The sequence below is a fragment of the Schistocerca cancellata genome, chromosome 6 (assembly GCF_023864275.1).
Source record: "Schistocerca cancellata isolate TAMUIC-IGC-003103 chromosome 6, iqSchCanc2.1, whole genome shotgun sequence".
In the NCBI taxonomy this organism is placed as follows: domain Eukaryota; kingdom Metazoa; phylum Arthropoda; class Insecta; order Orthoptera; family Acrididae; genus Schistocerca; species Schistocerca cancellata.
The window spans coordinates 656,091,342-656,163,430 of record NC_064631.1 but is presented as its reverse complement, the minus strand read 5'-3'; the positions used below and the strand labels follow the sequence as shown (position 1 = coordinate 656,163,430).

At 41.9% G+C, this 72,089-nt stretch overlaps 1 non-coding gene across 1 annotated transcript; it reads left to right on the top strand.

Annotated features, from left to right (window-relative positions):
* Window positions 1–40,776: 40,776 nt before the first annotated feature.
* Window positions 40,777–40,850, top strand: Trnad-guc (transfer RNA aspartic acid (anticodon GUC)). The gene has a single exon. It is a non-coding gene; the product is annotated as a tRNA-Asp (tRNA).
* Window positions 40,851–72,089: the final 31,239 nt, after the last annotated feature.

Genomic DNA, 72,089 nt, shown 5'->3' with positions numbered 1-72,089 from the left:
TCCTAGTATGCTACCCTATATTAATGTATTTTGGTTCTGATAACTGTTTTACTAAATGTTTAGATATATTTGAAGTATGTGTTATCTCTGCTCTTTGTATCTTATCTGCTAGGTATGGTCGAAACCAGTCATTAGTTATCCCTGTTATTCCTAATGCTTCTAATTTATTTAATAGAATCTTGTGGTCAACTGTATCAAAGGCCTTAGAAAGATCCAAAAATATGCCTGTGACACACTCGTCTTTGTCAAGAGCATCAAGTGCAACCTTCGTGAATTCCACTATGGCTGACTCCATATTTTTGCCACTTCAGAAGCCAAACTGTGATTCGCTTAAAAGATTGTATTTATTCAGGTAATTCATTAATCTGTCTTTCATAATTGCATCTATTATTTTTGAGAATGCTGACAGCAGGGAAATGGACCAATAATTTTCTATGTCTTCTGCATTACCTTACTTAAGCTCTTGCCTGTTTTAAGTGCTCTGGAAATGTCCCTGATGGGAAGGATTCATTTATTATATTTATTAAGGGGCCTTGTATAATCTCTATGCATTGTTTCAGTACACACATTGGTGCTTCATCTAAGCCTACTGACTTTTTCTTTTTTAGTTTTTGAACAGTTTTATTGACTTCATTCTCTGTGGTTGGAAGTAACATCATTGTATTTAGTGCAACATTATTTACAGGTGTTATATTTGTTTTGGGGAATTTTTGTTGTAGATTTTCTGCAATACTTGAAAAATGCTCAATTACATAGTTTTCTAAGTGTTGTGGATCATTTATTACCTCTTCCCCCTCCCTTAGAAACATGTTACTCTGCTTTTCTTTGCCTCTCCCCATTTCCTTTTTTATAACATCCCAGACTGCTTTGCTTTCATTCTCTGCATTTTATATTATTTTGTGATTAAATGACTTTTTTGCAGCAGTCAGCAGCATCCTATAGATATTTTTGCATCTATGATAGAAATTTAAGAATTCTGGGTCATTGCAACTATTTTTCATGGAACTGAGGTATTTAAGTGTTTGGGAGGACTTCTTAGTACCTGCTGTTATCCATCGATTTTTGTGAGATGTTGATACACACATTCATAGTTTAAGAAATGCCTTTTCAAACTTCAATTTAAATAATGTGGAGAATTTCATATTCACTTTGGTTTCCTTACCCACTTCATCCAAGCTTTGTTTTGCTAGTTCCTTTGAAAAATCTTTTATTTTGGTTTCTGGTAGATGTCTTTTGTAGGCTTGTAGTTTAGGGAATGATTCGATGCCTGATTTTACTGTTGTTATTTAACGGAGATGGTCTGATAGTCTGAGATCTTTTAAAGTTACATCAAATTTTTCCCTGTCCATATTTGTGGACACATGATCAATTACTGATGCAGTCATTGTAGTAACCTTTGTTGCACTATTGACCAAAAGCGTCATGCCAAAACTTTGTAGGATATTTATGAGGGTGCTGCTGGATTCATTTATGATACTAGTGTTGATGTTAATGTCCCCACACAGAATTGGTTCAAAAATGGCTCTGAGCAATATGGGACTTAACTTCTGAGGTCATCAGTCCCCTAGAACTTAGAACTACTTAAATCCAAGTAACCTAAGGACATCACACACATCCATGCCCGAGGCAGGATTCGAACCTGCGACCGTAGCGGTCGCGCGGTTCCAGACTGTAGCACCTAGAACCGCTCGGCCACTTCGGCCGGCACACTGAATTATGTTGGCCTTTGTAGTTCAGACTTTATCTAGAACTTCTGTTAATTTATTGAAAAAAGTGTCCACACTACCACTGGGAGATCTATACACACATAAAATGATTAATTTCTTGGTGATATCAAGCCCTGTTAATTCAATAGCTATTTCAAAGCATTTGTCATCACTTGCTGTACTGAGGTCATGTCTTGATTTGCACTGTGTTCCTTTCCTGATATAAATGCATGATCTTCCACCCGTTGGAGCACTTCTGCAGTAAGAGTTTGCCCTTTCATATGATGATAAACTACATGTTGGATTTCTGTCTCTCTACACCAGTGCGCAATAACACAAACTACTGTGCAGCTCAAAGACTAGAGCCCAACTTCTAATAGTTGTATTTTATGTTTTATTGATTGCATGATTTGATGGAGGATTGTTAAGGCTGTGAAATTCCCCATGTTACTCTCCAATTGTTTTTTTTTTTTTTTCTTTGTGACATCTGGTATGTGTCATATTTGGAGTGTTAAAATCTGTCTTGTAAGTGATTGTTTCAGTATTTTTTTTTTTTTAGTGCTGGAGATATTGTTTAGGCAGGGGAACCTGTTGTGTGGATTTATCCTAAAATGAATTACTTCTCCTATCCCTGACAACAGGTATTTGACCATGTGTGGCCCAAGATCCACCTCCTATACTTTCATGAAACAGCTGTACCAGTCTTCCCTTCCCAGTCCTGTTTAGGTGTAGGCCATGCCTAGTGAAACCCCATCTGTTGATAGTCCCGACAGGCACCAGAGAAACATGAGCAAAGTTGGCTACCCTCAGAGCCATCCATAACCCAGCCTTGATTTGCCTCAGCTCCATCAAGGTGTGGCCGATCATGATGCCAGAACAGCTCAACGAAGTGTACGTTGCTGGCATGAGTGAGGGAAGCTATCTTGTCCGCATCCCTGTCCAAACTGTTTCCCACCCCACCCACTATCACTACTTTTGTAAAGTCCTTACATGAAAACCATAAGTCCTCTATCACATGGCTTAGGCCTGCATATGGCTTGAAGATACTGCTGGCCTGGTATGCTGCCTCTAAACTTTCCTGTAACTGAGGGCCTACACCAGGCCCATGGCTACTACCCAGCAGCAGCACTTTCTTCTTGCTAACACTTTGTGCACTCCTAGGCTCCTTGGCCTCGGTTCAAGTGTGCTGCACATTTCCTGCTCCTCGTTCTACCTGAGGCTCTTCTCCAGTTAACTCTGGCAGTGGTAGACTCCTGGTTTTGGCGTTGATGATAAAACTGTCAGATCATGTTCTCTTTCTTCCTATTCTCCTAACAGCTGCCAGTTCCCAACCACCCTCCTCCCCCTATCTCTCTTGATCCTTATCAGTTCCTTCCTTGCTTCCTCCAACTGTGCCTGAAGAGCACAAATTTTTCATTCCTGTTCCCCAATCAAAATGTTCCTTCTGCATACTCAGCAGTTCCAGGAGAGGGCCTCTTCTGTTCTCCCAACATTCTCCCCACTGCACCCCCCCTCCCCCACCCCCAGTGAAAATATTTCCTACAAGATTGGCAACAAATCCCTCTACTCACTACCCTATAACACCTCCCATATTTTTCACTCATGGTCAGTTTCAAAAGAATAATTAAGTTTAAAGAATGTTTTAAATTTGTCAGGGATGCAAGATTGGCTGCAAGTAAACAAAAAATGACACAAAGGTTTTATGTGTGGGTGTTGTTGTTTTTGTACTGATTTAGAGATACAATGACAGAAGAATAAATTAGTAATTACTTTGATTTTACAGAATTTACATCGTCTACTAATTGTATGTTTGGCGGTGAATGAGAAAATTATTTGAAATTGTTTTTGGTGAAAGTCCTGTAGTGTATATTGATTCATAAACAATTAAATGCACCAGTTTTCAGTAAAGTGATCCATTATAAATGGTTTGCTGCGGAATTATTGCCAGCGTGTGAAATCTTCAACAGAGTTAACAGCGTTTGTTTCTCAAGTGAGAGCCATACGATAAAATGTCACTGTGGTAAACCTGCCTCCAAACGATGCACATGATGTTCTGATCTTCTGAGTTTCAGATGTTTTTATGATTGACATCATCCAAGAGAATGCACCAAATCTTTCTGAAGAATAAAAATAAGAATAAAATATAAGAACTGATATAAGAATGAAATATAAAAATATGAGAATATAAAAAGATTTTAAACTCTGAATATACCATGCACACATAAGTGACATTGTGAACCCTAGTTATAATTTTACAATTAATATAATACTCACCCTCATAACCCTAACATGATAAGAAACATGTAGTGGCCTTCTACAGACATGGATAGATAAATGAAAAAATAGAGTAAATACAAACAATGACCAGGTTTTGTACACAGGGCAAAAAAGTTAGAGGCTGTGACACTAGCCCCTGTGCCTTCACTTGAACTGATATTTGTGTGCTCTAAAAGGCATCTAAATTATATGAAAAAGTTTGACCATCATTTTTTCGAAATCAGTGAACTATCTTTGGATGAACCGAGGCATGTGTTTGCCTATTTTGACTCCTCTTCAACTGTGCTACATTTCTGGGATATCGGGATATGGCACTTGCTGCATTCTCTTCGTTGGTACACTGCCTCCCAGCAGCCAGTCAGAATCCCTATTACTAGTGTATGGTCTGGTGAAGTTATTTAGTCTGTGCTACCACAGGTCTTGTAAAAGTGTTGGTGTTGAAACATTTCACAATACAATATCTCGTAAACAACTTGTACTAGAATCCTCCAACAAAGATCAGTGACATTCTAATTTATTCAACTTTTTGTTTGTTAATAGGCATTGTTCGATTTAAAAACGTGTATGTTTGCACACAAAATACACTTTCTAAGTATTATTACAATCTGTTTATTGGCTAACAGTGCAAGCCCCTGACTACCAATTCATTCTGTGAAAACTACACACCTCTAGCACTTTCCATTTCCACAACATGCATTGGAAGTTTTATGTGATTCATCCTGTACACTCATTGAGATCTGTATGCATTTGAAGATTTTTCCAGTGGCAACCCTACAAAAAAGCCAGGACGGATGTTTTAAAGGAGAGAGGCGTGTTGCACAATGAAAAAATATATTGTGTGGCTGAGTAAAAATATTCAAATACCTTCTGTGGAAATGCAAGAAGCAGAGGAAAGCAGGTCAAAATCATAACAGCCAGGAGAAGTTTCACCATGGAGGTACCATTGGTACTGCAGGTATTACAGTCACACTACCATGCCAATTGTTACACACCATACGAGCTGAGTGGCCCAAGATGTCAATGCAGCAAATCGACATCATAGGGAATGAGGTGCCATCATTGTGGTGACCACTCATGATTAAGTAAGAAGGGTTAAGTCAGTCACAAGAATAAGTATACAGTACTCTGGCACTGCAAAATACAGCAGGCAGAGTGCCTGAAATGTGAAGTTATGCCATCATGGGAGGCTCAGGAAAGCTGAACAGAAGAAAAAGCAGGCCAAGTGGTGTCACTGTTGTCTCTCAGTAGCATAACAAATGCGGGTAGTCTTGTATAAAGACTTCTCATTAGCAGTTGAAGTATATCATTCTGCAGCTGACCAGTTTGGAGGAGAGACCCACTCTGGTCCACTATGTGCTCATCTAGCTGTCTATGAGCTTCTATGGAACACCAAGTCCCACACTGGGGACTACGACAATGCTAGCTGTAGCACTGCCATCCGTGCTGCTTATAATGAGAAGAATTTAGGAATCTTCGACCAGCAAGTCAGTTCCAGAACTTACTACAACTGCTGCCTTTTTCCACCCAGTGGGCCTCAGTTTCCATCCAGGGGCATGCAACTGCTATTACATCATTGCAGGGGCACGGTCTCAGCTGCTCACTTCCTGGTCCAGAGAGTGCACTCTGCTGCCTGTGGCTGCCTTTCCTGTGTTCAGTTTACAGTGTGATCAAACACACCTATGTCACACACTTCTGAAGTTGCTACCTGCTTTGCACAGAGCAGGTGACACCAGGTACTGGCTGTATGGGGCCAACAGCCCTGTGACATCACTGGAGGTGATGACATCACTTGCGGCTCTGTGCCACGAGCTGATCGGCACATACCATAATGGGTATGTGCTGCCTTCCCTGTGTCCTGTCAGCACTGGCTGTTTGAAAAGTCATCACATCATTGGGTATTGTTGAATAACAAATGTTTGGTTCTTTAATAATGTTTTACTAATGCCCGTGTGATGTCTAACAAGCCACTTCTCATCACACTCTCCACTGCACGATGCAGCAGTCGAGATCACAACCCTTTTCCCTACATTTGGTGTCAGAATGGTCTGTCACCTCTATATTTTACAAATGTGTTTAAATGTGGGATAGCAAGAGACATGACTAGCCATTCAGGTGGAATGTTATGTTTTAATAAGTGTTACACTATCAGTTACTTTAGTGCCCATATTGTGGTATTATTTTGTTCTATTGTTGTTTCTTGAGTTGTATGTAATTGTTAGAGAGTGAATCACCAACACCACATTTTACGAACTGCATCGTAACAATGAGGTATTTTAAATAATATAACATTTGTGTTTGTTAACCTGCCCAGTGTCGTCTTCAGAGCTGCTGTTGCTGCAGCTGTTTCATTATGGTGTACAGCATTGGAACCACCTATAAGAACTGCAAAGTCACTCCTTGACAAATTACTACAATCTTCAGTGTTGGTGAGGATCTGGTTGAATCTTGCTCCAGATTTCACTATGCCTTCAATTTTAATGTTTTTTTGAGTTGTCAGGGTCTTCGTTTTTGTAGCCATCCCTCTTCCAAAACCATCAGAGTAGATTCTGATGTGTGTTGTTTTTTCTCTTCGTATTTCTTGATTCTGTGCTCCATCGTGTTCTTTATCTGTTGCATTTGATACATTGTTTTAAGAAGCTTGAAATACTTACATCCACTGCACAATATATACTCTCATTGATGTGCTTCATAAGGAAAGAAAAATCCATCTTTAAGCTGAATAGTGCATATCACAGTCACAATACTAGAAGGAATCATGATATCCACTATGAACAGCCAAATCTAAGTATAGTGCAGATAGGAGTCCATTTCAGTGGCTGTAAGATTTTTAATCCCCTCCCTTCAAGAATTAAGTGTTTGATAGATGATGATCTCCTGTTTAAAAAAACCTTAAGGCAGTTCCTATTGCAAGGATCATTTTATACACTAGAAGAGTTCCTGAACTACAGTGTTTAACATCTCTTGTATTGTAAATTGCAAATATATGCCCAAATTTGTATTTGTAAGACCAAATATTTTTATTGTAAACATATATTTTGCAATATTTATTTCTTTGTAACACTTATTATTTTGTAATCTTTATCTCTCTCTAAAACGTACACTCCTGGAAATTGAAATAAGAACACCGTTAATTCATTGTCCCAGGAAGGGGAAACTTTATTGACACATTCCTGGGGTCAGATACATCACATGATCACACTGACAGAACCACAGGCACATAGACACAGGCAACAGAGCATGCACAATGTCGGCACTAGTACAGTGTATATCCACCTTTTGCAGCAATGCAGGCTGCTATTCTCCCATGGAGACGATCGTAGAGATGCTGGATGTAGTCCTGTGGAACGGCTTGCCATGCCATTTCCACCTGGCGCCTCAGTTGGACCAGCGTTCGTGCTGGACGTGCAGACCGCGTGAGACGACGCTTCATCCAGTCCCAAACATGCTCAATGGGGGACAGATCCGGAGATCTTGCTGGCCAGGGTAGTTGACTTACACCTTCTAGAGCACGTTGGGTGGCACGGGATACATGCGGACGTGCATTGTCCTGTTGGAACAGCAAGTTACCTTGCCGGTCTAGGAATGGTAGAACGATGGGTTCGATGACGGTTTGGATGTACCGTGCACTATTCAGTGTCCCCTCGATGATCACCAGTGGTGTACAGCCACTGTAGGAGATCGCTCCCCACACCATGATGCCGGGTGTTGGCCCTGTGTGCCTCGGTCGTATGCAGTCCTGATTGTGGTGCTCACCTGCACGGCGCCAAACACGCATACGACCATCATTGGCACCAAGGCAGAAGCGACTCTCATCGCTGAAGACGACACGTCTCCATTCGTCCCTCCATTCACGCCTGTCGCGACACCGCTGGAGGCGGGCTGCACGATGTTGGGGCATGAGCGGAAGACGGCCTAACGGTGTGCGGGACCGTAGCCCAGCTTCATGGAGACGGTTGCGAATGGTCCTCGCCGATACCCCAGGAGCAACAGTGTCCCTAATTTGCTGGGAAGTGGCGGTGCGGTCCCCTACGGCACTGCATAGGATCCTACGGTCTTGGCGTGCATCCGTGCGTCGCTGCGGTCCAGTCCCAGGTCGACGGGCACGTGCACCTTCCGCCGACCACTGGCGACAACATCGATGTACTGTGGAGACCTCACGCCCCACGTGTTGAGCAATTCGGCGGTATGTCCACCCAGCCTCCAGCATGCCCACTATACGCCCTCGCTCAAAGTCCGTCAACTGCACATACGGTTCACGTCCACGCTGTCGCGGCATGCTACCAGTGTTAAAGACTGCGATGGAGCTCCGTATGCCACGGCAAACTGGCTGACACTGACGGCGGCGGTGCACAAATGCTGCGCAGCTAGCGCCATTCGACGGCCAACACCGCGGTTCCTGGTGTGTCCGCTGTGCTGTGCGTGTGATCATTGCTTGTATAGCCCTCTCGCAGTGTCCGGAGCAAGTATAGTGGGTCTGACACACCGGTGTCACTGTGTTCTTTTTTCCATTTCCAGGAGTGTATTTTTGTAGTGGGACCTAATTTACTGTTCACTGTATTTTGTTTTGTAATCTCTATCTATATCTAAAATGTATTTACTTTGTAGTGGGACCTAAGTTACTGTTTCTGTTTTGTTTTATGTATTACCATAAATTCTGGCCAAAAGCTTGTAAAATTGACACGTTCCATATCCTGTGATACTGTCACAACATGGATCACTGGAACAAGAGATAAATAAATAAATAATAAAAATGTTTGTTTTATTCAATTTCAAAACAAGCACCATCAAACCTTCGTTGCTGCAAGATTTTTTGCTGTGTTTTTTTTCCCGATGATTTAAATACATCTGCGCTTTTTGTGCCACAATCCATGCTTCGTGTGTTTGGCTTCAGATGTGATTTTGTAAACTTCATTATCTTCAGGTCCATCATAATCGGGTATGTTACATACTTTAGGCCTAATCGTTTTCAACCTGCATTCGTCACAGTTCCAGTTTTTTATGATTATCTCCTGTCCCTTTAGTGAGGGATCTACTTTTCCACATCGAAAATGAAATATGTTTCCACATTCCGTGCACTCAACACCACTTCTCACAGTTTTCTGGTATTTTCGACAATGTTTATTGGTCCTGTCGCCTGTATTTTTACCTAGTCAAATTTTCTGTTACCACATACTATTGTTACTGTACAATCTAGATTCGCACTGTTGTTTAAGTTCATCATTTTTTTAGTTTTAACCCACGAATTTCATCTAATAGAAACGCTATAATATCGTCTTTAGTGTCTTTGCTGTTTACTTTTTCGTGCGTTTCGTCTTTGCAGCAATTTAAACAGTATCAAGTCTTTCGTTTTGAACTTACGTTTGCACAGTTATAGTGGTAAACTGTTTCACATTTTAGACACATTATTCGTTTGTCGGCACGTTTTTCGCAATAGCAGTGGGAAGACGTCACATTTTCTTGCAAATGTTCCGTGTTGGTCGTTGATGCTGCACACACAAGTTCATCTTCGTATTTTTCAGTGTTCACGCTTCTTCTTTTATAAACTTTTTTTAATAATATAGCACGCCAGACAAGTACTATCACAATAAGTACTGAGTTTTTCGCACATTATGCACTGTCCATCGTAATTTTTAATTTTACTTATGAAGCACTCGTCATTTTCGCTCGGCACCATCAACAGAACAGGCTCTACTAATGGTATACTATGCCTTCCACATCGCTGGCAATGGTTTCTACACAATGCTGGTGGCTACTTTGAAGGGCAGTAACAGGTGCAAACATGTAACTCTTTTGTATCGGTTGTGAATAAATAGTTGCCACTATTTAAGTTCCAACCGTCGTATATACATGGCATGAGATGTGAGAATATTGAGTCTAATGAATAGGGGCTTGCAAGAAATTCCTGGTTTTACTTTTCCTATGATCCTCAAGGCTCGCTTCTGCAGTATGAAAACCCTTTTCATATTAGTTTGGCGTATCTCACTCCACAATACTATTCCATAAGATAAGAAAGGCTACACTAATCCATAAACGGTCCTTAGGCTTTCAGAATTAAGATATCGTACCGGTAATAATCTTCTTAATGGATATAGACTGAGTGTTATTTCTTACAGACAGAATCAGCTTGCTGTTTCTATGAAAGTCAATAATCTACGCATAAACCCAAGAATTTACAACCTGTACAGGTTTTTGGCAGAATTTCATCAATCACAGTATTTTGTCTGTTTGAACCACTTGGTTTAAAATGAACAATAATAGTTTTTGCCATATTTACTTTTAGGTTGTCTCTTTCAAAGTGAGCTCTTGCCTTTTCAATAATTGTGTATATCTTCAATTAGGCTGGGCTCACAGTCTGCATAGCAGACACCATATGAATCATCTGTATGCATAGTGATCAATTGTTTATTGTCAAGGAATTTGAGAGATCATTTACATAACATACGAATAGGACTGGACCTATAATGGAGCCCTGAGGAACACCAAAATGTATATTTCTCCATTAGTGTATATAATCTCCGTGTATTGTTCTCTATCATTTATATATGTTTCTATCTGTTGCATGAGTTTTCCAGTAACACCCCTCTTTGCAGTTTTTAATAAAAGCACATCATGATGTACTCTATCAAAATCCCCTTAGAGGTCCAGGAATACTCCTGTTGCTTTATTTTTTCAAGTACATGATGGACAAATTGTACTGATGCTGATATGATACTTCGACCTCTTCTCAAACCATGCAGGAAATCACTTAATATGTTTGCAATGTTGTAATGTTCCAGGATTTTTTAACATTATTTTCTCTATCAGTTTGATGAAAGTTGAGATTAAGGCAATGAATTTATAGTTCTGTACATGCTTTATTTCCATTTCCCCCTTTTGGGTATTGGTTTAACAACAGCCAGTTTCAACTTGTCAGGGAACACATTGTCTTCAAGAACACAGTTTATTAGTTGAACTAGTGGTTTCATTAGTTCATGTTTGCATTTCTTCAATATATATGGAGACATTTCATCTAATCTTTTGATTTTTTGTTTCTGAGACTATCAATAAGTTGAAGAACGTCATATGTGCTTACTGCAGGTAGTGTACTGCAGTTCTGTTTGTTACTGGACTAAAATGTGTGCTGTATATCCTGTTTCATAGAGGCATCATTTTTGACAGTATCTATGAAGTACAGCAGAGTCCCACTAATCCGAACCCCGGTAATCTGAACTTTTGGTTAATCTGAACATGAAAAATGTTAGTCCAAGTATGGAAAACTGTGAAGTAAACTGCTGTACATACACAGTTTTAATTTACACAGCACAGTAAACATGTATAAGAAAATTTGGCAAGAAAACATTAGGTTTAAACAATGCTTGACAATGAAAGAAAAGCTGTCAAACTTACTAAAATACAGCAGACATTTTATCCCCACTTTTTAGATGACAAAAATTTAGTCATTGTTTTTTGGCATAATGAAGACTGTTATATGTTATCTGTTATATGACACATAGTTGGGCCATCATCACATAAACATCAAATCAGCAAGTGTAGCAGTGGGCTGTTGCTCCAAATAACGTACCACGAGGTCAAAGGATTCTGCTGCGTCATTGTGTGGCACCAGCTCTGCTTTGTCGCTTTCAGGCTCATTGTCACTTCTGTCACAGCAGTCCACTTCTTCCTGGTCTTGAGTCACAGCAGCAACTAAATCAGCATCAGTAAGGTTCTCCACACATGCCTCATCCTGCCATCCACTCATCTACATGTCCTTCACTAGCTTTTTCACATCCAGAGATTGTCTGTATCATTTGTAGTATATTTTCCTCTTCATTTTCAACTAGGTTGTCCTGAAATTCAAGAGATGTCCACAGTTTTCTCCAAGATTTTCTCAGAGTATTTTCAGAAATATTCTGCCATGCCTCAGCATCCCAATAAATAACATCCTTCACATCGTTTTTTTTTTTTTTTTTTTTTTTTTTTTTTTTTTTTTTTTTTTTTTTTTTTTCTCTCTCTCTCTCCAGTAAAGGAATGCAGTTTACAGTACACCGGCTGTAGAAGTGGTGTAACATTCAGTGGCAAAAACTTCGGCACAATTTCTCCATCTCATAACTCCTCAGTGCTGGGGTGAGATGGCGCTTTATCAATCAAAAGGATTGCATGGGAAGACAAATGATTTTCCTTAGAAAACCGTCTAACAGAGGGAATAAACTGGCCATGAAACCATTTATTGAACAGCTTACCATCCATCCATGTGTTTTTCTGGTTGCGATAATATACGGGATGGGATTTCCTGTTGTAGTTTTTAAAAGATTGGGGCCTAGAAGATTTGCCAATCAACATAAAAGGCGGCTTGTGATTACCAGCAGAATTGCTGCACACAAATAAAGTCACACGATTTTTGCACATTTTAGAACCAGGAGCATGGTCTTCTGCTTTTGATGCCAGGCTTTTTGTTGGCAATGCCTAAAATTAAGGCCAGTCTCATCAGCGTTATAAATTTGTTGAGGAGAATACTTTCCCTCTCTTATCATTTTTTCAAACTCACCCAAGTATTCCTTTGCTGCATCACAGTCAGAAGAAAGCTTCTCTCCAGTAATTGTTAGCTTCCGGATTCCATGACGTGTTTTGAATCTGTCCAACGAACTCATACTCGCACTAGAAGACTCATCACCATTCATTAACTTGTTCAGGTAAACAGCCTTCTCCTGAACCAGTGCTCCACTCAAAGGAGTTCCCCTTTCTCTTTGTTGCATACACCAAAGGAAAAGAGCTTCATTCACTTTACTGTACTGGCACTGTTTCAAAGTCTGCCGAATTTCGAGTGTTTTTCCCAAAGACATGGCACAGGACTATTGAAGCTTGACTCGGTTCTTCTTCCAATCACAAATAGTTGCTTTACCAACACCCAGTTCCATTGCCAGTTTAGATACATTCTCACCATTGTCTATCTGCTTCAAAGCATTCAGTTTTTCTTTGAGAGCTAATGGTGTATGTTTCCGTTTACTCATGCTGAAAGTACGTACATCACTACACCTGAATGAATATAATAGAACTGTTATGCGTGCCAGCAATCGATAACCAATATAACCAAATGCTTTGCAAACCAACTGGCAGTGCACTGACCTCAGACGCTACAAAGGTCTCAACAATGCACAACAACAAGGGCAGGGAGTGAGAATGAACCATTGTTCCCACACTTGTTCCCATTTGTTACCTTTGTGTACCTACTTATCTGCATGATACACTTCATTCTAGAATCTCGTCACCATAATTCTGGCTAATCCAAACAAATCGGTAATCTAGAGAAGGTCCGGTCCCAGTTAGTTCGGATTAATGGGACTCTACTGTAATTATTAAAAATTTTGCTGACCAGAAGGGAATCAGGGATATCATCATTATTCGCAGTCCATTGTGCATTATTAATTTTAGTTTCTTTTTCACTGCTTCCGATTTTATTTATAATTGATCAGCAAGTCTTTGAAACATGATCTGAACCTTGTATCTGTTGGCTGATCCTGATTTTAATCTCCTGACTTCTCTGTTTACACAGACTGACTAACTCAGAGTTTTGTAGCTCTGGGTTAGTCAATCTGTGTAAGCTATACATGTTTTCCATTTTTTCTTTTAGATCTTGTATTTTAAAATTATTGGATCAGGTTTTGAGTTTGAAGGTTGGTTTTTCTGGATACTCACTTTTTTATGGCAAGGCTCTATTTTAGTGCTGTTAGAATTTCTGTGAATGTGTTCCATTTGTTGTTGACCCATGATTCCCGGCATCAACTATATCTTAGTGTAGCAATTTTGTCTACAGATAGTATTTGCCTGTGCTTCTACATTGTTCTTGGTTTAAATATGGTATTGCATTTTAGCACTGGTGTTTGACCTAAATGAGCTGAGAGGTGACCATTTATGACATCTGTTGAGATGATGTGGTCATAATTTGTAATAACATGATCAATCGAACTACTATGTGTGTTAGCTATTCTGGTGGGTACTAGTGCAAGAAGATCTTTAGCCTTATAAGACAGGATTCAGTCTTTAAATAATATTCATATATCACTTCTGAAAAAAAATTATTAATACAGTGAAATTAAATTTTGTAAATCTTTACAGGATTTAGAAGCCTTATAGCACAAAGATGCAAAATGTACAAGATATGGCTAAATTATTTTTCAAATGGAAATGAAATGCCTTATAGCACAAAGATGCAAAATGTACAAGATATGGCTAAATTATTTTTCAAATGGAAATGAAATTTACCTAAGATATATCACCCATATACAGGGTTATTACAAAGGATTGAAGCGATTTCACAGCTCTACAATAACTTTATTATTTGAGATATTTTCACAATGCTTTGCACACACATACAAAAACTCAAATAGTTTTTTTAGGCATTCACAAATGTTCGATATGTGCCCCTTTAGTGATTCGGCAGACATCAAGCCGATAATCAAGTTCCTCCCACACTCGGCGCAGCATGTCCCCATCAATGAGTTCGAAAGCATCGTTGATGCGAGCTCGCAGTTCTGACACGTTTCTTGGTAGAGGAGGTTTAAACACTGAATCTTTCACATAACCCCACAGAAAGAAATCACATGGGGTTAAGTCGGGAGAGTGTGGAGGCCATGACATGAACTGCTGATCATGATCTCCACCACGACCAATCCATCGGTTTTCCAATCTCCTGTTTTAGAAATGCCGAACATCATTATGGAAGTGCGGTGGAGCACCATCCTGTTGAAAGATGAAGTCGGCGCTGTCGGTCTCCAGTTGTGGCATGAGCCAATTTTCCAGCATGTCCAGATACACGTGTCCTGTAAAGTTTTTTTCGCAGAAGAAAAAGGGGCAGTAAACTTTAAACCGTGAGATTGCACAAAACACGTTAACTTTTGGTGAATTGCGAATTTGCTGCACGAATGCGTGAGGATTCTCTACCGCCCAGATTCGCACATTGTGTCTGTTCACTTCACCATTAAGAAAAAATGTTGCTTCATCACTGAAAACAAGTTTTGCACTGAACGCATCCTCTTCCATGAGCTGTTGCAACCGCGCCGAAAATCAAAGCGTTTGACTTTGTCATCAGGTGTCAGGGCTTGTAGCAATTGTAAACAGTAAGGCTTCTGCTTTAGCCTTTTCCGTAAGATTTTCCAAACCGTCGGCTGTGGTACGTTTAGCTCCCTGCTTGCTTTATTCGTCGACTTCCGCAGGCTACGTGTGAAACTTGCCCGCACGCGTTCAACCATTTCTTCGCTCACTGCAGGGCGACCCATTGATTTCCCCTTACAGAGGCATCCAGAAGCTTTAAACTGTGCATACCATCGCCAAATGGAGTTAGCAATTGGTGGATCTGTGTTGAACTTCGTCCTGAAGTGTCGTTGCACTGTTATGACTGACTGATGTGAGTGCATTTCAAGCACAACATACGCTTTCTCGGCTCCTGTCGCCATTTTGTCTCACTGCACTCTCGAGCGCTCTGGCGGCAGAAACCTGAAGTGCGGCTTCAGCCGAACAAAACTTTATGAGTTTTTCTACGTATCTGTAGTGTGTCAAGACCGTATGTCAATGAATGGAGCTACAGTGAATTCATGAAATCGCCTCAATCATTTGTAGTAGCCCTGTATATATATATATATATATATATATATATATATATATAGGGTGAGTCACCTAACATTACCGCTGGATATATTTCGTAAACCACACCAAATACCGACGAATCGATTCCACAGACCGAACGTGAGGAGGGGGGCTAGTGTAACTGGTTAATACAAACCATAAAAAAATGCACGTATGTTATTTAACACAAACCTACGTTTTTTTAAATGGAACCCTATTAGTTTTGTTAGCACATCTGAACATATAAACAAATACGTAATCAGTGCCGTTTGTTGCATTGTAAAACGTTAATTACATCCGGAGATATTGTAACCTAAAGTTGACGCTTGAGTACCACTCCTCCGCTGTTCGATCGTGTGTATCGGAGAGCACCGAATTACGTAGGGATCCAAAGGGAACGGTGATGGACCTTAGGTACAGAAGAGACTGGAACAGCACATTACGTCCACATGCTAACACCTTTTTATTGGTCTTTTTCACTGACGCACATGTATACATGCTTACAGCCCAAAACAGAGAAGTACTTTGCACCTGCGAGCACGTGATTGAAGTCCGCAACGTGTGGGACCGGGTATTTATCAACGATGGTGCGGGCATTTAAACGGCTATAGTCTCCGACCATACGCCAAGTACCGTCTTTCTTTTGGTCCAACAGGATAGGACTAGCCCAGCAACAGGAAGAAGGTTCAATTATTCCCTTTTGTAATAGATCATCTAATTGTTCTTTTGCAATTTTCATAAATTCCGGCTTGAGGTGGCGTGGGCGTTGCGATACGGGCGGCCCATCAGTTAGACGTAACCGATGAACTGTGCCATTAGTGACTACTGCGATACGTGGTGCGGCATGACAGTCAGATGTCCATGAAGTGGAGCAGGCGGTGGCGGACAGGCAAAGCTGTGGCGCTCAGGGCACAGATGTACAGGTGTGCCAACCGCTCATACGTTGTGTAAAGGCCGCACGCGTGTTAACATGGGCGAGGTTGGTACATCGGTTCTTGGTAGCGGGCTGTGCTGCTATGAGCGCTGTAGGAATGAGTGGGCGTGGCCGAACAGCAGATGGCCATAGTTCATTGCCACGAGCTTGGGAAGTTAATTGTCCGTTCGGAACGCAAGGAACATGAGCACTCGGGCATACACTGTCATTACAAGAGGGGGTGCTGACACAGTTTACAGAGTTCACAACATTGTCGTTAACGTGTGCGGGCACGGGAACACCAGATTGGCATGGACTGATCTTGTCTGTAGCTGACGAGTCATCTGCTTGTAGTGTCGCAAGGAATTGTTGTGCGGAGGCCAACTCATGGTGTATGTTGCGGAGATGCAACAGCATTTCCATACATTCCATCTGCAACTTCGAAGACTTGGTGCACTCCACTAGCCACTTGTTTGTCCAAGATTGCAGCTCCAAGGATAGGTTTAAACACTTCCTAGCACAGCACACATGTTTGGTGTTAGCCGAACTGTCACTCGGCGGAGCGAAAGGAATATGTTTGTTTAGTGGGGGGTGAAACACAGTGTTTTGTACAATATCTAGGGACAACTGATAGTGCTAGAGGAAATCAATTCCGAGAATAGGTTTTTCAATTGTTGACACTAAAAACGTCCACCTTGCACTCGGGCGAAAGTTTCACTGTATACAGAGTAGAACCCGAACACTGTAGGGTAGACAAGGTCACTGCACGAAGTACTGTTTTGTGTGGTTGCACTTTATTGGTTGCTAGGCGAACCGGCAGCAAAGAGACGTCTGCGCAAGTGTCTACCAGAAAACGTACACCTGATTGTAAATCGCAAACATAGACTCGACCACACTTACTGTTGTTGTCCGAAATGGACTGCAACGTTGGATGGTGCCCGTTGTTTACATCGCAGGAGGTGGCACCGCAGCCTACCTGCGGTTGGAGTTTGGGTAAGAACACGGTGACTGGCATTTGCGAGCTTGCTCCCCGAATCTTGCGTGGAAGAAACAGTAAGGTTGGGCAGGCCTGTGCTCCTGTGGGTAGTTGCTAGGTGACGGAGTATGTGACCCAGAATCTTCCACAGAGGCCGATGCACTGTCGTTGTGGGGAGTTGAAGGTGCAGGCAGGGCGGCTAGTTTAACAAACTTGTTATTAGAAGCACCAGACAAGGCCCGTGGTGTCAGAAAGCTTCTTAGTGCGGTCACGTCCAGAATGCAGTGTATGGAGCTCACGTTGCCTGGCAGAGTATGCTCTGTCGGTGGCGCATAAACGTTCATTTACTGGCCTATCTTCATACGCAGAGATTGCAGTCTGTTGCAGTCTGGACAGGCAAAGGCAGCTTTTCTGTCCAGATTTCTGCGAGCGTGTCATCAGGCATAACTTCCTCATTGACGAGAAGACATAGCTGGGACAGAGACCTGTCGCCAAGACGCTTTCTAGATGAGCTCTTGCACATATTCTCTCCTGATTTTCGAGACACGCTCCAGTATCGTCTGTTTCGCCACAGCATACTTCCCTGCTGGGGGGGAGGGGGGGGGGGGGGTGCTTTGACCAGATCATAAATTAAATCGACACAGTCGTGAAGATGGTTCATGAGGCAGGCGAAGCATGCATTGTCGTCCAAAGCACAGAGACATTGAATGTTTGTTCAACCAGCTTAAACCAGAACTCCAGGTGAGCAGGTTTGAAGTCTGGTAGTTTCGACAGATTCGGCACTGCAATCACTGCAGAGGTGCGCCTATTTCTTCGGGCGGAAGTAGAGCATGTAGAGGATAGCGAGTCCGAATTATTGGTGTCCCGTAATGCGGGTATCGCGAAATTCACTTGACGCCGGGGGCAGCGGCTGAGAAGCGACGGACGCTCGAACAGTGTGAGGATCATAGTCAAAATGTGCATTTTCATTGACATGGTAGCTCGGAGAGAAGCCACAAGTACTTAAGTACGCCGGTGAGTGTCCATTATGCACACTGTATTCACTCGACCGTGAGTGGTGGAGCTGGTTGTAGATGTCCGGGTAATTACTGTCCAGCACAGAATTGTTGACTTGATTAGAAGCAACACAAGGATCCCACACATGTCCACTAGGATGCACACTCAGTGTGATATTTACTGTTTGGCGAGCATTAAGCACCTGTTGACTAGCCGGCGCGGAAGGATACACACGTGGCGGGAACTGATTTGAGTTTGAATTAACAATTGGATTTTCCAAAGTAGCAAAACTTCACTCGACGCCACAAACTGTATTGAATTGTGCGTTTGACACAGGAGTAGGAATGTTCCGAACAACACTCTGTGGAGAACACGTGGAAAGGTCTAGGCTAATAAAGCCAGAGTACACGACCGTCGGCGGTTGGAAGAAACTGGCAGCACTCAATGAATTTCACTGCATATTCAGGCTGAAGGATTCCGAAGAGTCTTGCGGCATGTCCACTATGACGGCAGGAGTGCTGGAGAGATGTTGCTGAAATCCAGGTGGTGGTGAGTGCTGAAAGGCCATTGTCTGAAGCTGAACAATGGCCCTCGCAATCGTGAAGAAACCAAATGTGGTAGGCGCATAAATAACCTTCGGGCAGTAACTCGGACGCGTATTACACAAAAAACGGGGTCACCAGTGAGGGAATAAGATATAGTTGTAGGTAAACAACTAGAATTCTCTCAGATACAGATTTATTAGCACTTCGCTTCTACACAGATACAAGTCCGGAGGCTAACTGCTGTTAGCAGCCAACATCCTCCCAAAGCCCACTCCTCAAAGATAGCACACTTATACACTGAACAAATATCGATATTTATGGTGCTCTGCGCCACACATGTTTGAGTGCAATGGATTCCACGACTGTTGATTCCCCAACAAAAGGACTCTCACGTGCAGGTCTGCATGCAGTTAATGTTGATGTTAGAGGAAGATCTGGAGTTTCTTTCAAATGTAATCACTGCTGATGAAACTTGGCTACATTGTTTTGGTTCAGAGAGCAAACAGCACAGCTCAGTGTGGAAATCTCCTCCATCATCAACCCCCAAAAAAGTTGCTTCTGTTGGGAAAGTTATGGTCATCTCATTCTTTGATATTCATGGGATGGTTTATCAGCATGTTGTACCTGCACTCACATCAGTAATTGGACAATACTTAAAGGATGTCCTGAGAACATTGCAAGTCCATATCAGGTGCAATAAACACCATTTTCATGAAGTAGCTGGGACGCTGCACCATGATAATGCACGGCCGCATGTTGCCAATGTTGTTACTGAATGTCTTGCAAAAATCAACGTGAATAGCATCCCTCACCCTCCTCACAGTCCAGATTTAGCCCAATGTGATTTTTTACCATTCCCTGACATGAAGAAACCTCTTTGTGGGAGGCATTATCAATCATCAGAAGCAGTGGAGAAGGCTGCGGAGGCGATTTTCAAGGACCTCTTAAAAAGATGGTTTCTAGTATGCATTTGAAGACTGGTAGAAATGCTGGGACAAGTGCATCACATTCATGGGAGATTACTTTGAGAAGGACCTTCAAAATTATGAGGATGAGTAAAGATATGTTGTCAAAAAAATTATGATCATTCTTTATTGAACAGCCCTCATAATTTTGTCAGAGACAGAAAAGGACTTGGAAGAGCAATTGAACAAAATGGACAGTGTCTTGAAAGGAGGAAACAAGATGAACATCAACAAAAGCAAAATGAGGATCATGGAATGTAACCAAATTAAATCAGGTGATGCTGATGGAATTCGGTTAGTAAATGAGACACTTAAAGTAGTAAATAAGTTTTGTTATTTGGTGAGCAAAATAACAGGATGGTCGAAACAGAGAGGATATAAAGTGTAGACTGGCAATGGCAAGGAAAGCATTTCTGAAGAAGAGAAATTTGTTAACATCGAGTATAGATTTAAGCATCATGAAGTCTTTTCTGAAAGTATTTGTATGGAGTTTAGCCATGTATGGAAGTGAAACATGGACGATAAATAGCTTGGACAAGAAGAGAATAGAAGCTTTCGAAATGTGATGCGACAGAAGAATGCTGAAGATTAGATGGGTAGATCACGTATCTAATGAGGAGGTACTGAATAGAATTGGGGAGAAGAGGAATTTGTGGCACAACTTGACTAGAAGAAGGAATCGGTTAGTAGGACATGTTCTGAGGCATCAAGGGATCACCAATTTAGTATTGGAGGGCAGTGTGGAGGGTAAAAATCATAGAGGAAGACCAAGAGATGAATACACTAAGCAGGTCCAGAAGAATGTAGGTTGCAGTAGGTACTTGGAGATGAAGAAGCTTGCACAAGCTAGAGTAGCATGGAGAGCTGCATTAAACCTGTCTCTGGACTGAAGAGAACAACAACAACCCAAATTCTGTAACACACATTTCCATCATACCCCACAACATAACCCATGGCAGATTTTTATCCATTTTTGTCTTTTTTGAACTGTGATGTGGGCAATTGAGCTTAGCATGTAGAGTCTATTATACATAAACGTTTTATTCTTGGCTTCTTTCCAAACCACAACTCAAAAGGACTAATTCTTTCCACAGATGATTTTCCAGTTCCATTCAGAATGTACACTGATGCTGCAACCAATTCTGCCCACATGGCTGCTGGGAAATTAGCTTCCTTATTCAAATACTAGAAGGTCCTTGCCATCTCAACTATTGTTCTCATCTCACACTCATTTCCACCATTCTGCTGTGGAGTGTAGGATGTTGTCAGTGTCTGAGTAAGACCTTCTGAATGCAGTGAGGGGGATGTTTGGGTCGGTTACACCAAACAACACTTCCATTTTGCAGTAGTTCATTTATTCACCTAAACACATCAAAGGCTTACAAAGAAAGAACATGGTGGAACTGCACAAAGATAATCTTAGCTTAGTATCGGTGCCACATAACCCCCCCCCCCCCCCATAGTATGGAGTACTCTAGAGAGGCCTGGGGGAGGGGGTGACTATGTCGCCGGCAGCAGTGGTCAACTGAAATAACCCGATTGGGGTGGTGATTGCTGTCTTCTCGATATCTTCGCGTGCCATGGGGATCTGGTGGTAGGCCCATTTGCAATCAATGACAGAGAAAGTGGTCACACCTGCGAGGGAACTGGTAAAGTCGGCAATGTTGGGTATGGGGTAGGTGTCCATAATTTTACGTGCGTTTAGTCGACGGTAGTCTCCGCACCTGCGCCGCAGCCCGTCTTTCTTGGGTGTCATATGTATGGGCGTAGACCAGCTACTGGCAGAGGGTTCAATGATGCTGGAGCTTAGGTCAGAGAGGCGCTCAGGATCAAGTCGACATGGTTTACTGGAGATTGGGGGACCTGGCATGAGGCGAAGCTTGTGAACCATGCCGTTGGTGACGACGGAAATGTTGCCGGCAGCATGGGAGGCGGTTTGTTTACCATCTGTGGTGGTTGGGGCAGGTGAGGCGTGGTCATGGTGTTCAGAGTCACTCGGCAGATCTGACGGGAGCTGAGGTGGTGAAGTGTACCAGGAGTCAACGCGACAAGATGGCCGCCAGCCCGATGCAGTGTTACCGTGGTCGGGTGAGCTCGTAGAGCTCAGGAGCCGTTAGTGAGTCCATTGTCCAACCGTGCAGCCTGTGGCAGCACGGTCACGGGCGAGACACTTGGTGCGAGCTATCTGTTTGTGTTGTCAGTGACGGTTGCACGGCAGTTTGGAGGAGCCGAAGTTGCATAGTTTGAGGTGCTGTCCGCGAGGGGCGGGGTAGGAGCCATCAGTTCGGGAACATTTATTGCTCGTCACACATGCGCACTTGTGTCCGGCCAAGTGTCAAATGCTGCCATTTTAGGAGGGTGTGGCCCTGCGGAGCTGTCAGTACATGTTATGGCAGTCTTGATAGCACAGTTGTGAGGGGTAGCAGGATGTAAACACATGGAGGCTCAACTGCTGGGATTGCAAGCAGATTCGGCGCACTTACTGACCTTGCTTTGTCCTTGCTGTAGTGTCTGTAATTCCTTTGCTGCATCAGAGAGCTGGAGCTGTGTTTCATGGAGCCGGAGGGAGAGCTCGAAGTTTTCCTTGCATAGGCGAGTGACGTGTTAAAGCTCGACAAGGCACTTATATGTGGTTTCTTGTAACATCATCGACAGAGACCAACATGTACGGATGAGATGAGCCCGGATCAATGTGTAAGGGAGAGGGGGGGGGGGGGGGGGTTGCTCGACGGAGCACAGCAGAAGTGAGTCTTGGACGGATGGTGAAACACGGTGTTTCGCACTAGGTCTGGTGAAAGTTTGTGGTGTCGCAAGAAGTCAATGCCTAGTATAGGTTCGTCAATTTCACACACTAAAAAAGTCCACTCGAGTTTGCAGTTTGTGGAGAGTGAGACGACGTGTGAAGTTGAACCTGAGCATTGTAGTTTAGTTGAATTCACGGCTTGCAGTGAAGTATGATGAGGGCAGATGTTCGAAAATGCTAAGGACGTGGGCAGTAGTGAAACATCGGCGCCTGTGCCCACTAGGAAAAGGTATCCTGATAGAAATGTCTTTAATGTAAAGTCGTCCACAATTATCCGGTCGTTCCCAGACAGAATGGAGCACCGGGGAGTGCCTGTCATGTTGTGCGCAGGAGGCGGCACCCGAACCTACCTACGACTGGCGTTTGGGAAGTAGCAGGGTGGTCTGCACTTCCATGCCACCTCACCAAACCGTGTGTGGAAGTAACAGTACAGGTAGTGTGGTTCCATTTCCTGTGGAAAGTTCGTTGCCAGTGGTGGTAGGCGAGGTTTGGTGGCTGCACCAGGTTCAGTTGCAGGAGGGGGCGTGACCGCAGGAAGAGCCAGTGACGTCCCAGTTGCTTGTATACTGCTTCCCGGAGTGAGCGGAACAGTCGGCACAGTACAGCCCCGGCTGCAGGGCGATGAGCCTGAACCTCAGACTTGTTGTCAGATAGGCAGTGGCTGACGAACTGGAGCAGTGATGGATCATGTAGCTTGTCAGCAATCATCATTCTTTGCTCAACAGGTTCAGGAGGCCTTTGAGCCAGAGCAAAGCGGATGTGAGGAGATAGTTTATATGACCAGATGGCGTGGAGAGCTGTGTCAGAGAATAAATTGGTGCTGACGAGGGCACGTAGCCATCTCCAGAGCTGGGAAGGTTTGTCATTGCCTTGTTGCTCAACGTGGAGCACTTGCCGTATTGCTGCCTCAGTTGAGCGTGCAAGCCGACATAGAACTGTCTCTTTGGCTAGAGTGTACTGGGTAGATGAGTCCAGGGCATCGACCAGGTCAGCAATCAAGTCCTCCTGGTCGTGCAGGCACAGAAACCTGGTTGACTCATCGAGTTTGTAATGGTCAAAAACTTCGTCTGCAATTTTGAACCAGGTTGTAGCTCTGTCGGGATTAAACAGCGGCAGCGTCGGTAACCATTGTAGAATGTTCAGAAGAAAAGGTTGAGTTGAGTTCACTGGGGCCCTGCCTGAAACGAGCTGTTGTTGCTGTAGTTTTCCAGGAGAGTGTGCCTCCAGGGGATGTGGCAATGATGGCTGTTCAGGAGGCAGCGTGAAGGTTTGTGGTCGAGCGCGATCCGTCACGACGCAGAAGGGCAATGCAGGTGAGACACCATAATGTGTCGATTGCAGTTGTGGAACCTCAACACATTGTGGGTGTGTTCAGATTGATGTGTTGTGGAAGACCGACGCGGATGAGGCACCGAGATGTGCCAAGAACGGTAGCGGAAGCTTGACTGGAGCCGACGCATGGGCGACAGGTGAGATAAAGTTCAAAGTTTGAGAACGCATGTTAGTCCACGGAAAGCTCAACGTATGATCAGAGCCGGGGCCACCTGTGTTGCAGGAAGACTGCGGAGATACGGGCTGTCCAGAAGCACAGTGTGGGAAATGATGTCGAACGTGGGACGGAATGTGTGAAAGTTCACTGTTCATAATCACTCCACTCAAAACAGTGTGCGTCTAAGGTGAATGTTGTGGCACAAAACACTGAGGCGTAGCAGTGGGACAGAGGTGGAGGTCAGGCACAGTTAACAAGTTATTGATCCTGTTGCAGGCCAAGGTATCAAAGTAGTAAGGCAAGTGCTGATGCTGAAACAAGGCAGACGCGGGCGTGGTCGGATGCTGAGTAGGTTGACCTGTGAACGAAGTAGTTCCGGCCATGTGGCAGGTATCCGAATGGTACGCACGGATTGTGGTGTGGCAAATCATTGTCCTGGCGGTGGTAGGTTGTCCAACGAAGCATTTGCAGAAATAGGCATTGGTCCTGCACTGCACAGAGATCCGTAAGAGGTAACTGCACAGTCGATGAGGGAGGGCACATGTGGTGGGTACAAAGGCGTTTGATAGCCGCAGTCATGCACACTCCTAACCTCACTTATTGTTGCAGGCTCGAAAACATCTGGCAAAATCAGCGTAGTCGTAGAGTAAGAAGCATCGTGTTGCAGTCCTGGTGGGTGTACATTGCCCGCAACACGATGCATGTCGATCACAAAATCCAGCGTTAGGCGTTGGGCGAAGTCATTGTTTGAATGCTGTGTCGATGTAATACATGCGAAAATAACCAACGTGGAGGTCGCGGACACAGTAAAACGGTGAAAACGGAAGACGTTACAACTCGGGGTCACCAGTGAGGGGGATGTTCGGGTTGGTTACACCAAACAACACTCCCATTTTGCAGTAGTTCGTTTATTCACCTAAACACATCAAAGGCTTACAATGAAAGAACATGGCGGAACTGCACAAAGATAATCTTAGCTTAGTTCAAAGACGATACTCAGATCAATGCTGGTGTTGACCTCATTGGTGCCACAGCAATATGTCCTGAATTTCCCTATTATTAAATTCTCCACCATTGTCACTCAGCAGTTCTTTGACTGTGTGGCCTAACATCTTTGAATGTTGAAGAACAAATTTTAAGACATCTTAAGTTCCAATTTTTGTCTTACGATATGGCAATATCTAATTTTTTTTATAGTTGTCTTTGAACACAACCATATATATGTTCTCCTGAAATGATTCACTGAAAGGTCAGGTCCATAGACATCATCTGACATCAATCACCTGGCTTGGTTGTCTTCTCTCTCTCTCTCTCTCTCTCTCTCTAACCAAATGGTAAATGATATGACATCTTGGGTTGTCGGGTGTTCTGCCGGATATCAGCGTCGTACTTGCACGATATTTCGGTCACGTAGCTCGAGACCTTCATCAGGTGCGACCTGAGACTGCTCCTCGAGTGGACCTGGTCCAGTATTTATGCCTATTGCCTTCCCCCTCCACCAACGGCTGCAGGCGCTTCCTCTGTGGTCCGCGCCCATTCCCTGCAGGGAATGGGCGCGGACCACAGAGGAAGCGCCTGCAGCCGTTGGTGGAGGGGGAAGGCAATAGGCATAAATACTGGACCAGGTCCACTCGAGGAGCAGTCTCAGGTCGCACCTGATGAAGGTCTCGAGCTACGTGACCGAAATATCGTGCAAGTACGACGCTGATATCCGGCAGAACACCCGACAACCCAAGATGTCATTAGATCGCCGGGAAAGCCTGAAGAGTTACAGTAAATGATATGCTTTAACATAAATGCAGGGCTTACAAAATGTCTTTTCCAAGGGAACACTTATGCCTAATTCCCATTCTAACTTAACTCTGAGATGGTGTTTATCCTTATGTTCCCACCTTTCATGGTACAGCTGCAATAATGAAGTCTCTTCCACAGCATTTATCTCAGTTATTTCTTTGGGCAAATTCGGTTTAATGTCTGCTTTGTACAAAGCTCCCTATGGCTCCCAGGTTCCAAGTAACACTGCTTTGACATCAATTTTAAGCCAACACTCCTTTGTTGATGACATAAATTCACTATTGATATTTCTGTAATGAGCAGCCAACACAGAAAACAGTTTCTAGATAGCTGTGGAACATACCACACATCAAACAACATAAGATCTTGACCTGCAGTCTGTGACAGTAACTTAATATTGTCTTTTCCCACTGCCATTAGGGTTTCTTTTCCAGCCGCCTTTACACCACATGGCATGTCAAATTTTAAAAAGTCTGTAAAGTACTTTGAAGAGTTGGTTACATGCCTTGTAGCTCCACTGTCGACCCACCATGTTGCTGAATCTTCTCCAACTGAATAGACCTCTTCACTTACAGACATCAACAGAGCACTAGCAGCTGCAGAATCTTCCTGTCTTTTATTTGTACTTTTCTTTGATTTTCCATCAGGAATAAACTTTTTGCAGTCCTTTCATTTACAGTAACTGCAAGTGTCACCTCTTCTCAAATCATTCTTAAAAAACTTGCCTTTGCCCTCTGGCTTTTGTTTGCTTACATTTATCATTAATGTTTCCTTTGGTGTTATTTCACCATTGGCATTCTTCATGAAATTTCTTTCAAACATACATAACTGTGTTGTCAATTCATCAAATGTTCTCTTCTCATCCTGTGTTAACAATATCCAACTTGACTGAAAGTTTACAAATTCACATGGTAAAATATGCAAGGTCTTGCAAACTAGCACCAAGTCTGATAAAACACTTTTATTTTTAGCTTAAGTCCACTGTTTAAATCATTCCACAAACTTTTCAGTTTTGCTACATGAGTAGACACATCTTCACCTGATAACTAGCTAAAAGAGAAAGAGTCGGTACAGATTTTGAGCAACGGATCCTTGGTTGACGTTTCAAACTGCTGTTTTAAGGGATCCCATGTATCACTGGCAGTTTCCTTATCCATAACGTTTTTATACACTTCATCACTAATTGCACTAGTTATTCCGGGGCCGGTGAAACATGTCACTTGACAGCTCACATGTAGTTGGCTATACCGCAATTGCGAGGTTGCAATAGCTGCCACTGCATACGCCCACAGCTCCGAAGTACATTTTGCAAGTGTAAGCCACAATCAATGTTTATACGTAAGTACAACAAAGTATGTTTTTCTAACAATGGAGAGAATGACAATGATGATGGAGACTAAGCATTCGATAGTATATGACACCGGGAAACAAAAACACCTTTATTTAATGACAATACCTATGAGAAGTCATTCCAAATTATTACTGTAATAACCACATGTAAAACGTTGTAAAAATGTGAACCTAAGGATACAGAACACGCTATCCACATTCATAGTAATAAATAAAGCAAAACAGAGAGAAAGAATTAATTCTGTAAGCATTTACACACCAACTTACGATGTCAATGGCACAATTCCATCCAGTTCTCCATCACTATCATTGGAATCGGTGCCAAAACCATTATCTTCATCATCGTCATCATCATCATCATCATCAAGAGAAACTATTATTGTTCATTTTCATTTATAGTCCTGTCTATTGTCTGTGCTTCTCTTATGAGTTTATCAACATGGCCTGCTTTCTTCCTCCATGAGGTAGCGTCCACAGTAGCAAGACCACGTAGCAGCCTTTCCACTTCTGTTATAGTAAAAGTTTCATATTTATTTCTAATGTATGCCTTGACATCACTCTAAACCAATTCAATTGGATTGAAATGGCAGTGATAAGGCAGTAGCCTAATTAAAAAGTGACCTTGTTCACTTGCAATTTCATCTACAACATATTTAGGCGTCACAGACTTATTTTGTTTTATGAGTGAGTATAACAACAGCTTTGTCCTGCTCATGTCTCCACCAATGTCTCTCGCCTGCATCCACTGTGCCATAATATCTTTAAGGTCACTAGTGGTGGGAGTTTTGTCCAAATTCACGGAATGGAATGGTGCATTGTCCATCACAAACACTGTTGGAACACTAAACTGGAGAAACAAATTTTTAAACCAATGTAGAAACCATGGGTGGTACATATCCTCACGACAGTCACCAGTTTTTCTACATCAAAAAACATAGTCCTTCAGGCACAAAGCCGTTTTAAGATCCTACACTGGCCACAATTAATCGGGATCCTCTTTCTGTTGGCTGAGGACCACTGCTATTCATCTGTCCAGCATTTATCAACTGATTCTTCAACATTGACCCAGATTTCATCTAACCATATGACTGACTGTATGTCCTTTCCTACAATTTTGTGTAAGAAAATGCTACGAGCAGCAGCAATGTGAGCTTTTTCAAGTAACAGTTTTTGTCCATCTAACTTTTTAAAATGAAAGCCCATACTTTTTAATATCATCTTAAGTGATGAGTATAAGAGTACCCAGCTAGCACTCAAGCTTATTTCAAGGTGGATATTGAGTTTATGTTCAGTTGAAAATTCAAGATTGAAAAATCAACCTGTTACACAGCTTGTTTCAAGGTGGGTATTGAGTTTAGGTTCAGTTGAAAATTCAAGATTGAAAAATCAACCTGTTACACAGTTTACATCAAGCTGTAAAAATTCAGCTTGAATTAAAATAATTTTCCCAAGCTTGAAATAAACTGTAATTTCCCTGGAAGGCTGTACAGCAGATGCGCGCGCAGCATAGCTTCCATAGACGTCCACGGGAAGCGCCACAAGCGTTTATAAGCCGTGACGTAAGGGTGTTGTCGTGTGTGACATCATGGCGGCGCGGAGTTTGGTTTGAGTGTAGCTGTCTCCAGTTCTGTTTTATCTTATTTTATTTACTTTTCTGAGCCTTGCTATGTTTATGGCCATTTTACCTTTGTGACGCACGTTAATGGTTGTGGTTTGTTGACAAGTTTGTTTTATACTAGAAAACAGTTCGGTACGTTAATGTTACAAATGTTAAATATTACGTAACGTAAAGTTACGTTTACGGCCATTTTACCTTTGTGACGCGCGTTAATGGTTGTGGTTCGTTGACAAATTTGTTTTATACTAGAAAACAGTTCGGTACGTTAATGTTACAAATGTTAAATATTACGTAACGTAATTAATTAGGTTCAATAAATTCAGATTAATATTTATATAGCTTAAAACAAGCTGTAAATACCAGGCTGTATTCCACGTGTGTAGATACAGCTGGAGCCAAGCTTGATAAGTCAAGCTTGAAATATAGCTTGAACTCTGCCAACTTTGATGTTTATTTCAAGCTAGAATCCAGCTAACAGGCTTGAATATTCCAGCTTTGATCAAGCTTATATACTTGAACTTTACAGCTGGAAACAAGTTTGAAACCGGCTTACTGTGCTATCTGGGTATAACATGTTAATCATAGGTATATATTGCATCTGTAGGTACCATATAAGCTCTGAGTTCTTCGACAAATTTGAAGCATTGTTACATAAGTTAAAAACTGAAAAACAATATAAAAACTATTTACATGTGCTGACTTCAACATAGATGTAAGAACTGATGACAAATTTGCTTTAGATTTAAAGAACCTGAGAGCCACAAATGGACTAAATATAAATTCTGACCAATGCAGGAGAGTTACAGCAAGTGCTTCAACAAGAATTGATAACATTGTACATAGTTATAAATACAGTGTCAAAGAAAAATGTATTCTAGATTTAGGAGTATCAGACCATGCAGCACTATTTGTATCAGTATCAAAATAAAATTAACTTCAGGCTGCACAATAAAAAGATGTAGATACCCCAGTCAAGAAAATGTGGAGGTTGTTGTTGTTGTGGTCTTCAGTCCTGAGACTGATTTTTGATGCAGCTCTCCATGCTACTCTATCCTGTGCAAGCTTCTTCATCTCCCAGTACCTACTGCAACCTACATCCTTCTGAATCTGCTTAGTGTATTCATCTCTTGGTCTCCCCCTACGATTTTTACCCTCCATGCTGCCCTCCAATACTAAATTGGTGATCCCTTGACGCCTCAGAACATGTCCTACCAGCCGATCCCTTCTTCTGGTCAAGTTGTACCACAAACTCCTCTTCTCTCCAATCCTATTCAATATTTCCTCATTAGTTATGTGATCTACCCATCTAATCTTCAGCATTCTTCTGTAGCACCACATTTCGAAAGCTTCTATTCTCTTCTTGTCCAAACTATTTACCGTCCATGTTTCACTCCCATACATGGCTACACTCCATACAAATACTTTCAGAAATGACTTCCTGACACTTAAATCTATACTCGATGTTAACAAATTTCTCTTCTTCAGAAACGCTTTCCTTGCCATTGCCAGTCTACATTTTATATCCTCTCTGCTTCGACCATCATCAGTTATTTTGCTCCCCAAATAGCAAAACTCCTTTACTACTTTAAGTGTCTCATTTCCTAATCTAATACCCTCAACATCACCTGACTTAATTCGACTACATTCCATATCCTCGTTTTGCTTTTGTTGATGTTCATCTTATATCCTCCCTTCAAGACACCATCCATTCCGTTCAACTGCTCTTCCAAGTCCTTTGCTGTCTCTGACAGAATTACAATGTCATCGGCGAACCTCAAAGTTTTTATTTCTTCTCCATGGATTTTAATACCTACTCCGAATTTTTCTTTTGTTTCCTTTACTGCTTGCTCAATATACAGATTGAATAACATCGGGGAGAGGCTACAACCCTGTCTTACTCCCTTCCCAACCACTGCTTCCCTTTCATGTCCCTCGACTCTTATAACTGCCATCTGGTTTCTGTACAAATTGTAAATAGCCTTTCGCTCCCTGTATTTTACCCCTGCCACCTTTAGAATTTGAAAGAGAGTATTCCAGTCAACATTGTCAAAAGCTTTCTCTAAGTCTACAAATGCTAGAAACGTAGGTTTGCCTTTCCTTAATCTTTCTTCTAAGATACTTCGTAAGGTCAGTATTGCCTCATGTGTTCCAGTATGTCTACGGAATCCAAACTGATCTTCCCTGAGGTCAGCTTCTACTAGTTTTTCCATTTGTCTGTAAAGAATACGTGTTAGTATTTTGCAGCTGTGGCTTATTAAACTGATTGTTCGGTAATTTTCACATCTGTCAACACCTGCTTTCTTTGGGATTGGAATTATTATATTCTTCTTGAAGTCTGAGGGTATTTCGCCTGTTTCATACATTTTGCTCACCAGATGGTAGAGTTTTGTTAGGACTGGCTCTCCCAAGGCCGTCAGTAGTTCCAATGGAATGTTGTCTACTGCGGGGGCCTTGTTTCGGCTCAGGTCTTTCAGTGCTCTGTCAAACTCTTCACGCAGTATCGTATCTCCCATTTCATCTTCATCTACATCCTATTCCATTTCCATAATATTGTCCTCAAGTACATCGCCCTTGTATAGACCCTTTATATACTCCTTCCACCTTTCTGCTTTCCCTTCATTGCTTAGAACTGGGTTTCCATCTGAGCTCCTGATGTTCATACAAGTGGTTCTCTTATCTCCAAAGGTCTCTTCCTGTAGGCAGTATGTATCTTACCCCTAGTGAGATAAGCCTCTACATCCTTACATTTGTCCTCTAGCCATCCCTGCTTAGCCATTTTGCACTTCCTGTCGATCTCATTTTTGAGACGTTTGTATTCCTTTTTGCCTGCTTCATTTACTGCATTTTTATATTTTCTCCTTTCATCAATTAAATTCAATATTTCTTCTGTTACTCAAGGATTTCTACTAGCCCTCGTCTTTTTACCTACTTGATCCTCTGCTGCCTTCACTACTTCATCCCTCAAAGCTACCCATTCTTCTTCTACTGTATTTATTTCCCCCATTCCTGTCAATTGTTCCCTTATGCTCTCCCTGAAACTCTGTACAACCTCTGGTTCTTTCAGTTTATCCAGGTCCCATCTCCTTAAATTCCCACCTATTTGCAGTTTCTTCAGTTTTAATCTGCAGTTCATAACCAATAGATTGTGGTCAGAGTCCACATCTGCCCCTGGAAATGTCTTACAGTTTAAAACCTGGTTCCTAAATATCTGTCTTACCATTATACAATCTATCTGATACCTTTTAGTATCTCCAGGGTTCTTCCATGTATACAACCTTCTATCATGATTCTTAAGCCAAGTGTTAGCTATGATTAAGTTGTGCTCTGTGCAAAATTCTACCAGGCGGCTTCCTCTTTCATTTCTTAGCCCCAATCCATATTCATCTACTACGTTTCCTTCTCTCCCTTTTCCTACACTCGAATTCCAGTCACCCATGACTATTAAATTTTCGTCTCCCTTCACTATCTGAATAATTTCTTTTATTTCATCATACATTTCTTCAATTTCTTCGTCGTCTGCAGAGCTAGTTGGCATATAAACTTGTACTACTGTAGTAGGTGTGGGCTTCGTATCTATCTTGGCCACAATAATGCATTCACTATGCTGTTTGTAGTAGCTTACCCGCATTCCTATTTTCCTATTCATTATTAAACCTACTCCTGCATTACCCCTATTTGACTTTGTGTTTATAACCATGTAGTCACCTGACCAGAAGTCTTGTTCCTCCTGCCACCGAACTTCACTAATTCCCACTATATCTAACTTTAACCATCCATTTCCCTTTTTAAATTTTCTAACCTACCTGCCCGATTAAGGGATCTGACATTCCACGCTCCGATCCGTAGAATGCCAGTTTTCTTTCTCCTGGTAACGACATCCTCTTGAGTAGTCCCCACCCGGAGATCCGAATGGGGGACTATTTTACCTCCGGAATATTTTCCCCAAGAGGACGCCATCATCATTTAATCATACAGTAAAGCTGCATGCCCTCGGGAAAAATTACAGCTGTAGTTTCCCCTTGCTTTCAGCCGTTCGCAGTACCAGCACAGCAAGGCCGTTTTGGTTATTGTTACAAGGCCAGATCAGTCAATCATCCAGACTGTTGCCCTTGCAACTACTGAAAAGGCTGCTGCCCCTCTTCAGGAACCACACGTTTGTCTGGCCTCTCAACAGATACCCCTCCATTGTGGTTGTACCTACGGTACGGCTATCTGTATCGCTGAGGCACGCAAGCCTCCCCACCAACAGCAAGGTCCATGGTTCATGGGGGGAATGTGGAGGTATTTATTAAAAAACTAAGCCTCACCATGTGGTCATTCAGCAAACACACTTCAACAAATGAAAACTACAATAATTTTTCAACCAAATACATATAAATTAGATGAATGCTCCCTTTTGTAACAGTATGGACTAAATCTCATAAAAGTAGACCATCGGTAACAAGAGTGGGTCGACTAATGATATTTCGGCGAAATAATAACATTTAACACCACTTTATCGTAATGATATAATTTATTCGCTTCATTATCACAAAACATAACAACACAGAACAAAACTAGACATCAAGTCAGTTCAAAGATCATCATAAAGAGAGGTCACACGGATCAATGTATCAAACCACCACAAAGCCCCCATCTGAGAGTGCGGATCATGGTGTAGGAGCAAAAGGAGAAGGGAATTGTATTGGGGAAGCAAAATGGTTCAATGGGACTTAACTTCTGTGGTCATCAGTCCCCTAGAACTTAGAACTACTTAAACCTAAGTAACCTAAGGACATCACACACATCCATGCCTGAGGCTGGATTTGAACCTGCGACCGTAGCGGTCGCGCAGTTCCAGACTGTAGTGTCTAGAACCGCTCAGCCACTCCAGCCAGCATTGGGGAAGCAATCAGGGAATACACAATATAATCTTTCACTCACATCAGCTGGCATAGGACGTCCGGCGCAGGAGAGCTTGATCTGAATTGGAGGAGAAGGGAGGGACTGTGATGGTCGCATAGAATGACAAATGACAGTATGCCATCCTCATCCATGAAAGCTTGAAGCGAGCTGTTGACAATATCTTCAGGTAAGTGAATAGCTTGGACAAGCACAAGGTTAATATCCTTAGATTTACATACGTGAGAAGGTGCACAAAAAAAAACAGTCATTACGATGTCGCACTGCGATGTCGTCCACTGGGAATTCTGAGATTATGATAAATGTGGTCATAGTTGAGTGTGGTGTTGTCAGTGAGAAGAAGGTATGGGAAGTTCATCACATGCATCACAGTCACTGAGAGAGACACGATCACTAACACTGGCCTCATGAGATGTAAAGAGGGTGGGAGGGAAGTGCCTGCTGCACACTCATTGGAAACAGATACACTTGTTGCGTTAACAGTTGGAGGAAGCTCAGAGGCCTTGTCATTCGACACATGTTCAGTGAGGACCCATGCTGATTTAACTCTATGTTGCGATACGCCATTTAGCAGGATGAAATTACAATTAAATCAATACCATTATCTGCTGATGGGCGTTGATATACATCAACAGGGACAGTTGAAAATGTGTGCCCCGACCAGGACTCAAACCCAGGATCTCCTGCTTACATGGCAGATGCTCTATCCATCTGAACCATTGAGGGCACAGAGGATAGTGTGACTGCAGGGATTTATCACCAGCACGCTCCCTGTGAGACCCACATTCTCAATTTATAGTCCACAAACTACATTCGTAGTGCCCTTGTCATTATTCCCATTACTCGCGGAGGACAATCCACATAGTCCCGTAAGAGTTCAGGCATTTTGTGTGCATCCACACTGAAGATGGTCATCAGCCAGTTAGCCTTTAACAATATGAAGATGGCATCTGTTCTTTTGGACACAGTCAAAGAACTGCTGAGTGACGATGGTGGAGAATTTAATAATAAGGAAATTCAGGATATATTGCTGTGGCACCGATGAAGTCGACACCAGCATCGATCTGAGTATCGTCTTTGAACTAAGCTAAGATTATCTTTGTGCAGTTCCGCCATGTTCTTTCTTTGTAAGCCTTTGATGTGTTTAGGTGAATAAACAAACTACTGCAAAATGGGAATGTCGTTTGGTGTAACCAACCCGAACATCCCCCTCACTGGTGACCCTGAGTTGTAAAATCTTCCGTTTTCACCGTTTTACTGTGTCCGCGACCTCTGCATCAGTTATTTTTGTGTGTATTACATCGACACAGCATTCGAACAATGACTTCGGCCCAACGCCTAACGCCGGATTTTGTGATCGACATGCATCATGTTGCGGGCAATGTACATCCACCAGGACTGCAACACGATGCCTCTCACTTGACGACTATGCCAATTTCGCCAGACGTTTTTGAGCCTGCAACAATAAGTGAGGTTAGGAGTGTGCATGACTGCAGCTATCAAACACCTTTGTTCCCACCACATGTGCCCTCTCTTATGTCCGAAAGAACAGATGCCATTGGTGACTGTGCAGCTCTCTAGAATGAAATTACAACTAAATCAATACCATTAGCAGCTGATGGATGTTGATATACAAGGGGGACAGTTGAAAATGTGTGCCCCGACCAAGACTCGCTCTATCCATCTGAGCCACCGAGGGCACAGAGGATAGTGCGACTGCAGGGATTTATCGCCAGCACACTCCTCATGAGACCCACATTCTCAACTTATAGTCCATACACTTCATTCATAGTGCCCCTGCGATTATACCCATTACTCGTGGTAGACAATCTTATGGGACTTGGTGGATTGTCTACCGTGAGCAATGGGTATAATCGCAGAGGCACTACGAATGTAGTGTGTGGACTATAAGTTGAGAATGTGGGTCTCATGGGGAGCATGCAGGCGATAAATCCCTGCAGTTGCACTATCCTCTGTGCCCTCTGTGCCCTCTGTGGTTCAGATGGATAGAGCGTCTGCCATGTAAGCAGGAGATCCCAGGTTCGAGTCCTGGTCAGGGCACACATTTTCAACTGTCCCCGCAGATGTATATCAATGCCCATCAGCAGCTGACGGTATTGATTTAATTGTAATTTCATTCTAGAGAGCTGCATGGTCACCAATGGCATCTGTTCTTTCGGACATGTCCGATCTTCATATTTAGCAGGATGGTCACAGTGTTTGCAGCATGGTTGAGAACATGGTAAGGTCGTGAATAGGGTGGAGTAAGAGCAGGACAAATGATGTCATCTTGCAACATAAGAAAGTCACAGTCTGCAAGTTCCTTTTGTGAAAAGACTGGTGGCCGATTATGTGCTCATGGTTGTAGTATGTGCATTCACGGGATATGAGAGCGAACTTGCTCGAGCAAGGAGTGTAGCCTCTCTTCATGAAGAGAAGTAATGTCCTTGACCAATTCTGCTGGAAGTACCAGGGGTTCACCATACAGGATCTCTGCCAGAGAGGCGTTTAAATGGTCTTCATATTCTGTGTGAATGCCTAGCAGTACCCACGGATGTCCATCTGACTAATAGCTGGAGTGCCCCATTAATGCTGGCTTTAGTGTGTGGTGCCAGTGCTCCACTAACCTGATACTTTGCAGGTGGTAGGCTTGGTATGGAAATGCTTGGCACTGCATAGGACACATAATCACTTGAAGAGTAGAGATTCAAACTGCCTGACCTGATCTGTGGTGACGGATGCAAGGCAGCCAAATCTGGAGAGCCAGCAGATAATGAATGCTCGAACCTCGGCGTCCGCCGAAATATTGTTCAAAGGAACTGCCTCTACCCATCGTGTCAAGTGGTCAATGACTGACAAAATGTAATGATGGCCATTAGAAGGGGGTAGGAGGCCAACAAGGTCCATATGAACATATTTGAAACATTCCTCCAGTATTTCAAAGTGTCCCAGAGGGAAATGCACATGTTGACCAATTCTGGAACATTGGCAAGATATGCAGGCTCATGCCCACTCACTACAGTCTTTCTTGATGTGTGGCCAAACGAAACGTTCCGTCACTAGGTGTACAGTTGCTCTGATGCTCGAATGAGCTAGACTGTGCAGCAAAGAGAAAATGGCCTGTCAAAGGGGAAGGAGTACCAGTGGTCGTGGCATGTTAGTTGCAGAGTAACAAAGAATTATGCCAGATAAAGGTCGTGGTTGAATGTGGAGAGAGGTGGAGTTGTTAGTAACTAGCAACTGTACCTCTGGATCAGTAGTTTGTAGTTGCACAAGCTCCTTGGGATCAAACAGGCCCATAATAGTATTAATGCATGACCTGTAGTCTGCTATGATGTCATCTGAATCTCTGATAAAATGTTGTATATTGCCTGATGAAAACCGTACGCCTGAAGTGACGTGAAGGGAGATCACTAGCAGGGTTACACAGCGCATCAACCAGGGGTTGGTGCGCCATGTAAATGGTGACATCACGTGGCTCAATATCCTCTCGGAAATAGCGTATGGCTTCATAAATAGCCAGTAGCTCCCTGTCAAATGCTGACCATTTACGTTGAGAGGCGGATAGTTTTTTTTTTTTTAAAAGAAACATATTGATTGAGAGTCTTTGTGAATGTGTTGCTGCAGCACGGAACCTATCATGGTGTCACTAGCTTCTATAGTGACTGAGATAGGTGCACTGGTGCCAGGATGGACTAGTGTGACTGCATTTGCTACGGCTGTTTTTAAGTTAATAAAGATGAGAGTCATGTCCTGGGTCCATGTAACCTTGCGATCACCCGAGATATGTTTGTCTTGCAAGATGTCAGTTAGAGGAGACTGCAGGGAGATGGCATGAGGGATGTGGTGCTTGAAAAAACTGATCATGCCCAAGATGCGACATAGGTCACGAAACATGACATGTGGCATTAAGCTCATAATGTGAGTGACACGTTCAGTCATGGGGCATATGCCTTCAGAGTTCACTGTGTGGCCCAAGAACATGACTTCTGGCTGGTGCAGCTTGGATTTGTTTTTGTTTATCTCCATTGGCTGAGTAGCTTGCACAATGAATCCACCAGGTCTGAAGTGAGGGATGTGTGGTCAGCCAACTGGCGCAAAGAGGCAGCTATTGTTGCTCCTGAATGTGTGGGTGTTGCAACAAAGGAGACCTTGATGCATGTGTCAGAAGTCAGGTTAGAGTGGTCCCAATGATAAATCTGCAGAGAGGCCATAGTGTTATGGAAAATCAATGCCCAACACTGACTCAATGTCAGCTATGTTGAATGTCCATTCAATACAAATTTTCGGTTTAAGTTTGAGGTGAAGGTGTGTGGGGCCATAGATGGTTACTGGCAAATTGTTTGCTGCTTGCAATGTCATGGTGGAAAGCATTGGTGGTGAAGTTGACAACACTGGAGGTATGACAATGATATCTGTGCTGGTGTTGACCAGGAAGAACATGTCACTCATGAGGTCACATGCATACAGTCTGCTCGGAGGTAGTTGTGAAGATTGGTGTTGCTGCAGGTGCCCTGTACAGTACCTGCAAGATGATGTGCCTAACTCATCCCGCAATGGAAGTTTGGGTGCAGGGCGCACAGCGTGCAACACTTCTGAGCCACATCTCCGTGATGGGCATGGTACCAACACAGTGAATATATGGGGTGCAGCTGCAGACTGTATGGGACATATGTAGTTGCAGTACAGGAATCAGGTGAGGTGAAGAGAGAGTCTGGGTGAGAAGGCATGGCGGGGGTGGCTGGTTTACTGCCATGGCCACCAGGTAGTACCTTGACTGAGGTTGTTGACTAGAGTGATCACGCTTTGCCTTGCACAAAAATATGTACTGGAATGTGTGCAGTATTGCCAACTGTCAGTGAAGAATTCTGTATTGTGGTGAATTGTCAACGTCTGATGATTTTATAGGCATCGTCTGCTAGCCATAGGTGCATCTCTAATGGGTCAGTGGCATGTGATAAAAGTCACAGCTGGAGAGCATCTGGTATTTTCACTACCCATAACGACCACAAAGCTGCCTCAGAGAGGAATGTGGGATCGGTCAATGCTTTGCCACAACTGCGATGGTGTGAGTTAAGCGAGTGATGCGTCATGCACTATGTGATTAATTGCTGCTTATTGAGTTCTCAAAGAGCGCTCGAGGATAATAGATTTTGTGTGTTCATACCAGTCCCACACTGGTGCTGTGAGGATGAAATCAGACATCAAATCTGTTTCCTCATGAAATCAAAGATACGAACCGCACATCATGAGATGATACTCTGTGGATGTTGAGGATGCTGTTCACTAGAGCAAACCATGTCTTCGGGCTATCCTTGATAAACAAAGGCAGTTGTGGTAGACATCCTGAAAGAAACAGGCAGGAGAAGAGTGGGAACACAGTCGATGTTGCGATGGCCTGCAGAAAACCTGGACGCTCAACTTTACATTGTTCCTGATGCTCATACATACACACATAAAAATAACGTTTTGCATCACCCCGGTTTCCAGAACTCCTGAAGACAGACATTGACTGTGGATATTGTATCACAGACACAGTCCCTCTGCCTGTTCAAAGATGTCACTAAACCCGCCCAAAGAAAGACGTAAACAACCAAACAACCATGCATGAGCAGCACCTATTAGATGGAGGGGATCCAACAACCGACCAGTTCCAGTCATTCCACCAGGAAGGAGGTACACGGCTCGTGCTGACTGTAGTTCAACCACGCCTAGATGGTCGATACCACAGTTTGATCGTGTCCGCATTGCTACTTTGTGCCAGGAAGGGCTCTCAACAAGGGACGAGTCCAGGTGTCTCGGAGTGAACCAAAGTGATGTTGTTCGGATACGTAAGAGATACAGAGAGACAGGAACTGTCGGTGACATGCCTTGCTCAGGCCGCCCAAGGGCCTGTAGCAGTACTGCATGGATGACCATTGCCTAGCATGGATGACCATTGCCTATGGATTATGGCTCACAGGAACCCTGACAGCAACACCACCACGTTGAACAATGTTTTTAATGCAGTGTCATGTTATGACTTGAACTGTGCACAATAGTCCTGCAAAATGCACAACTTCACTCCCGACATCCATGGCCATGTCCATCTTTGCAACCAAGACACCGTGCAGTGTGGTACAGATGGGCACAACAACATGCTGAATGGACCGCTCAGGATTGGCATCACATTCTCTTCACTGATGTGTGTTGCATATGCCTTCAACCAGACAGTCATCAGGGAAGTGTTTGGAGGCAAACCGGTCAGGCTGACACACTATCCAGTGAGTGCAGCAAGGTGGAAGTTCCCTGCTGTTTTGGGGTGGCATTAAGTGGGGCTGACGTATGTTGCTAGTGGTCATGGATACGTCAATGCCATCCTCCAACTGATAGTGCAACCATTTTGGCAGCATATTGGCGAAACATTCGTCTTCATGTATGACAATTCGTGGCCCCCTTGTGCATATCTTGTGAATGACTTACTTCAGGATAACAACATCACTCGACTAGACTGGCCAGCATGTTCTCCAGGCCTGGGACAGCCTGAAAAGGGCTTTTTATGGACGATGTGACCCACCAACCACTCTGAAGCATCTATGCTGAATCACCATTGAGAAGTGGAACAATCTGAACCAACAGTGCCTTGATGAACTTGTGGATAGTATGTCATGACAAATACAGGCATGCAGGGATGCAAGAGGACGTGCTACTGGGTATCAGAGTTACCACTGTGTACAGCAATCTGGACCACCAACTCTGAAAGTCTCACTGTATGGTGGTACAACATGCAATGTGGGGTTTTCATGAGCAATAAAAAGGGTGGAAGTATTTATGTTAATCTCTATTCCAATTTTCTGTATAGTCCGGCCCCGGTAGCTGAGTGGTCAGCGCGACGGACTGTCAATCCTAAGGGCCCGGGTTCGATTCCCGGCTGGGTCGGAGATTTTTCTCCACTCAGGGACTGGGTGTTGTGTTGTCCTAATCATCATCATTTCATCACCATCAACGCGCAAGTCGCCAAAGTGGTTTCAAATTGAAAGACTTGCACCAGGCGAGCAGCCTACCCGATGGGAGGCCATCGTCACACGACATTTCATTTCATTTTCTGTATAGGTTCCAAAACTCTCATAACCGAGGTGATGCAAAACTTTTTTTGATGTAAGTATAACCCAATGCAGCAGATGCAGTTGCAGGGATGTCCGGCACAGTAGAAACAGCCATGGCCGTGAAGAGATTCGAAACTCATGACACAGTACACTACGGAGGTTTGTTTACTAGTTCTGCTGCACCAGGAACACTCAATCTAGGAGCACCAGACAGGGCAGTGGTGAAAGTCACATTGTTCATTGAACTGAACACTTGAGGTTTATTGTCGAATTTAACGAGGTTATGTGAATCTGCCAGCAATATGGCACCATGGTGGAGAGCTGGCAGCGTCGTTTGTATGTTAGAGTTAGACAGGATAACACATGAATTTTATAACACAGCTGCATTATCACGCATATAGAAACCCATTAATGGAGCAGCGTAATGAATAAATCATCCTGGAAAATTTCACAGGGCGTAAGGGCATGTGCAACAATGTCCATTGTCTGTGCACTTTGTTGAGCAAGTTGTGACAATGTCGATGAAAATTGGTCACAATTTTCTATTTTCACACGATTCAAAGCACAATGGTGGCAAATTGAAGCAGAAGATGTACTTGTAGGCATAGAAACAGTGGACAGAGTTGGTCGCTGCATCATAACAGTCATTGCTATTGTAGGCCACATTGTCCTGTGGTATTTCAATTGCGGAAATTGTCCAAATCACTGGATTCACAGAAAACATGTAACACAAGGTCACCAGTGTGGCAAGTAATAATATTACAGTGAAATAATAACATTTAACACCACTTTATCATAATGATATACTTTATTCACTTCATGGTCACAAAATGTAACAACACAGAAGAAAACTAGACATCGAGTCAGTTCAAAGATCATTATAAAGAGAGATCACATGGATCAATGTATTAAACTGCCATAGGAGGAATTACATTGTCTAGCATTAAGAGGAGAAACTGCATTTGGAGGCAAAGGTTAATCAAAATCCTGAATTTCTTAGAATGTAAGCGCATAAAAAAAAAACATTTGACAAAGTAGTTAAATTACAAAAGCATACTGAAAACATTACATTCCATTTTAAATGCTAAAAACAAATCCAAAGCTGTTTGGTTGTCATAAGAAGTTAATATGGCAGTAGAATGAATAGAAAATGCTGCTCCTCTAAAATAATGATAAATGGTAGAGCTGTTACAGGTCCCAGAGTGATACTGGAATTAGTCAATGATTTCTTCTTTAGTTGTAATAACATTGGTGATTGCACACCATGAAGTACAAATCCTGGAATGCTAGAGAGCAATTGTTCGGGTTGTAATTTTTCCCGTTTCAAGCTCTGAATTGATTAAAATCATAATGTCCCTAAAACATTTAAACTCAGTGGGTTGGGATGAGGTTCCCACTAGAATAATAAAAGTAGTCTTGTAACAAAGCAGGCTGGGATATTTTTACTTCCCCTCTACTTTTGCCATCTGCCTCCTTAGAATTCATTTTTTCAATTTTAACTAATTACCATTAACACATGTTGAGTGTTGGTTGGGTTGTGGGGATTGAAGGGACCAAACTACAAAGGCCATTGGTCCCTTTTTCCACGGCCATGAAACGCCCACAAGGAATGAAAACAAGCAACTGAAATGACAAGGAACTACACAGAACAAGAAAGACACAGACAAAGACCAGACAAAAGGATGGAAAAGCAGAGTGCTAGAGTGGTTGGCCGACCATAGAAACAAAAAAAGGAAAAGCCAACCACCAAGAGACACACTAAAAACCCCAATCTAAAACTGGAAGACCAAGGCCAGACGCAACACACAAAAGAAACAAACCCTCACATTGAGCGATAAAAGCCCCCTGCTCAAATAAAACGTGAAACGAAGCCTGCCATGGCAGCGTCATCTGTTAAAAGTGCAGGGAGCATATCAGGCACCACAAGCATCTGCCTGAGTGCAGTTAAAAGCGGACAGTCCCACAAAATGTGGACCACAGTCAATGCTGAGCCACAGTGACAGAGAAGTGGGTCCTCACAGCACAATAAATAACTGTGCATCATCCAGGTGTGGCCAATGCACAGCCGGCAGAGTACAACAGAGTCCTTGCGAGAGGCCCGCAAGGAGGAGCGCCACACACCGGTAGTCTCCTTGACGAACTGAAGTTTGTTGGGTGAAGGCAGGGTGCACCATTCATCACCCCAGGTACCAAGGACCTTCTGCCACAAAACTGACAGGAGATCACACTCTGAAAGGCCAATCTCCTAGGCTGGTGCACTGACCACCTGTTTAGCCAGCATATCAACACGTTCATTACCCGGGATGTCAACATGACCTCGGTCCACACAAAGAACATGGAGCGGCCACAACGGGCAAGAGTATGGAGGGACTCCTGGATAGCCAACACCAGACGAGAATGAGGAAAGCACTGGTCGATAGCTTGTAAACCACTCAGGGAGTCACTAAAGATAATGAAGGACTCACCTCAACAGGGCGCAAGAGATGGTGACAAGCTCTGCAGGGAAATGAGCGTTGTTCAGAATGATCCCCAAGAGTAATAGCATAACCAACTCGACCAGCAACCATCGAACCATTGGTATAGGCATTGGCAGAGCCATGAAACACGGCAAGGAAGGAAAGAAAGTGTCAGCGGAGGGCCTCAGAAGGGACTGAGTCCTTTCAGCCCTGTGCAAAAACAGCCAAAGGTATGAGCGGAGTACACACCATGGGGATCTATGTATATTGGCCCAGAAAAGAGGTGGGAGAAGGAAAAACTCAAGCCAAGAGAGAAGAGCCTGGACGCGAACCACGATTGTACACCCGGACCGCGGCCGCCGTTCTGGAAGATGGACAACCCAAGTTGGGGAACAGGAGATAGTAATTTGGATGCCCAGGCAAGCTACAAACATGTGAAGCATAAGAGGCCAGTAGACGTAGGTGTTGGATCTGCAATGGAATGACACCAGCCTTCACAAGTATGCTGATACAGGGCTTTTGTGGAAAGCTCCAGTTGCAAGTCAGATCCTGCAGTGAAGTATGGGGTCAAGCAACCACAACACAGAAGGCGATGCCAAACCATAAGACAGGCTGCCATAATTGAGACGGGACAGAATCAATGCCTGATAATGTTGTAAACGGGTAGACCGATAGGCACCCCAGCTGGTGTGACTCAAGCAATGAAGAGCATTAAGATAGTGCCAGCATGTTTGTTTAAGCTGCTGAATATGAGGGAGCCAAGTCAACCGGGCATCAAAAAGCAAGCCAAAAAACTGATGCGTCTCCACCACGGCAAGAGGTTCGCTGTCAAGAGATAGCCATGGCTCAGGGTGAACAGAAATGCATGACGCAGGTCTTGGCGGCCAAGAACTGGAAGCCGTGCATAATGGCCCAAGACTGCGCCCTGGGGATGGTGCTCTGTAGCCACCGTTCAGCAACTGCAATGCCAGGGGAGCTACAGTACAGGCAAAAGTCATCAGCATACAAAGAAGCTGATACAGACATTCATACAGCTGCAGCTAGCCCATTGATAGCAACTAAAAAGAGGTAGACACTCAAGACAGAGCCTTGCGGGACCCCATTCTCCTGGACTCTGGAGGAACTGTGGGAGGACCCAACTTGCTTGCAGAAGGAACGAAACGACAGAAAATTTTGAATAAAAATCGGGAGCGGGCCCCTAAGACCCCACCCACAAAGCTGAGGATCTGATGTCACCACGTTGTATCGTACGCCTTCCACATGTCAAAAAAGACAGCAACCAGATGCAGATGACGGGCAAATGCCATGCAGATGGCAGACTCCAGGCAGACCAGACTATCAGTGGCAGAGTGGCCCTTATGGAACCCACCCTGGGATGGAGCCAGAAGGCCCCGAGAATCAAGTAGCCAAATCAACTTCCGGCTCACCATGTGTTCGAGCAACTAGCACAGAACATTGGTGAGGCTAATGGGGCAGTAGCTGTCCACCTCCAGTGGGTTCTTGCAAGGTTTCAAAATGGGGATGATGATGCTTTCACACCACTGTGATGGGAACTCACCCTCAACTCAGATATGATTGAAATGGTGAGGAGGTGTCACCGGCAGTCCACTGAGAGGTGTTTGAGCATCTGATAGAGGATGCAATCTGGCCCAGGAGCTGTATCAGGGCAAGCGGTTAGGGCACTTTGGAATTCCCACTCACTGAATGGAGCATTGTACGATTCAGGGTGGCGTGTATGGAATGCAAGGCTCCAACATTCCAAACGTTCTTTCAGGCAGCGGAAGGCCAGTGGGTAATTCGTAGAAGCAATGCTCTGCTAAGAGTTCTGCAATCATGTCTGATTCAGTACAGACTGCTCCCTTCAGCTAAAGCCCAGGTACACTGATGGATGTCAGATACCCATTGAGTCACCTAATCTTGCTCCAAACCTGTGATGGAGAGGTATGGATGCCAATGGTGGAGACATACCATTCCCAGCACCCCTGCTTCTGTTGCCAAATAAGGCGGTGGGCTCAGGCATAAAGCCGCTGAAAGGTAATGAGGTGTTCCAGTGAGGGTGTTGCTTATGACATTGGACGGCCCGCCTGCGACGATCTCTAATCGCCACAGCGATCTCTGGTGACCACCAAGGCACAGTCCTCCACCAAGGGGACCCGGAAGAACAGGGAATTGCAGATTCTGCTGCAAAAATGATGCCGGTGGTGATAGTTTGAACACCACATCAATGGTGTCATGAGAAAGAGGCTCAATAGTGGCAATGGAGGAGAACAAGTCCCAGTCAGCCTTATTCATAGCCTATCTGCAGCAGCGCCCAGAAGAGTGACACTGTGGCAGTGACAGAAAGATCTGAAAGTGGTCACTACTGCACAGTCATCATGCACACTCCATTGGACAGATGGTAGAAGGCTAGGGCTATCAGCGTGGCCAATACCTGCTGTGGGACATCACCATCTGGTGGATGATAGATATGCAGACAGTAACACCCTGAGGCATCCACACCCGAACAGCAACAGCCTCTAAAGGTGTTTGAAGAGGTACACTCTCGCTGTAAAGAGAGTTAAGGACATAGACGCAGACTTCGCCAGATATCCTCACATAAACTGCCCGATTCGTATAATAACCCCAGTAGCCACGGAGGGTGGGGAGTTCACATCGCCGGAAAGCATATTTCCATGAGAGCAATACAGAAGAAAGGGTGAAGGCTAATAAGTTTGCAGAGCTCAGCAACATGGTAGAAAAAACCGCTGCAATTCCATTGGAGAATGACAGTGTCCGTGGCTGAAAAAGGCGTGAAGGGACCGAGGAGGCAGATTACACCGCTGGATCCCCTGCTCCCACCGATTGAGTACCTGTGGGAGCAACATCCATCGTGGCTGAGGGTACAGTGAGATCTAGGTCCTCAGCAGACGTCAGAATCTCCACCTCATCCTCAGATGCAGACGCAGAGCTTGTTGGTATAAGAGGTATGGGTGCCACCGCAATTTCCTTGTTCTTAGGGGTCTTCAATTTTGATTTCTTGCACTGTTCCTTGGGTTGCTCTAGTTGAGAGGGTTTCTTTGATTCAGTCTCCGGGACTGAGGAGAACCGCAAAGCCCTACGACGACCAGCTACCTGAGGCTTCTTCAGCCACTGGCAGGTGTCCGCTTTACCACTAGTAGGAACCTGGAAAGGGAGTGACCCAAGGCCCCCCTTTCTAGTGAGAGAAGCCGAAGAAGACTTACGCTTCTGCAGCTTGCAAGTGGGGACTGATGTCCCCAAAGGTTCGAGGGGAGAGGGGGGGGGGGGGAGGGGTGCTGTTCCTCAGGTAGGTGGTGCAGGGGCAACAGGGAGGGAAGTGCCCCCCACCTTCAAGGGGGCAGATGAAATCTACGGCTCTGATAGCTGATTGCAATTGGGGCAACAGATGGTGCTGTAACAGTAGTGATAGTGGTGGCGTAAGATGTTGCCATGTGCATGGGATGGAGTCTTTCACATTTCCTTTTAGTCTCAGTGTAGGTCAGTCAGTCCAGGGTCTTGTATTCCATTATTTTCTTTTCCTTCTGTAGAATCCTACAGTCCAGCGAGCAAGGGGAACAGTGCTCTCCGCAATTGACGCAGATGGTAGGCGGGGCACATGGAGTATTGGGATGGGATGGACATATGAGGCTGGAATAACAGCGGGAAGACATATGGCTGAACTTCCAATGCTTAAGGCACCACATCAGGGAAGGAATATATGGCTTGACATCACAGCGGCAAACCATCACCCTGACCTTCTCATGTAAGGTGTCACCCTTGAAGGCCAAGATGGAGGCACCAGTGGCAACCTGATTATACCTCGGACCCTGGTGGATGTGCCGGACAAAATGAACACCTCGTCACTCTAAGTTGGTGCAGCTTGTCATCGGACTGTAAAAGAAGATCCCTGTGAAGATAATACCTTGGACCATATTTAAGCTTTTATGGGGTGTGATAGTAACAGAAACATTCACCAGCTTGTCACAAGCGAGTAATGCCCATGACTAGGCAGAGGAAGCTGTTTTTATCAAGACTGACCCAGACCGCACTTTGGACAAGCCCTCCATCTCCCCAAACTTGTCCTCCAAATGCTCTACAAAGAACTGAGGCTTCATTAACACAAAGGATTCCCCATCAGCTCTAGTACATGTTAGGTAGCGAGGTGAATAAGCTTCGCTGCCATCCTTAGCCTTCCCTTCCTCCCATGGTGTGGCCAGGGAGGGAAATTATTTGGGGGCATACATGTTGTTGTTGTTGTGGTCTTCAGTCCTGAGACTGGTTTGATGCAGCTCTCCATGCTACTCTATCCTGTGCAAGCTTCTTCATCTCCCAGTATCTACTGCAGCCTACATCCCTCTGAATCTGCTTAGTGTATTCACCTCTTGGTCTCCCTCTACGATTTTTACCCTCCACTCTGCCCTCCAATACTAAATTGGTGATTCCTTGATGCCTCAGAACATGTCCTACCAACCGATCCCTTCTTCTAGTCAAGTTGTGCCACAAACTCCTCTTCTCCCCAATTCTATTCAATACCTCCTCATTAGTTATGTGATCTATCCATCTAATCTTCAGCATTCTTCTGTAGCACCACATTTCGAAACCTTCTATTCTCTTCTTGTCCAAACTATTTATTGTCCATGTTTCACTTCCGTACATGGCTACACTCCATACAAATACTTTCAGAAACGACTTCCTGACACTTAAATCTATATTTGATGTTAACAAATTTCTCTTCTTCAGAAATGCGTTGCTTGCCATTGCCAGTCTACATTTCATATCCTCTCTACTTTGACCATCATCAGTTATTTTGCTTCCCAAATAGCAAAACTCCTTTACTACTTTAAGTATGTCATTTCCTAATCTAATTCCCTCAACATCACCCGACTTAATTCGACTACATTCCTTGATCCTCGTTTTGCTTTTGTTGATGTTCATCTTATATCATCCTTTCAAGACACTGTCCATTCCGTTCAACTGTTCTTCCTAGTCCTTTGCTGTCTCTGACAGAATTACAATGTCATCGGCGAACCTCAAAGTTTTTATTTCTTCTCCACGGATTTTAATACCTACTAAGAATTTTTCTTTTGTTTCCTTTACTGCTTGCTCAATATACAGATTGAACAACATTGAACAATATTGAGAGTGGTAGTGATGTTCAGTCCCAATGGGGCACTGTTAAGTGGGGCGTTCCCCAAGGGTCGGTGCTGGGGCCACTGCTGTTTCTTATTTGTATAAATGATATGCCTTCTAGTATTACAGGCGATTCAAAAATATTTCTGTTTGCTGATGACACCAGCTTGATAGTGAAGGATCTTGTGTGTAATATTGAAACAGTAACAAATAATGTGGTTCATGAAATAAGTTCATGGCTTGTGGAAAATAATTTGATGCTAAATCACAGTAAGACTCAGTTTTTACAGTTTCTAACTCACAATTCAACAAGAACCGATATTTTGATCAGACAGAATGGGCATATTATAAGCGAGACAGAACAGTTCAAATTCCTAGGCGTTCGGATAGATAGTAAGCTGTTGTGGAAAGCCCATGTCCAGGATCTTGTTCAGAAGCTAAATGCTGCTTTATTTACCATTAGAACAGTATCTGAAATAAGTGACAGTTCAACACGAAAAGTAGTCTACTTCACATATTTTCATACGCTTATGTCGTATGGTATTATTTTTTGGGGTAATTCTTCTGATTCAAAAAGGGTATTTTTGGCTCAAAAATGGGCTGTTCGAGCTATATGTGGTGTAAGTTCGAGAACCTCTTGTCGGCCCCTATTCAAAAATCTGGGAATTCTGACATTGCCCTCACAGTATATATTTTCTTTAATGTCGTTTGTTCTTAGCAATATTAGCCTATTCCCAAGAGTTAGCAGCTTTCACTCAGTTAATACTAGGCAGAAATCAAATCTGCATGTAGAATGCACTTCCTTGACTCTTGTGCAGAAAGGAGTGCAGTATTCTGCTGCATCCACTTTCAATAAGCTACCACAAGAACTCAAAAATCTTAGCAGTAGCCCAAACTCTTTTAAGTCTAAACTGAAGAGTTTCCTCACGGCTCACTCCTTCTATTCTGTTGAGGAGCTCCTGGAAGAGCTAAAAAATTAAGCAAATTCCAGTGTTACATTGTTGATTGTCTTCATTTAAACTTACGACTTGTCACCTGAATATGTTTTTTTTTATATTTCATTTTATCTGTTTCTAATATCGTGTTATAATTTCATGTATTGACTCGTTCCATGACCATGGAGACTTCTCCTTAATTTGGTCCCACGGAACAATAAATAAATAAATAATAAATTAGAACTGACATGGTCAGCTTAACGGATGAACTGAAGAAAGAAGTTAAGAGGAAGTTTAAAGTAGTCAGCTCTAATCTTGTAGAATTAAATAAGAAGTGTGATGCAGTAGTTGAAGATTGTGATAATACTAATGAGAAGTTAACATTGAGTCATAAATGTGTGGAAGAGGGAAAGAAGCTTTGTGATGACAATAGTATGAAGTTGGAGGTTTCTGAGAAACAATGAGCTGAAAAAAAGGGTTGAACTTGAGAACCAAATTGATCAGATTAAAAATGATTTACAAACTGAGATAGAAACCAAGTGTGCGGTAGTGATAGAGGAAAAACTGGCAAAAGTAAATGAAAATTTCAAAATGCTGAAATTGAGAAAAAGGTGGAAAAAGTACAAAATCTAAAGCACAGAGAAAGTGACAGTGGGTCAGATAATGATTTTGGTAAGCAGGATGATAGTTTTTCCAGGGAAAAGATTTATGATTTGTTGTATGAAGGAGATCACATGGTAAGTAAAAAGAAAGTGTGGCACCCTGTAATAACAGCACGTGTACAAGGCACACATGTTAAGCATTTACTGGACAGTAGCATTTCATGGGCATTTTTCTAATCTATTAAGAACACAGAGGATATAGTTGCCTCCAAACACATCTTCAACGATTGTCTGGTTGAAGGCATATGCGACACTCATCAGTGAAGAGAACCTGATGCCAATCCTGAGCAGTCCATTCGGCATGTTTTTGGGCCCATCCGTACCGCGCTGCAAGGTGTCATGGTCGCAAAGATGGACTTCGCCACCGACGTCGGGAGTGAAGTTTTGCATTGTGCAGCACTATTGCGCACTGTTTGAGTCATAACATAACGTTCTGTGGCTGCATGAAAAGCATTATTCAACATGGTGGCATTGCTCCCAGGGTTCCTCCAAGCCATAATCCATAGGTAGGGGTTATCTACTGCAGTAGTAGCTCTTGGGCAGCCTGAGCAAGGCATGTCACCGACAACTTGTTTCAAATGTTGTTGGTGTACTGGCAGTGAGTCGGTCAGTTGGAGCAAATCAAGCAAGTCTCCACGTGGCGTAGTTGGCCAGGCCCGCTGGCGGTCTCTACGCAGTGTCTGAGGGGGCTGTTCCGAGTGCTGCGAGGTTCATGGCTCACCAACCCAGAACATGAACGTTGAGTGGTGATTTAATTACTGAAGCCACACCCATTCACGATGTTGGTGGTTCGCTGTTGGTGGTATTCCTGGGAGCAACAGTGAGTGTTCAAATGGTGAAGATTTAGCTGTCGTGTGGTGGAATTAACTATATTTGTCGATTTGAAATTCAAATGCACCAGCAGAATTTTCTGCCTTGGGGCTGTTAGTGTTCCGGTTACCTGCCCTGGTCGCTGATGTAAATTCAGGAGGTGTCCTTTCCTCACCTGTTGTCACTGTCCAACATGGTGTGCAGTTTTTGACAGCCTAATGTATATTTGGTTGTGGGCGGCTATGTCTGTAACGTTTTGGCTTTGGAATCCTTGTATACTGGTCGGTGGTTAACAAGTCGTCTTGTCATTGGGTCCCTGACTGTCTCTTGGTTGTGTTGCCGGTGGATTGAGTATAGTTGGGCCAACTTCTTGTCTCACCTAAGCAAACATTAAGATTTCAAGGGCAGACCAAGCCCCCTGGAAACTTCTGAGTGCCGTTGCCTATACTGCCTTCCTTATTGGCGTTTAATTGTGTGTTTTTAATGGCTCATAGCCGATGGTTTAAATTTGTATGCTTGTAATTGTGTTTTTTAAAATCAAAGGCTTTCTGCGTTTTGAAAATTTATTACATTGCTTTTGAAAAAGCATCGGCCTTCAGCCGCTTTATGTTTTAAGGATCTTACTTATCAAGTATTACAGTCTTTCAAGATAAGCTGTGGGCCTTCTGCCTGTTGAAAAGTTATTAGAGTTATGTTTTAAATTTATGGCCCTTCAGCTGCTTTTAAAAAATTAATCTATCTGACTAGTCAAGTCTTACATCCCTTGGGTTTAAATACTATTTTGGTTAAAACCAAGAGCCTTCTGCAAAATACATATATATAAAAAAAAACAAAGATGATGTAACTTACCAAATGAAAGTGTTGGTTTGTTGATAGAGACACTAACAAACACAAACACACACACACATCTCTGCCCAAACTCTTTGCCTTTACATATGTCTGCTTGTGTCTGTATATGTGCAGATGGATATGTGTGTGCGTGCGCGAGTGTATACCTTTCCCTTTTTCCCCCTAAGGTAAGTCTTTCCGCTCCCGGGATTGGAATGACTCCTTACCCTCTCCCGTGAAACCCACATCCTTTCGTCTTTCCCTCTCCTTCCCTCTTTCCTGATGAAGCAACCGTGGGTTGCGAAATCTCGAATTTTGTGTGTGTGTTTGTGTTTGTTAGTGTCTCTAGCAACATACCAATGCTTTCGTTTGGTAAGTTACATCATCTTTGTTTTTAGATATATTTTTCCCACGTGGAATGTTTCCCTCTGTATGTAAAGAGTAAGCAAGATTTGTATGTATATCACCCTTCAGGCTACAATCTTAAGAAGTTTGATGGAATACAGTGAAATAATAGTTTTTCTAAACTATAATCTTGTCTCATCGGTAATGAGAGTTAAGTTTGCCTTAGCATAAGGATCTGTTAGAGTGGAGAGTTTATCAGTAAAATCAATTTTGCATTAGAAAAACAGGGCAGATGTTTATTTATTATGTAATGAAACAATAATGAAATAATAAAATAATGAATAATGTTAGGGTCTTCATTGTTAGGAAGCCTGTCTCTGCAGTAAGGATATTTTTTGAGAATGCACTCCACCAGCTACCAAGGTAAGAACCGTAAGAAAAATAACACAGCTGGCAGACATGATTAACGAGAAAGATGACTATACAAACAGGTGTGGTGTAACTGTGTTGTTGTTGTTGTTGTTGTTGTTGTTGTGGTCTTCAGCCCAGAGACTGGCTTGATGCAGCTCTCCATGCTACTCTATCCTGTGCAAGCTTCTTCATCTCCCAGTACCTACTGCAACCTACATCCTTCTGAATCTGCTTAGTGTATTCATCTCTTGGTCTCCCTCTACGATTTTTACCCTCCAATACTAAATTGGTGATCCCTTGATGCCTCAGAACATGTTCTACCAACTGATCCCTTCTTTTAGTCAAGTTGTGCCACAAATTCCTCTTATCCCCAATTCTATTCAGTACCTCCTCATTAGTTATGTGATCTACCCATCTAATCTTCAGCATTCTTCTGTAGCACCCCGATTCTATTCAGTACCTCCTCATTAGTTATGTGATCTACCCATCTAATCTTCAGCATTCTTCTGTAGCACCACATTTCAAAAGCTTCTATTCTCTTCTTGTCCAAACTATTTACCGTCCATGTTTCACTTCCATACATGGCTACACTCCATACAAATACTTTCAGAAACAACTTCCTGACACTTAAATCTATACTCGATGTTAACAAATTTCTCTTCTTCAGAAACGCTTTGCTTGCCATTGCCAGTCTACATATTTCATATCCTCTCTAATTCGACATCATCAATTATTTTGCTCCCCAAAAAGCAAAACTCATCTACTACTTTAAGTGTCTCTTTCCTAATGTAACTTCCTCAGCATCACCCGGCTTTGTTTGACTACATTCCATTACCCTTGTTTTGCTTTTGTTGATGTTCATCTTATACCCTCCTTTCAAGACACTATGCATTCCATTCAACTGCTCCTCCAGGTCCTTTGCTGTCTCTGATAGAATTATAATGTCATTGGCGAACCTCAAAGTTTTTATTTCTTCTCCATGGATTTTAATTCCTACTCCAAATTTTTCTTTTGTTTCCTTTATTGCTTGCTTAATATACAGATTGAATAACACCGGGGAGAGGCTACAACCCTGTCTCACTCCCTTCCCAACCACTGCTTCCCTTTCATGTCCCTCGACTCTTATAACTGCCATCTGGTTTCTGTACAATTGTAAATAGCCTTTCGCTCCCTGTATTTTACACCTGCCACCTTCAGAATTTGAAAGAGAGTATTCCAGTCAACATTGTCAAAAGCTTTCTCTAAGTCTACAAATGCTAGAAACGTAGGTTTGCCTTTTCTTAACCTAGCTTCTAAAATAAGTCGTAGGGTCACTATTGCCTCACGTGTTCCTACATTTCTACGGAATCCAAATTGATCTTCCCCAAGGTCGGCTTCTACCAGATTTTCCATTCGTCTGTAAAGAATTCGTGTTAGTATTTTGCAGCCGTGACTTATTAAACTGATAGTTCGGTAATTTTCACATCTGTCAACACCTGCTTTCTTTGGGATTGGAATTATTATATTCTTCTTGAAGTCTGAGGGTATTTCGCCTGTCTCATACATTTTGCTCACCAGATGGTAGAGTTTTGTCAGAACTGGCTCTCCTAAGGCTGTCAGTTGTTCTAATGGAATGTTGTCTACTCCTGGGGCCTTGTTTCAACTTAGGTCTTTCAGTGCTCTATCAAACTCTTCACGCAGTATCATATCTCCCATTTCATCTTCATCTACATCCTCTTCCATTTCCATAATATTGCCCTCAAGTACATCACCCTTGTATAGACCCTCTATATACTCCTTCCACCTTTCTGCTTTCTCTTCTTTGCTTAGAACTGGGTTTCCACCTGAGCTCTTGATATTTATACAAGTGGTTTTCTTTTCTCCAAAGGTCTCTCTAATTTTCCTGTAGGCAGTATCTATCTCACCCCTAGTGAGAGATGCCTCTACATTCTTACATTTGTCTTCTAGCCACCCCTGCTTAGCCATTTTGCACTTCCTTTGGACCTCATTTTTTAGACATTTGTATTCCTTTTTGCCTGCTTCATTTACTGCATTTTTATATTTTCTCCTTTCATCAATTAAATTCAATATATCTTCTGTTACTCAAGGATTTCTACTAGCCCTCTTGATCCTCTGCTGCCTTCACTATTTCACCCCTCAAAGCTACCCATTCTTCTACTGTATTTCTTTCCCCCATTCAATCATTCCCTAATACTCTCCCTGAAACTCTCTACAACCTCTGGTTCTGTCAGTTTATCCAGGTCCCATCTCCTTAAATTCCCACCAATAGATTGTGGTCAGAGTCCACATCTCCCCCTGGAAATGTCTTACAATTTAAAACCTGGTTCCTAAATCTCTGTCTTACCATTATATAATCTATCTGACACCTTCCAGTATCTCCAGGCCTTTTCCATGTATACATCCTCCTTTCATGAGCCTTGAACCAAGTGTTAGCTATGATTAAGCAGTGCTCTGTGCAAAATTCTACTAGGTGGCTTCCCCTTTCATATCTTACCCCCATTCCATATTCACCTACTATGTTTCCTTCTCTCCGTTTTCCTACTATCGAATTCCATTCACCCATGACTATTAAATTTTCGTCTGCTTACACTATCTGAATAATTTCTTTAACCTCATCATACATTTCATCAATCTCTTCGTCATCTGCGGAGCTAGTTGGTATATAAACTGTGGTAGGCGTGGGCTTCATGTCTATCTTGGTCACAATAATACGTTCACTCTGCTGTTGGTAGTAGCTTACCTGCACTCCTATTTTTTTTATTCGTTATTAAACCTGCTCCTGCATTACCCCTTTTGATTTTGTATTTATAACCCTGTATTCACCTGATCAGAACTCTTGTTCCTCCTGCCACCGTACTTCACTAATTCCCACTATATCTAACTTTAACCTATCTGTTTCCCTTTTTACATTTTCTGCCTACCTGCTCGATTAAGGGATCTGACATTCCACACTCCGATCCATAGAACACCAGCTTTCTGTCTCCTGATAACGACGTCCTCCTGAGTAGTTACCTCCCAGAGATGTAGTGATGATCTAAATTTTGAACTAGGCAACCTTGAGTACTGTGTATCTTGTGCAATTCATGACACTGCAGCTGGAAATGAGAGCTTAACAGAAAGAGCAATATTTTAGTGAGGTACAAGTAATATAATGCTGCATCATTGGATCTATACGTTATCTGAAAACTTCTGTTAGTATTCTGAGGAATTATGAGTTTAATGTAGTAATATTGGAACAAAGAACAATAATTTTGCTGATTAACTGATAACTGTGGTGCTAGACTGATGTTTATATGTCTGACAGGTCAACTATTTAGTAACATTCAGCAATTTTGTGAGGATTTAATTTTCTGGTTGAAAGAGAGTAGTGCTCAGAGTTGAGTAGAGAAGTGGGGCAATGATTTGGTACAACTTCCATACCCTTTATTTTGATTTGAATAGTAATTAAGTAATGTAATGGTGACTCTATTCTTTATTCATAATGTAGTGATTAGTAAATCTATGCTGCTGCACATCCTGAGTTTTTGCTGTTTTGCAAATGGAAAAGAAACCCAAATCTTTCAAGTTTAATCAGTTTCAGACAGTTATGACTTAAAGTAATGTTTCATAGCGTAATGTGTACTCGATTTTCAGTTTTTACTAGTCCCCACCTTTTGTACTATAGTCAAATTTAGTGCTAATTATTGTAATGTTATGAGAACTATGTATTTATTTATGATGTAATGACTATCATTTGCCATTATTGTTTAACAATTACTTTCTTATACTTAAGTTACATCTACATCTACATCCATACTCCGCAAGCCACCTGACGGTGTGTGGCGGAGGGTACTTTGAGTACCTCTATCGGTTCTATTCCAGTCTCGTATTGTTCGTGGAAAGAAGGATTGTCGGTATGCCTCTGTGTGGGCTCTAATCTCTCTGATTTTATCCTCATGGTCTCTTCACAAGATATATCAAGGAGGGAGCAATATACTGTTTGACTCCTTGGTGAAGGTATGTTCTCGAAACTTCAAAAAAAGCCCGTACCAAGCTACTGACCGTCTCTCCTGCAGAGTCTTCCACTGGAGTTTATCTATCATCTCCATAACACTTTCGCGATTACTAAATGATCCTGTAACAAAGCGCGCTGCTCTCCGTTGGATCTTCTCTATCTCCTCTATCAACCCCATCTGGTACAGATCCCACACTGCTGAGCAGTATTCAAGCAGTGGGCGAACAAGGATACTGTAACCTACTTCCTTTGTTTTCAGATTGCATTTCCTTAGGATTCTTCCAATGAATCTCAGTCTGGCATCTGCTTTACCGATGATCAACTTTATACAATCATTCCATTTTAAATCACTCCTAATGTCTACTCCCAGGTAATTTATGGAATTAACTGCTTCCAGTTGCTGACCTGCTATATTGTAGCTAAATGATAAGGGATCTTTCTTTCTATGTATTCGCAGCACATTACACTTGTCTACACTGAGATTCAATTGCCATTTCCTGCACCATGCGTCAATTCGCTGCAGATCCTCCTGCATTTCAGTACAATTTTCCATCGTTACATCCTCTTGATATACCACAGCATCATCCGCAAAAAGCCTCAGTGAACTTCTAATGTCATCCACAAGATCATTTATGTATATTGTGAATACAGAAGTTACAAGTAAAAGTAAGTGTACTAAAGTAGGATTTTTGCCTCATTTTTCACGTACTATGGCACAGGTGAACCAGCTCCATGGGAACCAATAGCAGTGTATTTCCTTACTAACTGTCACTTGGACCTGTTGAAGGCTTGGACAACTTGGTGAAAAAATGTGTGAAAACTCATTAAAAGTGTATAAGTGCTTGTGAAAAATACTAAACACTGAGCAAGTGAAATTTGCTATCTAAAAAGTGAACTGCAATGCACAGTGTAATTTAACTTTTTACAACCCATGAGGATTTAATTTTTTTAAGCCAGACAGGACTTGTGTAAAGTGATAAGCATCTTAAAATGTAATCCTTGTTTAACCGAAAAGGACATCACTTATGATGAAGATGCCTAATTTTTATTAAAAGTATAACTTGTGGATTTTTGTGCAATTATACAATACACTGTATGTAAATATGTTGTATGGAGATTTTCAATGGCCAGTTCATATAAGTATAAATTTGAAAAAACATGTGCTGTAGTATTGATAAGATTTCTTATGTAATATTTTTTGTGTGTCTATTTTTAACCCACTGTCGGGGTTACTTGTGGTCATTGAACTGCCCTGTTAGCTATTTGCAATATCTATCTGGCCAATCCAATGAGGGGGTGATGTGATGAAGCAAGCTGGGATATTTTTACTTCCCCTGTTGTTTTGCCATTTGCCTCCTCAGAATTCATTTTTTCAGTTTTAACTAATTACCATTAACATATGTGAGTGTTCTGTATTTTCATAAAAGAGAAAGGCTGGCCTCAATTTGCAAGAATATAACACCAGACCTAATTCCTGTGCTTTGTTTTAGGTATGAAACTGATTTTCTAATTTATTTCAACTAGTACAATCTAGTCAGTATCTTTCATTATAGGGAAGTCAGTAGTAGTTTTGTAACTTAAATTCTACTGTTGACTTATAAACAAATACAGGGTGTTTCAAAAATGACCGGTATATTTGAAACGGCAATAAAAACTAAATGAGCAGCGATAGAAATACACCGTTTGTTGCAATATGCTTGGGACAATAGTACATTTTCAGGCGGACAAACTTTCGAAATGACAGTAGTTACAATTTTCAACAACAGATGGCGCTGCAAGTGATGTGAAAGATATAGAAGACAACGCAGTCTGTGGGTGCGCCATTCTGTACGTCGTCTTTCTGCTGTAAGCGTGTGCTGTTCACAACGTGCAAGTGTGCTGTGGACAACATGGTTTATTCCTTAGAACAGAGGATTTTTCTGGTGTTGGAATTCCACCGCCTAGAACACAGTGTTGTTGCAACAAGATGAAGTTTTCAACGGAGGTTTAATGTAACCAAAGGACCGAAAAGCTATACAATAAAGGATCTGTTTGAAAAATTTCAACGGACTGGGAACGTGACGGATGAACGTGCTGGAAAGGTAGGGCGACCGCGTACGGCAACCACAGAGGGCAACGCGCAGCTAGTGCAGCAGGTGATCCAACAGCGGCCTCGGGTTTCTATTTGCCGTGTTGCAGCTGCAGCCCAAATGACGCCAACGTCCACGTATCATCTCATGCGCCAGAGTTTACACCTCTATCCATACAAAATTCAAACGCGGCAACCCCTCAGCGCCGCTACCATTGCTGCACGAGAGACATTCGCTAACGATATAGTGCACAGGATTGATGACGGCGATATGCATGTGGGCAGCATTTGGTTTACTGACGAAGCTTATTTTTACCTGGACGGCTTCGTCAATAAACAGAACTGGCGCATATGGGGAACCGAAAAGCCCCATGTTGCAGTCCCATCGTCCCTGCATCCTCAAAAACTACTGGTCTGGGCCGCCATTTCTTCCAAAGGAATCATTGGCCCATTTTGCAGATCCGAAACGATTACTGCATCACGCTATCTGGACATTCTTCGTGAATTTGTGGCGGTACAAACTGCCTTAGACGACACTGCGAACACCTCGTGGTTTATGCAAGATGGTGCCCGGCCACATCGCACGGCCGACGTCTTTAATTTCCTGAATGAATATTTCGATGATCGTGTGATTGCTTTGGGCTATCCAAAACGGAGGCGGCATGGATTGGCCTCCCTATTCGCCAGACATGAACCCCTGTGACTTCTTTCTGTGGGGTCACTTGAAAGACCAGGTGTACCGCCAGAATCCAGAAACAATTGAACAGCTGAAGCAGTACATCTCATCTGCATGTGAAGCCATTCCGCCAGACACGTTGTCAAAGGTTTCGGGTAACTTCATTCAGAGACTACGCCATATTATTGCTACGCATGGTGGATGTGTGGAAAATATCGTACTATAGAGTTTCCCAGACCGCAGCACCATCTGTTGTTGACAATTGTAACTACTGTAATTTCGAAAGTTTGTCTGCCTGAAAATGTACTGTTGTCCCAAGCATATTGCAACAAACGGTGTATTTCTATCGCTGCTCGTTTAGTTTTTATTACCGTTTCAAATATACCGGTCATTTTTGAAATACCCTGTATAAATTCTGTACTAAGTATAAACATTTGGAGGAACAACTAATAGTAATTTTAAAGGTTCCATTTGGCTCTAATTGAAAACTTGTTAGCAAAGCCAGCCCTTAATTTATTCCAAAGCTATTAACAGTTTTGTCAAAAGTATTGTTTGTGTAACAATACATGTTAATTTCATTATTTAAAAACATTATTTGGCCTAAACCTCATAGTAGAAGAAACTGTTAAAAGGAACAGATTTTTTCATGTATTCAGTTAATTTAATGAGTTAAGTTTTAATTGCAATTTTTGTAAATTAAACATCGTACAATGTAAAGTTTCAGCACCTATTATTGTGAGGAAATATAAGGGCCCAAATTTTGGTCCCGAGACAGTCAATCCACACCCAAGTTTCAGATGAGAAACCTGTGTTGGTTTCAACAACAACAATGCTTCAACTTAACTATGAAGTAAGTGTTACACCATTAGACTGTATGTTAAAACAATGACAGTGTCTGCTCCATATGTACCTTTCTATTCTTCAAGAACTGTGAATTTTGTGGTTAGGTTTTTACTACTCGTAGGTATTCAATAGTGAACTATTGTAGCAGTATGTGGATGTTTGCTTGCAAACTATTAATAAGGCTTATTGAAAGTTTAACAGTAGTACACTAGCCGTATATCTGTGTATTATTGGGGGGTTGTGAACAGTAAAATTAATGTACTCTGAAATGCAACTGTGCACCTGTCGGCTACATTTTTTACAGTAGTCAGTGTCAGAATTACAAAACCCATTTTTCAGCCAGTGTAGCAGTACGTCGACACCACGGACAATCAAAAAAGAAATAAAGCAGGTGAACTGTCACAGTATTTCACATCTCCTCTCCTTCATAATCAACCAGTCTCTGGAAGAGGGATGTTTTCCAGATCACTGAAAATTTGCTCAGGTTTAGCCAGTTCATAAAAAGGGAAAGCAAGATGAAATGAGAAAGTATAGGCCTATCTTATTGTTACCAATTCTTTCAAAAATATAGTATCTGATAGAAAATTATAATTCATTCCACAACATTATTTTATGCAATTAGTATGGTTTCAGGAAAGGCTGCAACACAACCCAAGCAATAAATGACTCAGTCACAAAAGTCAGCAGTTGTCTTGAGAACGGAATGTGTTTATCAGACATCTTTTGTGACCTGATCAAAGCCTTGAATACTGTAAATCGTGAGCTGCTTCTTCAAAAACTGGCTAGCTACAGTTTTCCAGGAAAATCTCTTAGTTGGATGCCGTATTTGGCAAACAAAAAAACAAAGAGTACTTATTAATAACAGTGGCAAGAAATTCTCTTCTGGCTGGAAACAAACAATTAGATGTTCCACAAGGTTCAATATTATGATCACTACTGTTTTTGTATTATGTTGATGATATGCTATGTCGGGTTCAGTCAGATACCATTCTTTATACAGATGATTTAACAGTGATAGTGTGCTGTAAAACCAACCAAGACTTAACCTACCATACTGAGTGGACACTTTGGGAAATGGAGACATGGGTAAAAAGTGATAATTTGAAATCAAACTGCAAAAACAGAAATTGTTCATTTCACCACAAAAAAAAAAAAAAAAAAAAAAAATCAGCACAATGTAATAGTGAAATAAGGAATAAGGACAAAAATTGTACACTGAAAGCTGTGTCAAATTCCTTGGTGTGTTAGTAAATAAAAATATGTTGTTGAGTTATCATGTAGACAGCATAATAAGTTGATTGAACAGTCTTGTGTATTCATGAATGTCTTAAAAAGTATCACAGATTTAGCTGTAAAAAAAGGACTATAGTTAAGTATAGCATAATTTTCTGGGGGGATCTGATAAAAATAATCTGCTCAAAGCCTTTAGACTAAAAACAAAAATCATCTGAGCTATGGTGAGAATTAAAAAGAAACTGCAAACAACATTGCAAAACTTTATTTGAAAAGCGAGATTTAATGTCAGTTCCAAGCATGCATAAATAAGATTCTCATTTTCACAAAAAGAACCCACAACTTTTTGAGGGCGACCGCTTCTTACATCAGTATGAGAATAGACATAGGGAAAGTTATGCGTTGCTTTCCCACATACTAAAATTGTATGAAAAAGCTCTGCACTATATGGCCATGAAATTTGTAAAGGAAATCTGGAAAGGGGGAAGTGAGACCCATATCTAAAACAATACTGACGGAGACCTGGAAAAATATTTGAAAAGTAAATCCTTTTACAGTGTAGAAGATTTCTTGAATGATGACAATGTAATAAAGAATCTATCTAAAAAATAACACCATACGTATTGTAACCATAGATTACTATTATCATCATCATCATCATCATCATCATTATTATTTTAATGACAAACTTGTAAGGTAATATCTGTCTGAAGAAGCAATAACATACATATTATAACCTTATGTTAGCTTTATTAATCTATATGTAGTTTTAAAATTAACAAGCCACCTATGTCACAATCTTTGATTGTGGCTCTGAGCACTATGGGACTTAACATCTATGGTCATCAGTCCCCAATCTTTGATTGTATGAGGCTTGTTACATGATGATAAAAATTTTGAATTCATTTGGTGTGGTAGGTTGAAAGTGTGGTGACATTAGTATTTCACTGCAAAGTGACACACACGGAAGTAAGAGTACAGCATGACAGTGTCAATGAATGTGTATATTTTACAGGCAGTTTTGTTGTTTATTCCTTGGTTTTGTTGTTTTAGTGGTGTTGCTAGATAGCAACAAACAAAGTAGTTTACTAGATTATCCAGTGTGTGTGTGTTATTCAGAGCTACCATAATTTGAGAAAAGAATCCACAAAAGAGGTGGCACCACCAGTACTTGTCGTAAATGAAGATATTCTTTTCGCGAGAATGGCTGAGGCAACAGAGCAAGCAACTATGATGAAAGTCACAACAGAACAGCAGGTGACCTCAACTATGTCACAATACACAGATACTGACTTCATTTATCAAGATGCATATTCAATTAATCATCTGGGGCATGTAAAGCCTCTACTGTTTTGGCCCAACCACCCAATGACTTGGTTGACTAATGCTGAGTGTATTTTTCAACACCACAGCGTACATCGTCACAGTGGAATATTTAGAAGGGTTCTTAATAGAGGAAACAGAAGATGTCCTACCGCAATGTTGCTATACTACATTAAAGAAAGCACATACACAACAGTATACTTAGTCACTGGAGCTCAGGCTATAGATGGCCTTTAATGATGAACTGACGAGTAATCGATCCTGGTCTCAAGTGATGCAGTCTTTACATCCATTCACAGGACCAGACTTGTTGCCAAAACAGTTTTTATATATGTATTTTGGAAATGTATGCAATGATGGTTGATTTCACAGTTAGTTTGACAACTAATATTTATTGCAGTTTCACCACCAAAAAGTTAAGTTTCATATAAGAAAAGGATGACAGAAATGATCATCCTTGATCAACGTGAACATAGTAACACCCAGAGTTTTCTTTTTTTCTTAAGCTGCAAAAGCAATTGAGGTCATTCGCATCCATGATATTATAACCTTAGATTACTGATAAGTAAAAGAAGTTGAAAGCCACTATATGTTAAGCTCAATTGATGGAAGGAAGGACAGCTAAAATCCAGAACTTCCCCTTGGATAAATGTCCAAAAACATGCCTTACAGACAACAGAAAGATTACATGTCCCTCGTCATATTTCTGTGATGGATAAAAAGTAAAACGCAATCAACATCCCCATGTCATTCACTAAAACGGCCAGTAACTCAGACAACAAACATTCAGTGGATCATAAGCAGGTAAAATAAGGGTACTGGGTCAGGAAATGGTGAACCTTTAAACACTGATGACAGTGAGCACAAAGTGGTGGGGGTTGTATTGTATTGTATATTTATTGGTCATGTGAATCATACACTGTACAGGGGTACAAAATGATATAGGACAAGTCAAATAATTTGCAATAAAGTTTAACAGAAAAACTGTTGTATGGTTTTCAGTATATAGCAATGTAACTCTAACAAATGGGAATAACATTTCACAAATACACAAATAAATTTTACATGCACACATTTCATACTTTTGGCATTGATTATACAGATACACAAATATATGTAATAGACCACATATAATACACAGATAAATCTACATGTACACATTTCTTATTTTGGACTTAATTGTATAAACTATTTAAATTTTTCACATATTTACATTGTAGATAAAAATTCATCAACACTATAGTAGCAACTCTGTAGCAAGTAGTCACTCACTGCAGTTTTGAATTTATGTATGCCAGTCATTGCCTTAATTTTTTTTAGGTAGTTTGTTACACAGTTTTTTCCTGCTTGCAAGGGTTCTTTTTGTTTTAGTGTTGTATGTGAAAACTGCATATGTAAATCTTGATTATTCCTTGTGTTGTATGAATGGATATTTTGGTTTTTTGGAGCAATCTTGCTATTTTCATCTATGATTTTCCTCATAAACATTATTGTTTCTAGGATATATAGGAATGATAATGGAAGAATATGAAGCTCTTTAAATGAGGGTTTGCATGAAGATTGAGGTTCTGAGCCTTCCATGGCTCTTAAAATTCTTTTTTGTGCAATAAAACAGCTTTTGCTGGGTGGTGAATTTCCCTAGCAAATTAAACCATATCTTAGTAGTGATTCTGCTTGGGCATAGTACACATTTTTTATGGCTTGCACTGATGTGCATCCAGCAAGAATTTTTATACTATAAAAAATGGTATTTAATTTACTACATAGGTGTGTGTGTTTCTGCCATCTTAGGTCATCTTGGATCCAAACTCCCAAAAATTGCTGCTATTTACAATTTCAAGTCTTTTGCCTAACAGTTCTATGGTTGCACTTAAAGGCTGTTTATTATGCACTGTGTGTAGATGCATAGTGATTGTTTTATGTGTGTTTATTATTAAGTTGTTCATTGCGAACCATTCCGATACATGTGAAATGCTCCTTTTTATTTCATTTTGGAGCTCTTGGGGTCTTTCCTTTGATAACTATATTTGTATCATCGGCATATTTAATGTACTTATAGTTAGGGCTGGATGGTTCCAGGTCATTTACAAACAGCAAGAATAAGATTGGTCCCAGCACGGAACCCTGTGGCACACCATATTTAACACACTGTTTTTCTGATTGATTGTTGTTGTTGTTGTCTTCAGTCCTGAGACTGGTTTGATGCAGCTCTCCAAGCTACTCTATCCTGTGCAAGCTTCTTCATCTCCCAGTACCTACTGCAACCTACGTCCTTCTGAATCTGCTTAGTGTATTCATCTCTTGGTCTCCCTCTACAATTTTTACCCTCCACGCTGCCTTCCAATACTAAATTGGTGATCCCTTGATGCCTCAGAACATGTCCTACCAACCGATCCCTTCTTCTGATCAGGTTGTGCCACAAACTTCTCTTCTCTCCAATCCTTTTCAATACTTCCTCATTAGTTATGTGATCTACCCATCTGATCTTCAGCATTCTTCTGTAGCACCACATTTCAAAAGCTTCTATTCTCTTCTTGTCCAAACTATTTACCGTCCATGTTTCACTTCCATACATGGCTACACTCCATACAAATACTTTCAGAAATGACTTCCTGACACTTAACTCCATACTTTATGTTAACAAATTTCTCTTCTTCAGAAACGCTTTCCTTGCCATTGCCAGTCTACATTTTATATCCTCTCTACTTCGACCATCATCAGTTATTTTGCTCCCCAAATAGCAAAACTCCTTTACTACTTTAAGTGTCTCATTTCCTAATCTAATACCCTCAGCATCACCCGACTTAATTCGACTACATTCCATTATCCTCGTTTTGCTTTTGTTGATGTTCATCTTGTATCCTCCCTTCAAGACACCATCCATTCCGTTCAACTGCTCTTCCAAGTCCTTTGCTGTCTCTGGAAGAATTACAATGTCATCGGCGAACCTCAAAGTTTTTATTTCTTCTCCATGGATTTTAATACCTACTCCGAATTTTTCTTTTGTTTCCTTTACTGCTTGCTCAATATACAAATTGAACAACATTGGGGAGAGGCTACAACCCTGTCTCACTCCCTTCCCAACCGCTGCTTCCCTCTCATGCCCCTCGACTCTTATAACTGCCATCTGGTTTCTGTACAAATTGTAAATAGCCTTTCGCTCCCTGTATTTTACCCCTGCCACCTTTAGAATTTGAAAGAGAGTATTCCAGTCAACATTGTCAAAAGCTTTCTCTAAGTCTACAAATGCTAGAAACGTAGGTTTGCGTTTCCTTAATCTTTCTTCTAAGTTAAGTCGTAAGGTCAGTATTGCCTCACGTGTTCCAGTATTTCTACGGAATCCAAACTGATCTTCCCCAAGGTCGGCTTCTACTAGTTTTTCCATTCGTCTGTAAAGAATTCGTGTTAGTATTTTGCAGCTGTGGCTTATTAAAGTGATTGTTCGGTAATTTTCACATCTGTCAACACCTGCTTTCTTTGGGATTGGAATGATTATATTCTTCTTGAAGTCTGAGGGTATTTCGCCTGTTTCATACATCTTGCTCACCAGATGGTAGAGTTTCGTCAGGACTGGCTCTCCCAAGGCCGTCAGTAGTTCTACTGGAATGTTGTCTACTCCTGGGGCCTTGTTTCAACTCAGGTCTTTCAGTGCTCTGTCAAACTCTTCACGCAGTATCGTATCTCCCATTTCATCTTCATCTACATCCTCTTCCATTTCCATAATATTGTCCTCAAGTACATCGCCTTTGTATAGACCCTCTATATACTCCTTCCACCTTTCTGCTTTCCCTTCTTTGCTTAGAACTGGGTTTCCATCTGAGCTCTTGATGTTCATACAAGTGGTTCTCTTATCTCCAAAGGTCTCTTTAATTTTCCTGTAGGCAGTATCTACCTTACCCCTAGTGAGATAAGCCTCTACATCCTTACATTTGTCCTCTAGCCATCCCTGCTTAGCCATTCTGCACTTTGTAACACCACAGCTCTTATGCTGTATGGATTTATTTTGTTTTTTTGCTTTATTTGATATTACATTGTTGATCGTCTGTAAATGTGTTTGAATTGATAACATAAAATTGTGTACTCTTTTCTTTGTTAAAAACTTTGATGTCGTGATTTGATTCTATGCAAAGTAGTGTATCTGCAATTTATATTCTTTGTCCCATTTGGAGGGAACAGAACTTATTGTATGAAATTGTAATTTTGTGTGAATAATTTTTTGTAGAAGTGTCAATATGTGAAAATGTTCTGTTTTATTTAATGTATTTGTTTGCTGTTATGTAAATTGCTGATCCTCACTTAGGGTTCTTAGTTAGTTTGTATGTAAATGGTGTAGTGGTTCCCCTCTGGAACGGAAATGTGTAGCGCGCGCAAATTGTGGTTGGCATAGGTGAAAAAGTCGGGGAAGAGCAGTCAGTCGGAGACGAGCCACCAGTCGGAAAGGAGCTACGAGTCTGTGCACTATCATTATAACGGTGCATATTGTGATGATTCAGAGAGAGGCTTTTCCTGCTTCTTTCCAAGGCCTCGGATGGATGGACAAATAGCTGGAACTATTCTGGAATTTGTATTTATCATCGCCACCAAGAAATGACAGTGTCCAGCAATTCTACCTGCAATTCCACCTACCAACATGCAGTTGCCACCACATTACACAATCACTGTAACGTAATACTATATTGATGTACAGTGAAGGATCAGCCTAATGGATTTGTTAGTGTGCTGAAATATAAGGTAATTCATATTGGAATTTATTTACCTACCTTGATTTTACTCCTCATCATAACACCTCTCAGGGTCCTCTTCGTTTGAAGTAAAGTGATTACCTAGTGTCCTTACTGAAAGTACATTGAAGCCTAGAGCTCTGTTAAATAATGCCTCTTGAACTTATTAAAGAGAAAGTTAAAGTCAATGATAATTGCTGAAAACAATTTTCCTAATAAAACTGCTTATCAAAGTACTGTTGCTAACGGTAAAATTAAAAGTCCTTAAGTAAAGTAAATGAACACATTGTTGCCTGTAGTAAATTCTAAAAGGTGAGTCAGTTTCTTGCAATTTTGTCAACATTGTGTTTCGTTGTAGTAAAAGTGAGAAAGCTGCAGTTGTGTAACGTTACATTCTCATGTATGCCAAGTGTTTGTCTCTCTTGTGTGCATATTAACAGTATAAAGACCACTCAGTTTGTGTAAACCCTGAAAGTGATAGTGTTTTTCTGTACCTGTTATAATTTTGAAAATAGTTCCTGCTGCTCTAACTGTCAGCTTCAATCTTAAAACATATGTGCGTCAGAGTTCATTGCACTCGCGTGTTGCTAAGTCTAGGTTGTGTCTGTTGTGTTGTCCATTATAGTTACTTATACCTACTTTCATAAACGAGAATGTTAATCTTTCTCTTGCCTAATTAGGCTGGCGACCGTTTCCCTCATTCTAGGAATAGTATAGCTAGGCAAAATTTTGTTTGTCACTATTCCAATATTTTCGTAATTCTTACTTTCATTTCCGATAAGCCACCTCCGTTAGGAACAACACGGTCAAACTAACAAAATTCCTCTCAGAGGGTAACACTGCTCTGTTGCTTTGTGCCATAGTTTCTTTTACAAAATTGTTTTATGTTACAACCTGCTTCTGGCATTGAGGTTATGGTACAGTAGTAGCAGAAAAGGGAGTGTTATATGTGGCTTTTCCGTGACAGGACTATTTGTTCTGTTGGGGCATACTACGTAATAAACCAAATTTGGTAATTGATTACGTAAGCTACGTAAACGCAGTTGTAGTGTTATACGTGGCGCCACGTGACAGGACGTTGTTCAGTTTGCACCTACAGACGGAAAAAATTATAAGTAGTTAGCATTTTTACAAACATTGAGTGAACATAAAACGTCCAGCGGCACGAACCTGTACATTACTTGACAGAACTGGTAGTGAAAGTTCAGTTTAAATTAAAAATAAAAGGTATCAGTACTTAATAATAGCTAAAATGGACAGGAAATTAGAAATAAATTTAGACGCGCGAGAGCAGAATGCAACCGAGAGCAGTTCAGGCAGCACACCAACAGATGGCGTGACGCGCGAGTTAAATTACGTACGTTATCACGCAGACGTTAATAAACAGATCGAAGCTATGTGTGTAGCGCGTACTAAGCAAGACAATGTAGGCGATGTTGTCGAAGACAGTGGCTATGCTGATGTATCGAGGGATATGTTTGAATCACCAAAACCAGAAAGGAAAGCAGGACATGAACACGAAAATATAGCAGGACCTGAAAGTGAAAAGAATTCAGATATGATAGAATTGTTAAAAATGTTGTCTGCACAAATTACAGCACAGGGGCATCAAATTGCAGCACTGGGGCAACAAAATGTAGAACAAAGACAGCAATTTGCAGCACACAGTGACAATATTAATGCACAAATTGCAGCACAGGGGCAGTTAATTACAACACAGGGTAGTGATATTAGTAAACAGATTGAGAAAGTTGATGTAAAAGTAGACATTGTGAGTAATGAAATTAAAAACCTCAAAAGCGAAATTACTGTCATCAATGGCAATATTGCCAACATACAGGAACAAGTTGATGACATGAACGAAAGATTTGACACTGAAGTAATTAAAATTCAAGAGCAAATAGAACCCTTAGTCATCACTAAGGTTGATGAAAAGGTATTCGGTATTAAATCCGAAATACAAACTGAATGTAACGCGGAATTTGCACAGATTAAACAATCTGTAACAGAAACAAGCAGAGCTCTAACCAAACAGATTCTTACTTGCGAAAAGAAGTGTGAACATAACACTTCACAAATCCAAGGCAAAATGTATGACTTGGAAAGAAAAATACAAACCGGACCTACACATTTTACTGAAAAAATGCCTTTCAGTAAAATATTAGAGGGCGAGGAAAAATTCGACCCAGCAAAGAGGCATAACGGATGGCACCCCCTAGACTTTGTAAAGAATTGCGAAAGAAATTTTCCTGAATATTTGTCTGACCAGGAAAAAATTAATGTCGTAATCAGTGCATTAACAGGAGAAGCAAAAAGGTGGGGGTTGAATCTTGATACTAACCAGATGTCTTTTGAAACCTTTAAACAAAAGTTTATTGACGAGTACTGGTCAGAACAAAAACAAGACCAGTTGTGGCGTGAGTTTTTAATGGCCAGGTTGTATGACATCAGAGGTAAACAAACCATGAAAGAATTCTGCGAATCATGGTACAGAAAACTGATACATTTGAAGGCTAGAAGAACTGAAGCTGAGATCGTTTGGGTTCTTTGGCAGAAACTGCCTGAGGATTCGAAACGATATGTTGGGAGTACCCATAGAAGTTTTTCTGCTTTTTTGGAAAGGGTCGAGGATGAAGATCACTGGCGAAGAAATCGCGAGTACCGTCCCCATAATAACAATAATTATTTGCGAGAAAATAATGACCAAGCTGAACGACAGGAAAACGATAGATTTCGTGTAAACACGATTCAAAGAGGTCGTGCGAGAGGCAGGGGAAATTATACGACGCGCGGCAGAGGATACATAGCACGTAATTCCCAAACTAGAAACGAAATGGAAAACTGAAAACCGCGTGTGTTACGGGCCGGATTCACGCGGAAACCGGTTTTGGGCCCAAAGAAAAGATGCCAAATATTCGATTCGAGAAGGAAAGATGTGAACTACGGGGCAGGAAGGTTAAGGGCGCGCCTATAGCAGACGGGCGCGGAGTGATACATAGTGGCGTTCCCAGTGCGAAGTCACGTGACCGTTCGTGTTCGGGCCAGCGGTTGCCAAAGCAGCGTACATTGCACTTGGTAGCAGACACAAATGGCAGACGTCAGAACAAGATGGATGCCGTAGAGAGAGGCAGAAGAGGCGGGATCGGACACTTCCGATGGCCGGTTTCAGTAGTAGATGAATGTAGAAATGAAAATAAAGTTAATATGTCATATGATAAAGATAACTCGGTATCGGAATTGTGCGAAAAGACTTTATTAAAGAATAAAAGGGAGACAGAAAAGATGAGTGAAAAGGGGAATATTTGTACTGTTAATGATGTGTATGTATTAAAAGACGTAGATGTGGGGGAGGTTGTGATGAATAAAGAGGAAAGGGAGGTAGAATATGCCACGCAAAAGACGTGTGCACAATTAATAATAGGTAAAAAGGAAGTAGAGGAGGACGTTCGTAATCATGACATTATGAGCAGTGCAGATGAAATTGTTGTTGATGGAAAGGTGTTCTGTGATTATAATGCAGAAGAGTCTAGTAGGAATTTCGCACGATTACCTGAGAATGACGACAAAGGGAAAAATGAAATGAAAGTTATCGAAGTATGTGACGATTATACTAAGTATGGAGTTAAGGCTGAAATCGTTCAAAGTGATATAACAGAAGTGCCTGACTGTCCAAACGATGTGTATTGTGTAGAAAATGAGTCGAAAAACGAAGTGACTGAAACAACTAGTGATAATCTGCCTCACTGTTTAAAAGTTGCCTTATTGCTCGAATCTGATAACGAAATAGAACCTAGCGATAGCTCAGACGAAGGAGAGACGATAGATTCAGATGCAGATGAGTTTTCGGAGGTCGACAAACATAATTATACCTTTACGGAAAGAGGTTACGAGAAAATTAGTGACATTTTTCCAAAGCAAGATACAGAAAGTAGAACTGGGCCAAAACCGAATGAATTATTCAGTAATGTAACACAAGGGTATAATTTGCAGGAACCTCCAGATGATACTATACTGGGGCAAGCCTTAACTAATGTTTTGAAAGAGTGTGAATTACAGAAACAAAAAGAACCACCTGATAAAATAACAGCAGAACAGGAAATGTTGTACCTTGCTAAAGACTTTGAAATTCCAAAACCTAAAAAGCCACCTGATGAAACAAAACGTTGGCAAGATCTGAATGGGTTAGTGAAAGATGTAAAAAACAGGAGGCCTAAAAAGCCACCAGATTTAGTAACTGTTTTATGAACCATAAAAGTCTGTCTTGTTAATAAAGTGACTGGGGGCAGGATGTATGTGTATATACTGTTAATTTAATGCATGACTTTATTATTATTATATCTGAGTGATACCTGAAAGTGGATTATTGTTTTGTTGGTCTTGAGGCCTGTGGGAGGTTGTTGCTTATTTACTGTAGTGTACTGTTTGAATTTGCTTAGGAAATGTTTATCTTCAATTGAACACTTACTGTTGCCAGTCTAATTATGATGAGAGGGTCATGTAGTGTGAGAAACATGAAAACTTTATGAATGAATATGCTTATGGTAACTTAATGAAAGTGCAAAGAACTCCTCAAGATAATAATTAATTTCTAATATACTTAAAATTCAGAAAGAGCTTATGTTTGCACCATGATGTTTACT